The sequence below is a fragment of the Eulemur rufifrons genome, chromosome 6 (assembly GCF_041146395.1).
Source record: "Eulemur rufifrons isolate Redbay chromosome 6, OSU_ERuf_1, whole genome shotgun sequence".
NCBI classification, from domain to species: Eukaryota; Metazoa; Chordata; class Mammalia; order Primates; family Lemuridae; genus Eulemur; species Eulemur rufifrons.
The window spans coordinates 409,496-481,584 of NC_090988.1; the positions used below are offsets into that span (position 1 = coordinate 409,496).

At 46.6% G+C, this 72,089-nt stretch overlaps 1 long non-coding RNA gene and 1 pseudogene across 1 annotated transcript; one reads left to right on the top strand and one right to left on the bottom strand.

The window, feature by feature from the left end:
- Positions 1 to 16,131: 16,131 nt before the first annotated feature.
- Positions 16,132 to 18,425, top strand: LOC138383640 (uncharacterized). Its single transcript, XR_011233660.1, has 3 exons — positions 16,132 to 16,270; positions 16,968 to 17,056; positions 18,265 to 18,425. It is a non-coding gene; the product is annotated as an uncharacterized lncRNA (long non-coding RNA).
- A 15,446-nt stretch (positions 18,426 to 33,871) lies between these two features.
- On the bottom strand, positions 33,872 to 48,043 carry LOC138383625 (rho GTPase-activating protein 27-like; annotated as a pseudogene).
- Between the last annotated feature and the right edge of the window lie 24,046 nt (positions 48,044 to 72,089).

The following is a 72,089-nucleotide window of genomic DNA, read 5'->3' on the forward strand; positions in this document are numbered from 1 at the left end:
GAAGACTGAAAGAAGGAAACAAAAAAGAAGTAAAGAAAAGGCAGAAGGAGGAAGAGAAAGAAAGAAAGAAGAGGGGGAGAGATGATAGGATGAGAAAACCTTTCTGTCGTGGAATCATAAAACCCCTTCCTGTCTTAGGATTATGAAACCCAGGGTGGAACTGTGATACACTTCACATTCCTAGAACACGCCGGCTGGTGAAACAAAGAAAGAAGTCAGGGACAAAGAGAACACATTCACGGGGCCTGGCCGGGGGCCAGGGTGGGGCGGCCGAGGCTGTCGCCAGAGCCATCTCAGTGGCAGGACGTCGCAACACGCCTACCGGATTTTCCCATAACGCTCGCCCGCCGCCAGGTGACCCCCGTCATCCACCGATCCAAGTGTCAGCCTGGAAAGGACGGGCTCCCTCGTGGGGGAGGGAGCGTGGGGGCGGGAGTGGGTACACACTGGGTCGCAGGCCTCCTCCCGGCCCCTCTCGGACCACGTCTCTCAGCCCTCGGGCACACTCCCCACCACTAGTCGACCAGAGAGCCCCCCCGGGGGGGGGGGCGGAGGGGGGCGTCCACGGCAGGGAGAGAGGACAGGGACCCATCGGCCCGTGCTAGATGCCACGGGTGGAGGCAGGACCTGCTGAAGATACACGAACAGTACGGAGAGGTTCAGAGCGGGGCCTAGGCGCAGCCACTCACGATGATCTCACAGTTGGACTATCTGTCACGGTGGACCGAAGCGCATGAAGTGGGCGCTCCCGGAAACGGCGTGTGTGTGCGTGCGTGTGTGTGTGTGCGTGTGTGTGTGTGCGTGCGCGTGCGCGTGTGCCTGTGTGTGGGAGGGAGAGAGAGAGAGAGAGAGAGAGAGAGAGAGATGGGAGAAGACGGTCGGTACATTCACTCACTCCTGTACCCGGGCCAGTCGTTTCTCCCGAAGGACAGAAATCCATAAAACACCCACGTCTAAAGAGTGTTTACACAGAGCTAACCCTAGGTCGAATCAGTCAGGAGTCGAGTGCGGGGAATCCTATGGTCCCAAACTGGGACTCCAGTCCCGGCCCCATAGCAAAAGGGGGTCATTTCTCAGAAAACGCACGCACACAGAAACGGGTAACGTTTATACAATTTTATACCGCGGTAGTGACTTCCTTCCCCGCGCCCGTGTTCTTAGGATCGGTCTCACTACATAGTACTTTTTTTTTTTTTTCTGAGCTTGATTTTCTTTTATTGTAATTTCATTAGAGATGGTGGGTTTCATTGTTTTTGTGCACAATAAGAGATGACACTACAAAATAATGATTTTTTTTATTTTCAGACAGCTCATGAAGCACCCACTTACTGAGCTTGTTCACCTTTGCAATTTGTTTCAAATGCCAAATGACCACAGAATGAATGCTCAACATTGAGTTCTTTGGCAACTTCTCCTGTATTTGTAAGAGAATGACCTTCAATGATTGCTCTCACCTGGTTGTTGTCAACTTCTGATGGTCGGCCACTGTGCTCCTCTTCTTCAGGGCTCTCGTCTCCTTGCAAAACTTCTTAAACCACCACTGCACTGTACATTCCTTAGCAGTTTCTGGGCCAAATGCGTTGTTGATGTTGCGAGTTGTCTCCACTGCTTTATGACCCATTGTGAACCTGAATAATAAAATCATTTGAATTTTCTTTTTGTATAACATCATTTCCATTGTCTAAAATAAATATAAAATAAACAGCAGATACTAAGTCCTTAGCAAAAAAACATAAAGTGAGAAATGTGGATTAAAATATATAACATAACCATATTTATTTAAGAATTTATTCCAATATCAAACGGCAAATGTTAGCAATGCTAAAACCACAATTACTTTTGCAGAAAGCTAACACAAATTAAAGTAATAATAAATATCTTTTTTCCTCTTAAAATTGACAAAAACTGAAAATATTGATAATATCTAGTGATGGTGAAGAAATGGGGAAGTGGATATTTACATATTGTTGCTTGTGGTATACTTCGAACAAATTATTTGAGAAGTAATTTAGTAGTACTTGCTATAATTCAAAACAAGGACATCATTTGCATCAGCATTTCAACTTCTAGCAATCTAGGTCACGAAAATAAAAGCCTAAGTGTGTAAGGGTATATTTGTGCAGCTGGATTTTTGTATTATAGGCAACATTGAAAAATTTGAAACAATCTAAATATACATAAAGAAATGACTGAATAAACTACAATGCCACCATATAATTGAGTATTATGCAACCAATATAAAAGACAAATCTACATATTGACTTGGTAGTGTAAAAGCCAAATTTTACCTCAGTAACCACATAATGACTCCATTCTCGGAAACATAAAAGTGTGTGGTTATTTATACATATAGATTTCTTGCATATACTCAAGAAAATGTCACAAAGGAACTTAACATAGGCCACCTTGGGGAAGATGGAATTTGATGAGTGGGTGATAGAACAAATGTTCACTTAACAACTTTAGATAATTGTTTTAAAGTAGTGGAATTACAAATTATTTTTCATTTTTGTTGTTTTTTAGCATTTTTCTGAAATAGAGAGCAAATAATGGCTGGATCAGGATCCTGGAGGAGACTGTAGAGGAAGGAACCAAGGGTATAAGCGGAAGGAAGCACTTCAAACACAATGAATACTTCACTCCGCAAGTGCGTGACAAGAGGGAAGAACTGGTGGGGATGTAGATCTGCAGGGGTGCAAGAGGTAGGGTCGGAGAGTTAGGAGTGGAGACATCTTGCCTGATGACCCTGCGTTCTCAGTAAAAATGAGAAGGAAACCTGGGCTTGAGGAGAGTGGTGAAGGTTTGGAGTCGTCAAAGAGGAAAAGAGGAAAAGATGCTCACCAATGACAAGTGAGGAAAAATGCACCTGTGAAGTTTTTCTTATCTAGGCCTAGCGGTGGCCCCTCACTGCAAGACACTAACAGCAAGACAGGCTAACGGTGCAGTCTTGGTTTCTTGCCAGAAAGAGGAGAATGGATTCGGTGGACTGCCATCATTCTCTGCCACGTTGTGACTACCTTAGATGTTTTCTGTAATGCAGATCACTTTTCTTACCCCCTCACGCATCCATATTCAATTTGACACTCACCCATCCTCAATTTGAAATTCATTTTTTAAATGTTATTATTTATTTTTTAGTTGACAAAATTGCATACATTTACGGTGTACAACATATGTTTTACATTATGTATATGTTGTGGAATGGCTAAATCAAACTAACATATGCATTACCTCATACTTTTTTATGGTGAGAACATGAAAAATCTACTGTCTTAACAATTCAAGTTTTTTTTAATTAAGACATCATACACTTATTGGAGCTAAAAATGACCTTTGAAATAAGCATTGTATCTATTAAGCAAAAATTACTCCTATGGAAGGTGATAGCATGATAGGTAACATAAACATATTGCAAATAATTTTATGCGAAATGCATAAAAGAGCATGGGTGAATAATTTGAACTGATGCATTTTTTTAGTACCAGGAGCTTCTCCAAATTCTAAAATGTGCACCATATTCACGATCTTCAAAACAGTATCCAAGGATACACCATGCTTTTGAAAGGACTACACTGCCCTCTACAGCTTCAGCATAAGTAATACCGTTTGTGGGGAAAAACCAGCAGTGGAAACATCAACACAGAAGTGTGTTCAATTAACATGCCTCAGAAATTCACTTTTCCTTCTTGAACTGAATGAAAGTATTAAAAATTTAATTAAATTTAATAAATTATATTTATTTTAATAAATAAAATGAAAATATTAAAATAAAGATCACATTTTAAGCAAAGTGTACTACAGTATGTATAACAGGTACCTATTTATGTAAAAATATACGAAATATAGAAAAAGATGCATATATGTGCATATCTGTACATTATTTTGAGGAGAACCCTTTAGGAAATGACACAGTTGCCTACAGGGAGGCAAACTGGCACCTTAGGGGTTAAATATGAGATTTATTTTACACTGTGGATCTTATTGTAAAACTTGAACTTTTTGATCATACACATTCATTAATCTTTCAAGTAAGAAAAGAGTTAATCAGTAGAAACTTTACTAATAATTACCTACCAGAGAAGTTTTATGCATCCAAATGTTAAGCATCTCTTTCCAGAAATTACATAACTTCAGATAAGTTATGTAATCTTTCTGCATGCCGTGACCACTCAATTTAAATTAAAGCATACCTTCCTTAACTCTAGGTTACCTTATTAGCTACAGCCCAACATCTTCACAATATAGTCACAAAAAGGGTAGTGTATACTAGCTCACATTTGGATAACAAAACAAATCTTGAATGAGTACACTCTATTTTATATCCTGTTTTTATCTATTAACTATTTTTTTTAAGTTGAGAGAAACTAATTTTATATGGTTAAAATATTAATTATGAAATAGTGTACAATGAAAGGTAAATCTATATCCAACTCAGTCCTTCTTGCCAAAGGAAGCTAGATACATTCTATATATCTTTCCAGAAATTGTGCCAATAAGTATTTATTGAGTGATGGAATAAGCAATATTTTAATTGAATGTTTTTTTTCTTTTCTTTTTTTTTTTTTTTTTTTTGTTGAGACAGAGTCTCACTTTGTTGCCCAGGCTAGAGTGAGTGCCGTGGCGTCAGCTTAGCTCACAGCAACCTCAGACTCCTCGGCTTAAGTGATCCTACTGCCTCAGCCTCCCGAGTAGCTGGGACTACAGGCATGCGCCACTATGCCCAGCTAATTTTTTCTATATAGATTTTTAGTTGTCCATATAATGTCTTTCTATTTTTTTAGTAGAGACGGGGTCTCGCTCTTGCTCAGGCTGGTCTCGAACTCCTGACCTCGAGCGATCCACCCGCCTCGGCCTCCCAGAGTGCTAGGATTACAAGCGTGAGCCACAGCACCCGGCCTTAATTGAATGTTTATTCTGTGCCAAGCATCTTTCTACGTGCAGTGGATAAGGAGTAAACAAAACTGTCACTGACCTCATATAGTTGACACTCTAGTGAGAGGAGGCAGATAACATATACATAAATTAATACATACATACAATGTCTAAAAGTTATAAGTGATATTTAAAAAGGAGAAGGTCAAAGGAACAGAAGTAACAGACACATGAGTTGCTGTTTTATGCAGAGAAAGCTTTGAGAGGATGACATTTAACCGGATATTGGATTCAATGGGAAGGAGGACACATGGGTATCGGGGTAAGTGCCTACCAGCCAGAAAGAACAGCCAGCACAAAGGCCTTAAGAGGGAGCCTGTAGAGGATTCAAGAAAATGCCAGGCCAGGTGCAGTGGCTCACACCTCCCAGCACTTTGGAAGGCTCACGTGGGAGGATCACTTTTGTGGCCAGGAGTTTGAGACTAGCCTAGGCACCACAGCGAGACCCCATCTCTATTTTTGAAAATATACATATATTTCTAAAAGAAAATAAAAAAAATTACAGCTGACTACTTTGTTAGAAACCATGCAAGCAAAAATGAGTGGAGTGAAATATTTAAAGTATTGAAAAAAAAACCCACCAACCTAGAGTTATATATCTGGCAAAATTATTCTTCAAGAGAGAGAAGAAATGAAAAGGGAAAAAAACTGCCAAGAGGCCAGTGTGGCTGGTGTGTAAGGCCAGAGTACTGATAAGGAACAAGATCACATAAGGCTTGGGAGACAAATGAAAGATTTGTGTTTTATTCTTAGAGAATCAGAGGGTACAGGGGACTTTGGGGGTCTTCAGAGAGGAGAGGTATGACCCAACTTACATTTTTTAAAGGCTGCCTCAAATTGCTATGTTGAGAATAGACTGGCAGTGGAGGTGGGAAAAGGTAGAGTCAGAGATGAGTTCAGTGTCAGATGATGGCATTTTGGACCAGGTGGCTAGCATAAGTTGTGACAAATGGTCATATTCGGGAATATTCTCAAGGTAGCCCCACAGAACTTTCAGGTACATTGAATGCAGACTTTGAGAGAAAAGGAGAAGCTGAGCAGTATGACTGGATACCTGGAAGGATGATGGACGCGCCCTCAATTGAGATGCAGAAAACTGCTGAGAAAGCAGTTGGTGAGAAAGAGATTATGAATCAGTGTTGGACATTTTAAGTTTAGAGTATCTATTAGATATCTAAGATGGGAGAAATTACACCATATGTTTGCTGCTGAGACTGGCTTATTAGAGCAGGAGAAGATGCCAAGGCAGAACAGAGAGGACTAAGAAGGGGAAAGGATCTAGTGTACACGTGGAGAGATCTTCAGAGGGGAGAACGGTTGTTCATCTGGATACAACCGGGAAGGCAGGTATGTGGGCACAGGCACAGGTAGGTGGACAGATAGGTTGACAGAAGCTAGTGCAGAGTCTCTTCTGCAAGCTTCTGTTTTCATAGTGAAATAAAGAAATTCTTGTTTGAAGGAATTAATAAATCCCTTTTTACTCTCTTGCTTAAAACCCTCCCCAGGCTTTCTCTCACCATGAGAATAAGATCCAAATGTTTTATCACAGCCCACAGGTCCCCGCAGGATCTGGCCCCGCCCACTTCTCTCCATTGCCCCAAATGCTCCAGCCACAGGGACCTTCCTTCTGTGTCTCAGACACATGACAAACTCAAACAACCATGGGTTCACCCTCTGTCTGGTATGCCCTCTCTCGTATCCTCATCACGTAAGTTTTACCTCAAAGTTCACCTCCCCAGGCCTTTCTTGAACTTCCCATCTAGAGTGTCCCCTCCTCCCACCATGAATTATTTTACTCATTTATTCTGTATTGTCTGCTTCATCCCACAAGAATGTGTTTCCTAAGAAACTAGCACCCCTACTCCTGGCTCCCCCTCCCCCTCTCTTCTCTTTCCTGATTTGGCTTTAGTTTTCTTCTCAGTACTCATCGGAACCATATCTGGCACATAGCAGGAGCTCAGTCACTATTTCTTGATGAACAATTTTGACAATTTAAATGAAAAAATGGATATAAAGCATATAGCAGAGAGCCTGGCATTTAGTAAATATTTGATAAATATTATCTGCAATGGTGATGGCAACAAAGACAGCCATGGCAACAATCAGAAGCACAACTCTGAAAGGCTGATGCCTCCTCTGTACTCTTGGACCAATTCCCTTTTGTCTCATCAGAGACTTTCATTGATCATGTCCCTTCTTCCTCTTGATAGCATCCTTCCCTTCAAGTAAATATTAATATGTGCAATATTAGCCCACTATTAAAAACAAAAACAGTTAAAACATACCTTCCTTAACTCTGGGTCTTATTAGATACAGCCAAGTGTCCTCATAGTTTAGCAATTAAAAAAAATATTTTATACTAGTTCACAACTGGTTAACCAAACAAATCTTTAATAAGTAGACTCATTTTTATTTACCACTCTTATCTATTGACTAGTTTCTCTAAATTGAAAGAAACTACTTAATATTTGCATGGTTACAATATTAATAACTATAAAATAATATTCAATAAAAGATGTATTATCTAATTCAGTGCTCACTCTGCAAAAAACTGGCATATCTGTGTATCTTTCCAGAAATTATATACGCATATCCAGACATATAAATATCTTTTGAAAATACCAATATGCACACAATTCTGCACCTTATGTTTCCTTTAGTTAATAGATATCATGACTAGCTTTCAAAAGTACACATAAAGAGCTATATCATTACTTTTACTGGCTACGTAGTGTTCCATTGGGTATGAGTGTAATGTCATCCATTTAGCTAGTCCCATATTTACTGGCATTTAATGTGTTTCCAGTCATTTATTCTTGTAAAGAATGCTGGAATTAATAGTCTTGTATATGTGTATGTATACTCATGTATACATTTAATATATACATACTTTTTCAAATGTATCCATACATAAATTCTTAAAAGTACAATTGCTGGCATAAAAAGCATATGTGTCTTCAGTTTTTATCAATATTGACAAATTACTTTCTAAATATTAATAAATTTTTTAAATCAGTAGATTTTTTGACTCCTCTAAATTATGAACAATTACTAAATGCTTTGCTTCACATTATTGTTGAGGGATAGCAGACAATTATTTATATTCCCTGTATCAAAGCGGAAAAGGACTGAAACCACTTTTAAAGAAAATGTTAGTACCTACTACGATACATACAGTTGTCCCCCCTTATCCAGGGTTTCACTTTCCACAGTTTCAGTTACCTGTGGTCATCCATGGTCCAAAAATATTAAATGGAAAATTCCAGAAATAAACAACTCATAAGTCTGAAATTGCACACTGTTCTTTCTGTACTGAAATCTCTCACCACCCCACACAGTAGGTGAATCATCCTTTGGTCCAGTGCGTCTCTGCTACACATGCTATCAGCCTATTAGGCACTTAGTAACCATCTCCATGATCAGATCAAATCCTCTGTCCTGGTTCCACAGTGTTTGTGTTCAAGTAACTCTTATTTTACTTAATAGACTTAATAGTAGGATGAAGTAAATACTACATAATAGTGGTCCCCAAACTCAAGAATAGTGGTGCTGGCAATTCGATATGCCAATGAGAAACTGTAAAGTACTTCCTTTAGGCAGAAAAATTAATGTTCTAGACTTAATAAGGAAAGAAAAAAATTATATGCTGAGGTTACTAAGATCTACGTTAAGTGAAAGTCTTCCTCAGTAAAACTGTGACAAAGGAAAAAGAAATTCTTGTATAGCATATAGAGGGTTCAGTACTACCTGTGGTTTCCAGCATCCACTAGGGGACTTGGAATGTATCCCCCTCAGATTGGGGAGAGGAAGGGGAAAATACTGTGTTTAAGACAAAGGAAAACCAAGCACTATTTTGGGGAAAGAGATTCTGTATTTAGAATAGCTCAGTGTTGGAGATAAGTTCTGTGTGCCTCTGCATAGGCTCCTTGCTTACTCAGTTTGAACCAGTTAGGTGGTAACGAAGAAAGGATGAGGTCACTCATTGCTCACGCCATAACTTTGAGGACCGATGGTTTTGCAGTGGTGACTGACCTGCACGATCCTCCTAATGATCCTGAAATTCAGGATCTGTGATAGTTGGGCTCACTTAGAATTTCATTTAAACTTCTTATGTAGTTGTAATTCAAGTAATGTTTTTAAAGTTTTAACATGGATGTCCAAGTTTCAAGCTGGTGTATAAATCTTGGCACACAGCCAGACTGCTGTAAGCCGTGAGAAAGATAAGAGAGTTTAACAGGGGTGTGCTTTCTTTTGAAACTGGACATTTTCTTTGATCTTTCAAGAATAAAGTAATTGTATATGGTAAAAAAAAAAAAAAAAAAAAGCTTTCTCTTTCAGCTAATGAAAGTATCAACACATTAAATGAACTTTTCCAGTCCTCAGTAGTTCTTTCCCCTAAGTCAGCCTCTTAGAAACTCACAGCCTATGGAAACAAGAGTTAAAGACACAGAAAGAAAAAAACCTAAACTCAAATAGTTTGTCAGGAGCACAACGAGCTTCTTACCTTTCTAGACCGGCCAGTGAGTTTCAACTTTCGTCGTTTGAGGTTTTTTCTTTCTTTCTTTTTTTTTAAACTGTTAGTGTGGTTTAAAAAAAAAAAAATCGTAATTCCCTCTTAGTGGAAAAGTACATGTCCCTGCCTTGTTTCTTCTACAGATTGCAAACTCTTCAAGGGAGGGGGTGGAGGACAGTGTTCAGGGGCTTTTAGCAAATAGCAGTGTCCAGCTATTACCGAGACGGCCGCTCTCTGTCAGGCCACCATCCCGTCCATGCGAGCCCCCCTCCCGCTCGCCGCCAGACTCCGTCAGGTGTGCGCCGCCTGCCATCGCGCTCCCCCGCACTGCGCGGCAGGTGGACTCGTCCATGACGTCACGAGACAGCGACCCAATCAGAGGCGGCGTTTTGGAAATTTTCAACTTAAAGGCGGGTCTGCCCTTGTGCCCTGAAGCGCCAGCGGCGGAGGGTTTGGGCCACTTTCCTGGGGCCCCACGTGAGAAAGCTGGCGGAGGAAGGCCCCGTGGCGGTCTGCGTGCGAGTCCGGACGCTCAGCAGCAGGCAGGTGGCCCAGACCGCGGCGGGGCGCGCACGGCTGCCGGCGGCGCGGGCCCGAGGGGGAGGGGCGAGTGCTCCAGCCTTTCCCAGAGCTGCTTTCCGGGGTTTGCTTGTCTGTGAAGTGACAGGGAAGGATCCGAGATCTGGAAGATAACTTCCAGTTGCGAGATTCACCTAACTCTAATGCGGGCTCGCTGACGTTGAAGACCTTCACCTGCTGTTTTTCCGACATCTGAGCCTCCTTACCCCATTCCACGCCCTAAAGAAGTCGTATGGGAGAGTGTGGTCATTTTAAGCTTAATTGGCGACCTCTAAACTCCCTGAGGGCAAGGACTAGTCTGTCGCATTGCATTCAATAGGCACTCAAGACTGCATCCATTCAGTCGTGCTACAAATACTTATCTATCTGCATATATGTATTTTAGTACTCCGTAACAGCACTGAACAGACGCTACCACATTGCCCTGTGGATCTTCCATTCTAGTGGAGAAACAGAACATAAAGTTAAAAATATAGAGTGTTAAGTAGTTATACATAAGTAATAAATGCTATGGAGAAAAACAAGGAAGGGGAATAAATGAAGTCAGTTTGTTTTAGTAGCCGCTGGTCCTCGACCCCAAGGGCTAACATTTTCTGTGTTTGAGAAATTTTCATTGAACACAGCGTTTAATTACAGAGAATATCAAGATCTGGGATTTCCTGGTTTTAAGGAGCTCCTTATCTAATACATTAGAAGACATCAACATAAAGAAGCCATTACAATAGGTTGTGACAAGTGTTATGATGGGCAGGTGGAGAATGTTTGCTAAAATGATTAGTCCATAAGAGAGATGACAGTTTGGGTGGGGTGGGCTCGTGTCAGGAGAGTCCTGACAGTTTTCACAAGTGAAACAATAGATAAGTTACTTAATGGAAAGGAAGGTCAGAATATTCTAGGCCCAAAGAGGTTAAATCTGTCATTTTGAGAAGACCTTCAAGTAGAGCTTAGGGTTCGTGTAGAAATTTAGAGGACAATGAGGTTGGAGAGTGAAATGACATGATCCAGGTCTCATGTGCTATGCTAAGGATTTCATAAGTTTCCAGAAAGTTTTCAAGAATTTTAAGCAAGAGGGACATAATCAGTTTCATTTTTTTTTTATTTTATTTTTTTTTTGAGACAGAGTCTCACTTTGTTGCCCAGGCTAGAGTGAGTGCCGTGGCGTCAGCCTAGCTCATAGCAACCTCAAACTCCTGGGCTCAAGCGATCCTACTGCCTCAGCCTCCCGAGTAGCTGGGACTACAGGCATGCGCCACCATGCCCGGCTAATTTTTCTATATATATATTTTTAGTTGTCCATATAATTTCTTTCTATTTTTAGTAGAGACGGGGTCTCGCTCTTGCTCAGGCTGGTCTCAAACTCCTGACCTTGAGGGATCCACCCGCCTCGGCCTCCCAGAGTGCTAGGATTACAGGCGTGAGCCACCGCGCCCGGCCCAGTTTCATTTTTAATCTATCCTCTCAGCTGCCAGTGTTGGGTGAAAGGGTGAATGAATGGTTTCACAAGAAACTCCCATGACAGGGCAAGCGGCACTGAAACCCCATTTAAGAGGGCTGAATCCTCAAAGCTGGATTTTCCATCTTTCTCTTATAAGTGGTATATTATTACTATCTTTTAAAATAATCTTCACCTGGGCATAGTGGCTTATGCTCGTAATCCTAGCACTTTGGGGACTAAGGTGGGAGGATCCCTTGAGGACAGGAGTTCAAGACCAGTCTGGGCAACATATGGATACACCACCCCTCCACCCCTACAAACAATACAAACATGGTGACACAGGCCTGTAGTCCTGTCTACTTGGAATGCCGAGCCAGGAGATCACTTGAGACCAGGAGTTTGAGGTTGCAGTGAGCTATGATTGTACCCCTGCACTCTAGTGCCAGCAGCAGGGCAAGACGCCATCTCAAAATAAAATAAAATGTTCTTGAGAAGATGAAATCTTAAATTATCCTTCCTATAACATAACTTTTATGACCAATTATGCTAAAATGCAGTATTATATTTTTAGAGAAGAAGAACTGGGAGAAACTGCCCAAGTTTACTGGAAAATTGACAATAATGCCATCTACCAAGTTGATGGAAGTAATTCCTTCAATTTTGGTAAGATATAAGAGCATCAAAAATTAGTTTGCTATTCTTTTGCTATTAAGAGTACAGAAGGTTTATCAATAATACTAGATTTATTACTAAAGATCAGACTAAGGCTTTTGTAAACCGCTTCATTGAAAATGAAAAATTGTTTAGCCATCATGTATGATACGTGAGATAATACATTGATATTTAAAGCACAGTTATATAATTTGTATCCAGACAAATTCCAGACCCCATGTGCAACCACTGTGGTCTACTGCCTTGTAAAAACACATAGGATCATTAACTTGTAGTATATTTTTTGTCTCTGAGGACCAAAACATTTTACCTCAAGGAGAGGTTTTTTCAAAGGACCAAAAAGTTGAAGAAAATACTGTCTTAAATATTTTATCATCCTAGATTGACAATTTTATTTCTTTGGGTAATTACTAGTTCAGAATGAAAACACATTTGATTTGTTTGGTTTAACTTCAAATGTGTTGTTGTTTTGCAGATCATGTCTTTCATAGTAATGAAACTACTAAAAATGTGTGTGAAGAAATAGCAGCACCAATCATCGATTCTGCCATACAAGGCTACAATGGTTTGTATTCGCTCAGTGTTGCAGAAACATTTTAGTCTTGGGTGTCTGTGCAATATGTATTGATAGTTCTATCCACTGCAGATTCATTTTAAATCTTTGTGTGAGTGTATTTTGTTTGTTCAGGGACTATATTTGCCTATGGGCAGACTGCTTCGGGAAAAACGTATACTATCATGGGTTCAGAAGATTACTTAGGACTTATGCCCAGGGCAATTCATGACATTTTCCAAAAAATTAAGAAGGTAAATAACTTAGCTGAATTTCTAGTATATACTGGTAAAAGTAGCAACAATCTTAGTGTTTTTCTTGTGTAATAATAAAAGGAAGTAAATTTACAGTTATCTCTTGATTATCCATGGGGAAAGAAGAGAGGCATAACATAGATTTACTTTTATCCCAACAAACTTACTTTTTAAAGCTCAAAGTTCTTTTATTCTTTCCCTTGAATCCTGCAACAGTATTACTTTCTACAAAAAGTAGTCATTAAGGAACAGGCGTATGTACAAGCTGCCATAATAGGTATACAGAAGGCAATCAAAAACTGTGGGTTGACTGACTGACGAGTAGGAAATAGCCCAATGGATGGCTTAGGGAAGAATGTTCTAGGAGGAGACCTGTATGTACAAAAGCTTGGAGTTGTGAAGCAGCATGATATGTATTCTTTGGACTCAAGATTTTCTGGTGGCAGGGGCATTTTAAACCACATTTAGGGATTTAAATGTGACATTATGCTAGGGACAAAGAAAAGCCATATGTGACATCAGAATTGCGGTTTAGAAAGATGTAGCTGCTGTGCTGATCACATTGGCTGGGCCTCCACAAGGATTGTGGCTCCGGAAAAGGAACAAATTGGATAAATTGGAGAGCTATTTGAGAGGCAGACTCAACAGGACTTTGTGATTGGAATTTGGGGGCAGGGAAAGGGAGATGTCCAGAATGACATGCAAGTATTGCTTGCCTTCCTGGATAGCAGATGGCAGTATTCATTGAGTGAAGGGACACTGAATGAAGAGCAATGGAGATACTGAACATTTTATTTGGTACTTCTTCAGTTTGAGATGGCGGGCAGTCGAAATGCAAATACATGAAAATAAGGTAGAAGAGCTAAGATACAGTTAGTCGATTTGGGCATTAACTACTACAGATCTAAATTAAAGTCATGGGAATGAATGAGCTTGTTCGGTGAACATGTTGAGAATGAAAATAACAGAAGGCCAAGGGCAAAATCTCAAGAAATAACTTTTCAGATGAAGGCAGAAAAAGAATCCATAAAGGAACCCAGGTTTAGCTCTAGAATTAAGAATGAAATGAGGTGAATACGGTAACTAAGGAAAGAGAATATTTCAGGCAGCTAGTGGTCAGTGGTGTCATAGTCTGCCAAGAAGTTAAATAAGGTAAAGATAGACAAAAATTCTTTACATTTAGAAACAAGGAGCTCATTTGCAAATGTAATTTGAGTTATGTGGTAGGGGTGAGAGCCAACTTACAGACAGGGTGAGATGGCCCATAGAAATGGGGTCTCAAATATATTCGAAGGAATTGGCCTTAGATAGGAGGAGAAAGACCTCTTGAATTGTAACAAACATACAGGAAAGGATAGGCCTCCGTGCAGGCAGTACTTCTATAAATGTAAGCGTACACTTTCTTTGTGGAATAAGTTTAAGTTTTCTGCGGATGTGGCAGGTGATGGTAGAGTCACAAGTTTGCAGAGATACTAAGGGTTTGAAATAGTCTAGCCTTTGTAATGGAAAAGAAAGCTGACAGCGGGGAGAGGAGCCCTGCCATGTAGCATTAAGGACCTGATTAACGTTGGCAGCCAGTCTTCTGGCTTTATGGCTCTGGCAGTGCTCAGGAAGCTGATAAAGGTTCAGAATGCAGTGTATTCACCTGGGTATACATTGTGTGGTATAGGTGTGAGGCACAGAAAATGGGGCAAATAATTTGAGGATATTGACTTCAAATATCAAACATAATTAAAATAATGATATGGAATCTGAGATGATGAGATGAGAAGCAAGAGGGAGCTGGCCAGAAGAAAGTCGTATAACAAGGGAATAGAGTCCCTGGTAAGCTAAATAGCTTTAATTGGATTAACCTAATAAATGAGTTGGGAAGGATGGCAACTGGAGTAAGTGCAGAAGGTCTAAGATTTAGGTTTATGAGTTTCAGATAATGACAAGGTCCAGGGGTGGCATTGGGAGCAAATGAGGTTGAGCTAAAGGTTATGGGAGTCAAGGACGTTTATATGACTGGGCTTTTGCAGAGTGGGCTGTGGAAAATGCTGTTCATTTCAAGCAGAAGGGCAGTGTGTGGAGAGGCTTGAGAGAGCATGTAGTACGTTCTGGAGACAACAGATAATCTGGAGAGGCAATGTGGTAGGGTAGGCTCTGAACTTGTAGGCATGAGCTCAGCCACCAACTGGCTGTACAACCTTAAACAACTTCTCCAAACTTGTTGGGCACCCAGCTCATATATTAAAAGGATCTAGTAAGAGAACATAAGCCATAGGGTTGTTGAGAGGATCACATAAGATGAGATGGTACGTGTACCTAGTAAAGGCGCAAGAGAATAGTGGAGACTGTGAAACCTGGAAAAACACACATACTTAAGAGTCAGGCAGAGGAACAGAAACCAGGAAAGCGGAGTGAGTAGTAAGGATACCCAACTGGGTAGGATCAGAAGCCGGAAACAGGGGTCCCTGAAGGGATGAGGAGCCAGTGGATAAATGATGAGAGAGAACAAAGTAGGAAAAAAACAAAATGGTAGCTAGAGCGAAGTCTTATTTATCATTAAAAAAACTCAACCAGAGAGGCTTGAGCATTTGTGAAGCAGAGAAGAGGGAGTCAGTGGAGATGACAGATGGACACATAACTGAATGAGCAAGTCTCAAGAGAGAAAGGAAGCAATGAGGTCAGGGGCACTGGTGGAGGCATTTGCTTTACCAAGGAAACTGGAAGGGAGTTGGCATTGGGAAGTACCCTGTGAAAGATTTATTTGCTGAGGGAAGTTCAGATGGACTACCTGTGATATTACCTGAGATCTGTTCCTTCCCAGTTAGGGCTGGTACCCACAGGGAGTCGCTACAGTGATGGCAGCAGCAGCTGTCCCTCCTGTCTAATGACAGATTGTTTCAATGGTTGTAAGTCAACAACTTCCTTTCAAATAAGTCCCAAAGGAGCTTGTAAGTAACGCTTCAAATAAAAAGTGAAATTTAAACAGTAGTTTGATCATATTATTATACTATGGGGTTAAACACTAATTTGAAAAGTTTGAGTATATTTTCTGATCTTGGGATGTCCTTAGACTAGTAAGATATCAAACTAGGCTCAATAAAAATTCTACCAAGTGAGTGGCTTTCAAAAATAGAAACTAGTTACCTTGTTTGAAACCAGACCTCTGTGACATAATTTTGATTTTTTTCTTTAGGCTAAAAGAAAACGAAGAGTTACTTGGTGCCTTGGCAAAATTAACAAAATGAAGGACTCAAACTATGCAGGTGGATTTCAAATGCCAACAACTATAACAACAAAAACACATAAGCCTGCTATAACTCTATTAGGAGAAATTGATGAATGTGAGTTCTTTTTCAAGTGAATCTACTTGTAATTATAAAATTATAAAAGCCTCCTTATAAAGAGAAGCTAGTTATAACTTAGTTAATGTGATAAACATGATTTTTAAATAAAGTGTGTGTATTCTGTATGTGATTACAATGGAGATTATTTATGATAAAAATAAGTAATTTTAAGAAAATAAACATTTATGAAGTTCTTTATTAATTCCAAATCTCTTAAGAATGATGCACTATAGGGGAAACACACAAGAGAAAGGTGTTTTTGTTTCTTTGTTCTAATCATTATCCAATTAAATTACTAATGATGTAACATCTACCTTAAACATTGCTAATCTTGAAAGGATAGCATTTACATAGGAATCTGTTTCAAAATTATGTCTCCAACATTATAATCTACTTTGGGGAGCATTTTAAAATCTCCTTACAGGGACCAAATTTCAAATTCAGAATTTGTCCTTTTTACCTATATTTCATTAAGGATCTTATATTTTATCACTCATTCATACCAGTTATCTTAAGTCACACAATAAATGAAAGACCACATCTCTTAATGTATTTTTGGCATTCATACTCTAAGCATATATTAGCTAATTTGAGCTTATTATTTATTACCTCTGATTGAATTTTTTAGAGATCTTTGACTTAGGATTTTCAATAAATATGTTTATGGATAAATTTCTTTTTCCCCTAATTACAGCTCTCTGTTCAGAGTCTGACTTTTGCAGTAACACTCTTGATACATTAACTGAAATAGAGTGGAATCCAGCAACAAAGCTGCTAAATCAGGTAATTCAATGATTTGATACAACATAATCTTTATCCTCTTTTTAAAATTCTTTTCTGATTGGATTTTGTTGTTGTAGCACATTACTAGCTCTGACTTAATTTCAGTAACAATTGTGGCACTGAAGAAGGCTTCGCTCACTCTTTATATTTATACTTGATACCTATGAGGCATCTAGAGGAAGGCTAAAAATTTCATAAGGCAAGTGTGTACTAATAGGTAAAACTTTGCTTCTAGCTCTTCACTAGCAGACCTTGGTATCTATGATGTCTGTGAAGTTTCTGTTTTGCCTTAGGAAATACCATGAAGATAAAAAGATTGATTTTAAAAGTGTCAAAATTCTCAGGCAGATAGAATGTACAGCTCGATACATTAGGGAGGGGTCATTTTTCCAGATAATACTGATAAAGATATGTAGTCTCATCAAAACTTTAAGAAAGAAGGAATACTGTGGTAAATAATAAAATAAGTTTAGATTCCATGTTTACTGTCTAGATTGTTCATGTTCAAAGACACATAGTTATATAATGTATTTATTAAAGGAAATTTCATTTTTATTTTGGAATGCAAGTGCAGTGCTTTTTATTATCATTAGTTAATGCCCATAAAGTACACAGACAAAGTGCTTTTGTGTTCCTGAGACATACTCTAAAGGTTTATTGTTTTTTCAAAAATCCCTGGTGTAGGCTTTTTTTTAACTTGTAGTATAACTCTCATCATAGTAGAGAAAGTAGAGATAGGCCTCTTTGAGTATGGTAAAACATAGCCATACTCAAACCCATACTATTAGTTTTAAAAATCAATAAATAATATCTGTTTCCCTTCCTGAATTCAGAGCCATCTGAAACATAAAATAGGATTTGGGAAATTAAATTATCAGCTTTATTGCTGAAGAACTTGAGGATTTGTAGCCAAATAAACTTTCCAATGTGCACCCTACCTTCCCAGTTGAACTGTGCCTGTCAGACACAGGCAACATGATTTATTTCTATGATTTGTTTTTTATTCTACTCCTTTCAAAATAATCTATTCTAAATGAGCCACTTTACCAAAATGTAGACCATTAGAAAGTTGTTAAAGAAAAGAATGGCTTAAACCACCAAATGAATCAAAGTTAAATTAATTACTTAATCCAAATTTTGGTTAAGGAAACAAAGCATATATGACATGAATTCCCTCTGATTGGAAAATCTGGTTTTGTTTATTATAGAAAAATGTAGAAAGTGAGTTGAACTCACTTCGTGCTAACTATGATAACCTGGTAATAGACTATGAACAACTAAGAACAGAAAAAGAAGAAATGGAATTGAAATTAAAAGACAAGAATGATTTAGATGAATCTGAGGCTCTGGAAAGCAAAACTAAAAAAGATCAAGAGGTAAGAGAGATAGAAAATATGAAACTACTCTAAAGTATACTTTTGAAAGAAGTCTGATTATCTTTTCTGATAATGTAAACATTTATTAAATTTTATTTTTAAATTCACAGACAACATTATGTTTTAATTGTGTACAGCATGATGTTTTGAGGTATTGTGATACGGCTAATCTAGCTAAATAACAAATCCATTGCCTCACATAGATATCATTTTTGTGGCGATAGCACATAACGTCTACTTTTTACAAGTTTTAAGAATATAATATATTGTCATTAACTATAGTCATCTACTGTACAATAGATCTCTTGAAATTTATTCTTCCTATCTCACTGTATTTAGGTATTATCTGACCAAGATTTCCCTCTCCCCCTTCCTCGTAACCACCGTTTACTTTCTCTTACGAGAGATCGACTTTTGCAGGTTCTGCATTTGTGTGACATCATGTAGTATATTTCTTTCTCTGACTGGCTTGTTTCACCTAACATCATATTCTTCAGGTTTATTCACATTGTTGCAAATGGCAGGATTTCATTCTTTCATATAATTCAATGGTAGTGCATTGTGTCTATATACCAAACTTTCTTTATCCATCCTTCAGTTGATGGACACTTAGGTTGGTTCCATATCTTGCCTATTGTGGCTAGTGCTGCAATAAACATGAGAGTGCAGAGCTCACTCTGACATACTGATACGATTTCCTTTGTGTGTATACCCAGTACTGGGGTTGCTGGATCATACGGTAATTCTATTTGCAATTTTTCAAGGAACCCTCCTTCTATTATCCCTACAATCCCACCAATATTATAAAAGAGTTCTGTTTTCTCCACATACTTGCCAAAATGTTCTCTTTTATCTTTTTGATAATAGCCATTCTAACTAAGTTGAGGTAATACTTCATTGTGGTTTGGATGAGCGATGTTGAGCATTTTTTCATGTATCTGTTGGCCATTTGTATGTCTTCTTTGGAGAAACATCTCTTCACGACTTATACCCATCTGTTAATAGGGTTATTTGGTTTTTTGCTATTGAGTGTTTTGAGTTCCTTGTATATTTTGGATATTAATAGTTGATCAGATGTCTAATGTGCAAACATTTTCTCCCACTCTGTAGATTGTCTCTTCACTCTGTTAATTGTCTTCTTTGCTGTGCAGAAGCTTTTTAGTTCAATGTAATCCCATTTGTCTATTTTTGCTTTTGTTACTTTTGATTTTGAGGACTTATCCAAAAAATTCTTGCCAAATATCCTGTCTCGTTAGTGGTCCAGTTAGATTTTTTATTTCTTTGTAATTCGGTCTTGGTAGGTTACAGAAATGTATCCATTTCTTCTAGATTTTCCAATTTGTTGGCATATACTTACTCATAATAGTCTCTCATCATCCTTGGTATTTCTGTGGCTTCAGTTGTAATGTCTCCGTTTTCATCCCTATAGCTAAGCCCTTTGAGAAACGAAGCTGTTTCCAGGTTTAAACCTGGGAGTGCAATTGCCAGATCTCTCACCTGTGTGTTGTTAGGCACTCTCAAAACAACCCTCCTAGGTCTGGGGCTCCACAACCTCCTGCCTGAATCCAAAGTCTCCCACAAAGCATTTTGTCTGTAATGGGTGCAGAATTCTCGTGGGGGGATATAAACAGGTAACCTCCTGTTCCACCATCTTCCTGATATCGCTCAGAAGTATTCTCTGAAAGATATTTATTTCTAAGATTGAGATATTCAGTATCTAACCATTTTTCAGATGTACACACAGTTTAAAAAATGTATTTAATTCATTTATGTTGTTTTAAAAATAGTTGAGTCATATTTGTTTCCCTTGTGGTTACACAAGACAAAAAAGAATTAAAAGCATCTATGGGAGCGTTTGGTGTATCTGCCTCTTGGCAGATTTATATTGAGGAAATAGTTTCCTTATAGTTCCTATATTATCAATATTTAATTTATCGAGCATGCCATAAATGTGCCTAGAGCATAGCCATTTCCTGCTGAGACCAATATGAATTTAAATATCTAGCTGACTGTTTTATATGTGGATGTTGCATATTAATGGATTCCTTTTCCTTAGAAAGAAAGTATATTCCTAAATAGTTAAAACATTGGAATAATTGGAGAAGCTGATTTTGCATATTTTATTTTTCTTTCTCCATGTAAGAATGTTATTGTGAAAATTAATATACCTAATACTAAATAGTTTTAATGGAACTTTTAGAAATAAAGCATATGACTCATTTTCTAAGTATGTAATATTAATATTAAGCTACATGTTAAGAGACCCTAATCCAGAAACTGTCAGACTATAGAATCACAAATTATCCAAAAGATTTAAGGGACTTCTTAGTGCAATGTGTCCTTAACCTAGAGTCCACAGACACTATGAAATCATTTTATAAAATTTTTAAATACATATTCATTTTTCTAAAACACGAAACCACGCCTGTTATCAGACTTACAAAGTTATCCATGAACCAACCCCCCACGATATATGAGCCAGTGCTTTGATATAGTTAAAATATGAGTTAATTTGCAGCTACTTTTTAGATTTCTGTATATGGCTAGTCCTAAAGGACATTCTCCCTTTTCCCTCAGTATCATTGCTTACTTTCCCACCCTTGTTTTCTTTTTAAGGGAAAAAAGAATTTTGTGCCAAAGCTATTACTTCCATTCTTCCTATAAATTAAAGTTAGTCCTACATTTCACAGGTATGGTATTCAGAGATGTAAGAGTCTATAAGTTCTCCACAGGGTTACATTTAACTTGTTTTAAAATGCACTTGTTAATAAAGTGAAAAATGTCATGAAAAGAACGTTGGATTTCAATCCATAAAAGTGGGTTTTATTGAGGGAGGTGGTCTACTGTCATGGTTAAGAGCATGGTTTCTAGAGCAAAGCTGCCAGGATTAAAGCCCTAGTTTTGCCACGTTTCCCCTGTCCCCTCCCTCCTTTCCCAACTTGGAGTCCATGGTCTACCATTTTGATTTTTCTCTGGCAACAGCCCCAGCTCTTGTCCCTTTTCATCTTCACCTGGCGGAACCTCACTGTGGCTGAAGCTGAATGTCCACTGTCTCCACCTGCAGCAGGGAAGAGTCAGTAGCTGGGACTCTCCCACGGCCAGGCTGCCTGGCTGCACCTTAACCTCAAACGCAACTTGGCACTGCCTGGAAACTTCCCTTCTCCTGGTGTGGACACTGACAGAGCTGGAGGCGGGGGGAGGGGCCGGGGAGGGGAGGAAGAAAGGATGCAGAAGTTAGACATTTCTGGCTGGAGCCATAGGGTTGCAGTGGTGCCATTTTCTGGAAAGATGGGGAGAAATAGGTTTGGAAGAGAAACCAAGGCTTCTGGAGTTGGTTCCGACAGTTTTATCTCTCACATAGACCTTAAGCCAATGTGGATCTTCCCATCTCCACTGCCTCCAGAGTGGCCCGGTGATGGTGTGGAGATGTTGGCCAGGACACGCTGGTTCACCTCTGTAGAACTTTTCAGTGGACTCGAATCTTACTGTAGGGACCAGACGCAGTGGCTCATGTCTGTAATCCTAGGACTGTGGGAGGCTGAGGAGGGAGGATCACTTGAGCTCAGGAGTTCAAGACCAGCCTGAACAAGATAAGATCCCATCTCTACTAAAAATAGAAAAATTAGCCAGGCCTGGTGGTACACACCTGTAGTCCCAGCTACTTGGGAGGCTGAGGCAGGAAGATCATTTGAGCCCAGGAGTTTGAGGTTGCTGTGAGCTAGGCTGACGCCACGGCACTCTAGCCTGGGCGACGGAGTGAGACTCTGTCTCAAAAAAAAAAAACCTCTCACAGTAGGATGAATCCAAATGTTGACAAGCCTTTCCTAATCTGGCTGCTGGCTTCCTTTTCCATCTCATCCTTTTCTCTCCCCACTTCACCCCATCGAATATTCTAGTTCTCCGGTAACACTCAGGTACTGTCCCTCCGATGCCCGGGTACTGTCCCACGCTGCCGGGCCCTTTGCATTTGCTGCAAGCTCGGCCTGGCACGTTCCTCCCATGGCTGGAGGTTTCTCCAATGGCACCTTCTTAGAGAGCCCCCCGACAGACCAGAGTGATGGGCCCAGTCTCTCCCCATAATATCACCCGTTTGTTAGGTTTTACGCAGAGTTTATCACACTTGCAGACTGCCTTGCTGGTTTGTTTACGAGTTCGTTCTTCCCCACTCCATGAGGGCCTTGCTGGCCTTGCCTGCTTTGCATTCCTGGCACCTGGCACATGCTCAGCACTTGATACACATTTACTAAGTGTTTGAGTACGGGAATGGACGGACGGATGGACGGATGGACGATTCCTTTCTGTAGGGCTGCTGTGAGCATGAGGTGTGATACTGGGTGGCAAATCACTCTGGAAATTGGCCTGTGCTGCACATGGTAGGTGTTTTGCCCCAACGCCATACCTTGCACACAGTAGGGGTTCAGTAACTGCTGATGAATCAACTCGCATCACATGAGGCAGGATTTAGGGTGTGAAGGAAGTGTAGACAAAGTGCTAGGGCTTGGGGTCTCATAATAGGCAGGGGTGAGGGAGGCTGAGGGCCTCTCCAGTCTCATCCCTCTGGCCTCTGCCTGTCCACGCCAACTGCAGCCCATCTGCCCCCCACACCCTGCTGCTTCCCACCTCCAGGCCTTTGTTCACCAAGTGCCACCCTTCTGGAATACTGTCAGAAGGGCCACTGCCCTCGCAGCCCTCACAACGTAGCTATTACCTGATTTCCCACAGATGCCGACTGAACACCACCTACTCTGCGCCCATCACCGTACCAGCCACTCAGAATCAGAGACAGCCAAGGACAAGGTGGAGGTCCCTGCCCTCGTGGAGCTTACAGTCTAGTGGGACAGAGCAAGCAGTCCAGCAATCAAAACATTAACCTTGGCAGAGCGTGGTGGCTCACACTTGTAATCCTAGCACTCTGGGAGGCCGAGGTGGGAGGATCACTCGAGGTCAGGAGTTCGAGACCAGCCTGAACAAGAGTGAGACCCTGTCTCTACTAAAAATAGAAAGAAATTATCTGGACAGCTAAAAATATATATAGAAAAAAATTAGCCAGGCATGGTGGCACATGCCTGTAGTCCCAGTTACTCGGGAGGCTGAGGCAGGAGGATCGCTTGAGCCCAGGAGTTTGAGGTTGCTGTGAGCTAGGCTGACACCACAGCACTCTAGCCTGGGCAACAGAACAAGAGTCTGTCTCAAAAAAAAAAAAAAAAAAAAAATGGCTAAGATGGTAAACTTTATGTTATGTATATTTTACCACAATGAAAAAAAATGTAAAGGTACAAAAGTAAATCTCACTCCGGGGAGGCTGAAGCAGGAGGATCGCTCAAGCTCAGGAGTTCGAGACCAGCCTGAGCAAGACTGAGCTAGAAAAAATTAGTTGGATGTGGTGGTGTGCGACTATAGTCCCAGCTAAGGGGTCTACAGAAAGAAAGAATAAAAAAGAAACCTGATATCACATGTCACATATAGAAGGTAACTGTAAAGTAAATAAAATAAAAATATTAATAAGACCATGTTATCGTTCCATCTATTAATCACTAATTGTCTTTCTTTTTGTTGTGTTGTTTTTTCTGCTAGTGGCCTTTCTGGCTGGCCGGCGGCTGTGGCTGGAGTCCTGATTCTCGCAAGAAGGAGAAATTAATGAGGGAAAAAAAAATGTTTCTTTCTCCTCAGTGTAATCAGAGTTAGAAAGAACCAACTTTCTCATCTTGCAATTCTGTGTTAATGGTCACCCCAGGGTGCCCTGGTGCATGGTGTAGGTCCTTGAACCTCCCAGAATCATGTAATGTGCCACTCACTTCATGAATCCTACATTTCAGGAAACACAACTGGGACATGGATGCAATGAAGGCTTTAAGTCAGAGTTCACATAACACGACTAACATTTTAGACAAATCATTCAGGCGGCAATGTGGTCAGCAGCAAAGGCGCAGGCCGGAAACCCAGCTGCCCTGAGGAGAGGAGGTCCAGGTGGGACGTGTGGAGGGTCCAGCCTAGGAGGGACTGGAGTGAGGTGGGGGTTGAAAAGCTCAGAGGTGCAATCCGGGCAACGTAGTGACTGGCTGATGTGGGGAAAGGAGCCATCTAGGGGGACTCCGGGATTTGTAAATTTGGGGACAAGGAGGAGAGAGGTGGCAAAGACAGGAGAAGGCAGTTGTGGGGGGTGTGTTGTGTTTCAAGTGTCCGTAGGACCTCAGAGGGAGAGTCTTTCATTCATTTATTCATTCATTCATTTTACAAATATTTTCTGAGTCCGGGCAGGTGCTGAGGGTGCATTGGTCCATCAGACAGACAAGATTCCTGCTGCGATGGAGCTGAATGTTTGCGGGAAAGACAGACACTGGGAAGGGCAGAAAGAGACAAGCAAAGAAGAAGCAGTGGGAGGTATGTGTGGGGCTCAGGGCTCTGGGCTACGTGGGGGATTTGGGGTCCGGCAGCACAAGTGTGGAAAGTAAAGCTGTCTGGGTGGGTGAGCCTGCTGGGGAGGGGGCGGAGTGACCTGAGCAGGGGGGAGGGCAGCCCACCAGTCCCTGGGCTGCAGGGGAAGGAATGCCCGCATAGAAAACTGCCACAGAGCAATCAGTGGGGGAGGGGAGCTTCAAAGACAGGACAATTGACAGGTTCATTCATTTATTCAATCAACCTTCGCTTGGCCCCTTCTGTGTGCCAGGCTCCAGGCAACAAGAGATGAATGAGAAGTCTCACAGGTGTATGGACCGAAAATTATTAGGCGAGGCCTCATGAGGGAGATTCTCTTAAGTACAGGTAACTTACACGCGGAGGGGACACAGAGGATGGGGATGCGCATTGTTTTAACCCACACACAGCCAGCACCCAGCCAGCGCCCTTCATGAATGCGGATCCGCACAGCCCAGAGCGTTCAGGGGAAGGGGCGGTGGGTGGGGGGGCGTCGGGGAAGGCGTCTTGCAGGGAGGCGGGTGGGAGGGTGTAGAGCACACGCCAGGGGCTGGGGAGAGAAGTGGGCAGTCGTTAGGGATGGGAAGGGCGGGCAGAGGTGCCCCGGCGCAGCCCCGTGGCCTGAGCTCAGAGCCACCCTCTGAGGGGCAGTCCCGGCCTGCTGAGGACCGCCCTGTGCCTGACCCCAGCCCACCACTTCCTGGTCCAGGCCTCCCCTTGCTGCTTCCTCCTTGAGTACACATCGGCCTCACCCTGCAGTCTTGGACGCTCAGGGCCGGACTGAAACCTGAGCGCCGGGGTGCAGAGGCCGACAGGACTTCAGGGTTCTCTCGGCCGATGTGCACAGTGGCCCAAAGATCCCTCTAACCTGCCCTGGCGGACCCGCTTCGGAATCAGCCCTTGGACAAAAGGCCTCTGGCGCCCCCTCCTGGCAGCTCTGCTTCTAGACTCCCAAACGCTTCTCTGCCGCAGACCCCACCCGCGTGGCCTGAACTCATCCAGACGGTGCCAGCCGGGCGGGATGCGTGTCCGCCTCGCGCTGTTTACCTGAACACCGGCAGCCTCATAACTGGGCCCCTTCCTCCGTCCTTCAGCCACCGCTGGGAGAATCTCTGTAAGAGCCTATCTGTGGAACGCTACCGAGCAATACAAGTAAGGAACGATCGATCCCCACAGCAACTGGATTGGGTCTTAGGGCCCTATGCGGACTGCAAAAAGCCAATCTCAAACATACCGCGTGATTCCACCTATTAACATTCTCAAAATGAAACATTTATAGTGATGGAGAACGACAGGGTTGCCAGGGATGAGGGAAGGAGAGGGAGGATGTGACTATAAGGGGAAACGTCAGGAATTTCTTCTCCAGAATGGAACATTCTGCGTCTTGCTTGTGGTGGTGGTTATATGAATCCACACATGTGATAAAATGTCATGGAATTATACACAAAGACAAGCAAAAATGGGTGCATGCAGGCGGCGGTGACATCAAGCAAGGTCTGTAGTCTGGACAACTGCAGTGCGGGTCACTTTCCTGATTGTGATAATGTGCTGTGGTTATGTAAGATGCCACCACCAGGAAAGCCAGGTGCTGGGCACACCAGACCTCACTGTACTATTTACATAACTTCTTGTGAGTCCATAATTCTTTCAAAATAAAAAGTTCATAAAAAGAAGAACGCATCCCTGGCCATATTGTCCACCTGGTCATCACGAGTGGTGCCTGCTGGGCTCTAAAGAATGATGTCCGTTCTCCCAGCCGGACATGCGGGGCTTTCCTGGCCTGCCACTTCTCCCTGAAAGGAAATCTGCCACCTCCCTTAGCTCACCAAGCCGCGCCCTGGGGCTGGCCAGCAAAGTAGAACGTCCGCTCTTGGAGGGCACGGGAGGCTGGACCTCACTCGCCCCCCTAGTCCCACCTGGCAGGACCTCTCAAGTTAATCCCAAGGGGTCCCCTCCTGTCCTGGCCTGCGGGGGGCACTCTTCTCTCTCTGCTGCTCTAGTCCTAAACAGACAAAGTACCCTTCCCCATGGCGCTGCCAGGCTGAAGTCTTGAAAAAGGACTGCTCTAGAGCTCTGGAAACAAAAGGGTCCCAGGCCCAATGTGCTGTCCTGCCCTCAAGGCAATCTGGCTGCACCCCGGGGGTACCTCTGTGACCCTTCTGCATCTGGCTCCTTCTGGCCCTGCCACAGAGACTGTGTCACCCCGGGACCCAGGACTATCCTTGGCTCTGAGGAATGAAGGCCAGCGAGACTGCGCAAGTGTCCCTGCACCAGGTTCTGGGCCGTGCATGTTTCACGTCTCATTTTATAACGGTAAGAAGTTTCCGAGGTAGGCGAGAATGTCCTAACTTTACCGCTGAGCACGCTGAGGTGAGCAGCTTGCCCACGATCATGCAGTAGGAAATAGCAGAGCCGGGCTTCTCGCTCGGGCTGTCTTCCTTTTCATGTATTGGCTTGAACACCTGCTACGTGCCAGGCACTGTGCTGGGCGCTGGGCGTAGGATGGTGAGCAACAACAGAGTCCCCGCCCTCCTGGGCTTATAGGATTGTGGGGGGAGGGACACACAGCAATAATCATGATGTATAAATGTGAAATGACAAACTGAAATAACAGAAGTGTATGGGTCTCTGATGGTGTGTAACAGAGAAAGCTGACCTGGCTGGGCACTCCGCAGAGCCGCCTGAGGAATGGTTACCTGGGCACAATGCTAAAAGATGACTAAGCAAAGGAAAAGAGAACTGCAACGTGGGCACAGCACGTGCAAAGATCCTGGGGTGGAGGTGGGGGAGCATGAAACATTTGAGAAACCCATGGGAGGCCAGTGTAGCTGCAGTGCAGAAACTAAGAAAGCGGGTAAGGCATGAGGCCCAGCGAGTGTTCCCTGAATGTTCGCTCTGAACAGACTGTGTTCTCACAACCTTGCAGGTGTCATCTCGTCATCTGCCCAGCCCCCCTGAGGCCGGTGCTGCTGTTGCATCCCTATACTCCAGATGAGGAAATGGGACACAAAGGATGAGTCAATTACCCAGAATCCTCTAGCATGGCGGAGCTCAGATTTGAATCCGGGTGGCCTGACTCCAGAGCCCATGCTCCCAGCCACTGAGCCACACTGCGTCACAAGAGGAGGCAGAGGGGTGTGCAAGCCATGCTAAAGCTTGGGGTCTTTTCCTTGGGCAGGTGGGATGGTTTCTAAGCAGGGTGATGATATGATCAGGTGTGTGTGTTTAAATGAGGCTGGGGGGAGTGGGGGCCACGAGGATGTGGGGGGGGGGCTGGGAGCAGCTGCCATGTCTAGGTGGGAGATCTTAGACCCTGAGGCCAAGCAGGGGCCCTGGCTGGAGAGGAGGAGTGCGGCAGAGGGGGGAACCACAGGACTGGGACACAGATCAGGTAGGGAGGCGGGCAGAGAGGGGGAGATGGAGGGAGCAGGCCACATTCCCAGGTTCCTGGCATGCCCGGCTGGGGGTGGGTGGAGCCTGCTCCTGGGACAGGTAAAACCCTGGAGGACAGGTGTGGGGAGGAGCAAGAATCCAGTCTCAGACTGAGGACTGTCCCAGAGCAGACATCATCAGGTCGTCAAGGGGACACTGGGGTTGAGAGTTTTGAGGGGCAGTCATGCCTGCTCACTAGTCACTGATGCGGCATGTGTGGATGGCGACATCCAGGGAGGGAGGCCAGGGAGAGGAGGGCTGGCCCCACGGGCTCTGCCCTTACTGGCCACGCAGCAGAGAACAGGCTGCTTGGCCAGAGGTAGGAGGAAGATGAGGCCGTGGCATCATGCAAGCTGAGAGGAAGGCAGTGTTTCCAAGGCAGGAGCAGCCAGCAGAGGACAGGGTGTCCCCAAGAGGACGATGACTGTGAAGACCCAAAAGTACCCAACAAACATGATGTGGCATCGCAGTGGTCTGTTGGTGCATCGGGGTTGGGGAGTGAACAGGAGCAGCGCGTGGGGACAGTGAGTGTGGAGGACTCTTTCAAGAAGTTTGGCGTGGAGGAGGAGGAGGAGGAGGAAAGCAGGCAGTTGCGGGGATGTGGGGTTGAGGGAGGATTTTTGAGAGAGAGACTTGAACACGATCCCATGGTTAGGGGAAGGGGCCTGTTGGAAGTCAGAACGGATGCCACGGGCACCACTCAGAATCCCAGGACCGAACCTGAGCTGCCCCAGCTGCAGGGGGGCCGGAGGCTGACGGCTCTCCTCCGAGCCTCTCTCCAGGATGCGCCCTGGGCTGAACAGAGCCATGTGGCCCCAATCTGTGCCCTCCCTGCCCCAGCCCTGGAAGGCAGTGGCCTGACTCCTGGCCACAATGTGGTGTGACGCTGAGGCTGTGCCTGCTCCAGAGCTTCCTGGTGGGGTGGCTGAGGCCTTCCATGGGCCTGTGTCACAGCTCAACTCTCCCTCGGCTCCATCCTGCCTCCCCCAGCACAGGTGTCGGTCCTGAGAGCATGCCCAGTGAGCTCCCTGCTCGCTGGTCTCCGTCTCCCGGGCCCTCAAGCCCAGACAGCAGTTCAGTGAGCAAGAGAGAGGAGCGGTCAGTGATCGTGGGTATTTCCCGAAAGACGGAGATCAGCTGTGCCCTAGAGAAACGTCTGCTCTGAGCTTCCGGGGAGAGGAGGGCAGGGAGGATGGGGTGGGGGAGGTCTGAGCTGGACGCTGGGACAGGTGTTTCCATTTTCCTGCGAGGTGGAGGCAGGCCCTCTGTTGAGAGGGTGGGAAGGTCAGGAGGGCCAGGGGTTTGAGGAGAATGAAGACCCGAGACAGCCGTTGCAGAAAGTGAGAACAGAAACCCTCGTGCCCTGCTGGCAGGTGTAATTCGTGCCGCTGCAAACAATCTGATGGTTCCTCAACAGGTTAAACTCAGAGTTACCTTTAATCCAGCAATTCCACTCCTAGGTATGCACCTGAGAAAACTGAAACATGAGTCATCTGCTGAATATTTGTGTCCCCCCCATTTATATGTTGAAGCCCTAAGCCCCAATGTGGTGGTATTTGGAGGTGAGGCCTTTGGAAGGTAGTTAGGTTTAGATGAGGCTGTAAAAATGAGACTAGTGTCCTTGTAAGGAAAGGAAGAGACCGGAGCGCAAGCTCTGTCTGCCACGTGAGGACACAGCCAGAAGGCGGCCGTCTGCAAACCAGGAAGAGGGTCCTCATCAGAACCCGACCATGCTGGCACCTTGATCTCGAACTTCCAGCCTCCAAAACTGTGAGAAACAAATCTCTGTTGTTTAAGCCACTAGTCTATGGTATTTTGCTATGGCAGGCCGAGCTAAGACAATATGTCCACGTAAAAACTTGTACACAGATGTTCATAGCAACGTTATTCATAATAGCCAAATAGTGGCAACGACTCAAATGTCCATCATTTGATGAATGGATAAACACAGCGTGGCATGTCCATAGGATGGGGTGCGATCTGGCAACAAAACGAGTGGGGCAGCAGCACTGGCGGCAAAGTGGGTGAGGCTTGGGAACATTCTGCTGGCCACAGCCTAGCGGGAGAGGCGGACACGGAAGCGCAGTTGCGTCCAGCGAGCTGAGCCTGACGAGGGAGCTGCACACATGGGGTTGCTGAGGCTTCAAGGCGGAGGAGAAATGAGACAGGGGAAAGTGGGAGAGGCGGGGGGGACCGTCGACTCAAAGACACTGAGGCAAGAAGCAGCCTGCAGTGTGCTGGGAGTGACAGGCACGGGCACAGCTGGCATGCGGAGATTGGGGACGTGGCCTGGTCAGACGGTTGCTGGGTGGAGGATGGAACGGGGCGAGAAGCCCTTTCAGAGGCTGCTGTGCTCACCCAGATGAGAGAGAACAGGGGAGGGTGGAAGAGGCAGATCTGGAACATGTTTAGAAGGTAGAAGATGGGGACTTGGGGACTGGAGGTGCCATGCTCAGAAGTAGGGAAAAGAGCTGGTTTGGAGTTTCATTGCAGGCAGGTTGCACTTGGGGTTTCTGGCAGCCATCCACGTGGCGGTGTCCTGCAAGCAGGTGGACCTTGCACATGGGACTCGGGAGAGAGAGGTTTGCATTGGTGATAGAGATTTGGGTGACACGTGCAGGCATGGTGGCTGAGTGCCCACAGTGGAAGGCTTGAGGGCCCTCAGGGAGGGCACAACCTGGGGCCCATCACCATTTACAGGGCGGGCAGAGGAGGGGGAGCTGAGGAAGGGAGGGGTGGAGTGATGGGGAGGACCCGAGTTGCCTGGGGCAAAGGCGCGGTGTGTCTCAGGGAGGACAGCAGGCAGTTCATGTGTCCACCGGACTTAGCAATCAGGCGGGCACCAGGGCCTTTTCAAGAGTGGCTGCAGGGACATACTCCAGGCTGCAGGAGGACTTAGGGGCACCTGCTAGGAGGCTGTAGGCTTGGGGACAGGCCCCTGTGCCAGCTTATCAGCTGTGCCACTGTCACTCCTTTTTACGTCCCTTCCCCAACCAGACAGAGCCTCAAAAGGGCTGATACTGTTTCTATATGTCTTTGTGTCTCTGGACAAAGTCCAGTTCCTTCAAAACATCTTGGCAGTGCACCTACAGTGCCTACCACACGCTGTGCTCAGTGTTGAGGACGCCTGCTGTGCCTCAGACTTTGGTGGGGCACACAGTAGGTCCTCAGACTGTGCAAACAAAGCTCTGGGCCAGGCCCTGCCAGCAACCTGCCAGTGACCTCAGGCGAATTCTGACATCTCTCTAGGAGTTTTCTCATTGGCAATGGGTGATTCCTGAAAGACAGAGATCAGCTTTGATTTCTGGGTGATTTCTGAAGCTCTTCCTTGTGACAAAATGTGACGATTCTAGGACTTCTCAGCCTGCTGCTACATTATTTGCCCATGAGGCCTTGGCAGAGTCATAAGCCTGGGGTGGGGGCGGGGAGCAGACACTTCCCAAGACCTCTCTGCCCAAGGATACTCCAGCTTGTTGTCCTGGTGACCCAAAGCTCTCGGCCACATGCCCCACATGCTCTGTCCCCTGCCAGCTCTCTGGCCTCAGCTGGTGCCCATGCCCACTGGCTTTCTGGGCTCCAGTCATGAGGGTCTTCTCTCAGAGCTTGTTCTCCCCACAAGCCTTTCTGCCCCAGAGCCTTTGCACATGCTGTTCCCTCTGACCAGACACCCTTCCCTTAACCCCTGGCCTGGTTGACTCTTCATTCTTTACTGCTTCACTCAAATGTGGCTTCTGCAGAGGCATCTCAGATCCCTGGACAACAGTCACCGCCTTGACACATCTTCAGAGCACCCTGTGCTTCTCCCAGCTCTTGTGCAGTGGTTGAGCAAGTCATCAGTTGCTCAAGGTCTGTCCAGTTCCGCCCTTAGACTCGGGTGCGGGGTGTCCCTGCCATGGGTCCCCTGCTTGGCAAGACTCCAGCCCAGACCTTCTCTGTCTGCGGCTCCCCTCACAGGATAAGGAATCTGTGGGGCCCTCTCGAAGGCCAGACCCTCCCCTTTAGACCACACTCCCAATACGAGGGACTCCAGAATGTCCCTCAAGGGTGGACTGTGTCACCAGTGGGGTAGCCAAGTGGCAGCGGGTTGCAGGAGGTATGGGCAGCTGCACACAGGGACTAGAGTGTCCACACGTGTGCATGGGAACCTCTCCTTGGGCCAAGATGGCTGGGGGTGGGAAGACAAGTGGGCAGGCTGAGGGCCAGGCCAGCTCTTCTCATGCCCATGTTGGGGCAGGGAACTCGGAAGTCACAGAAGTTTTAAATTAGAACCTGGCCTTCCAGGTCACTATCAAAGCATATGTCAGAGTAGGGGAATAGAACATATTTTATTTAACAGTTGTTAGCTTGATTTATAACTTCCAAATGTCCAGACATATGGTGCGAGGCCTCTGTGTATACTCTTGCCCTGGCCCTGCTGGCACTGGGGTGGGTGTGGGCATGGGTCAGCCCCACCCATTGGATTATAAGCTCCACCAGGGCAGGCAGTGTGTGCAGTTCCCGGCCCAGGACACACTGTGTGGCACAGAAGAGCAGACAATAAATATTGGCTGTGAGTAACAAGGAGATAGGCCAAGAAAAATGCTTGGTGTGGTACCAATGTCCGATAAATAGTAGCTGTCATTTTTTGAAAAAATGAACAGGAGGGTAGGGCGGGGGGCCGAGATCTGTAAACTGAGGTGGCTCGTGTCTGAGGAGGGAGGGGCTGCAGACCCCAGGGTTCACACTTCCTATCCTGGGGTTGTGTCCTCCTTTGCCCCACCCCGCAGCGCCTCTCAACTCTTCAGGTTAGGTGGGCACCAGACAGGGATACCTGACAGCTAGAGGGCCCCCACCCCACCCCCCGGCTGTGCTCTAGTGTGAGAGGAGCCTTTTCTGGGGAGTCAGATCCTCTACTGGGCCCTGAAGAAGTCGCTTTGCCTCTGCAAGCCTCAGTCTCCTCATCTGTAAAATGGGACGGTGTGTGGAAACGGTGCACGTCAAGTGGCAGGTTCAGAGTGCACATGTAGCCAACATGAAGAACCCTTGCGCAGAACACCAGCGGGTCAGGGAGGGCAGGAGCATGGAGCTGGAACAGGAAAGCAGGTGAAACTGGGCCGCAGCCAGCCTGCCGGTGGGCCCGAGGCAGCATCATCCCTGAGGCCTGAGGAGGGCAGGTCCGGCTCCCCACGCTGGAGGCCGGGTCAGTCCTGTTTGGGCAGCGGGGCAGTTGTCTTAGCTGCTTCACGGTCCGCACAGGGCTGGGACACACGGGGTCTTGGTGAAGGACCTCATTCAGGGGAAGGCCCGAAGAAGCCGAGAAGCCCCCTCACCAAATTTCTCCTCCCAGGATGGTCTCTCCCAGAACACTCAGCCGCACACTGTGGCATGCGCACAGGGGGCGACACTGTGATACAAAGCAGAACCCAATTAACCCCAAACAGGACATGCCTCAGAAAAAAAAAAATCACATTTTGCGAACTGCCCACGAGGGGTCACCATAGCCTCGGAACCGAGAGGTGAGGATGTCACAACCGCCTGCAGACGCGGGGGAGGCGGAGGGTCTCCTGAAGTCCAGCTGGGTGGCCTCTAGCCGCCCCCAGTCGCAGGTCCGCAGTCAGTGCGGCGGGAAGATATCCGAGCACTGCGGCAGGATGCGCCCCACCACCTGGTTCTGGAACACCATGGTCGTGGGCATGCTGGTCTCCTGCCTCCCGCCGCAGCAGCGTGGGCCCGAACACGATGGCCACGCTCTGCACCGACATGCGTTTCTGCTTGCCGTGCTCCATCACCCTGCGGCCAGGCAGGTGGAATCAGGGCTCAGAGCTAGGGGGAGCCGTGGAGGGGGTCCTGCCAGGACCCGCCACCCCATTCCCACCCACCCGTCCAGCTCACCGGCACAGGTGCTGGAAGAGCAGCCGCAGCGTGTCGCGGTTGGGGGCGGGTAGCGAACCCACCAGGTCACGCATACAGTGGCTGCGCTGGGCCTGGTCGTGCAACTCTAGCAAGGGAAGGATCAGAGGGAGGGAGTCAGACAGGGAGGGAGGAGTAGGAGGGTGGGCTCTACGAGGGGAGCGGGATCAGCAAGCATGGTGGCACAGAGCCTGGCCAAGGCGGTGGCCCTAGGCAGGACAGTTCCTCTCCTGCCCCATCCACCCCACCTCTGGGCAACTCCGGAAAGAAGAGCTTCGGCGCGCCCGTGATAAGGTGCACGTCCTCCCAGCGTCAGCGTCGGTCTCCCAGGTCGAGACGCTCATTTGGGGCGGAGGAAGGGAGGTCAGGGCCCCTTAGCGCCTTCAGGCCCCGGAGGGAGGCATGGGGACTGGCCTCACCGTGGTCCACCTTGTAGCGCAGCTTCTGGATAGTGGCCAGGTTTCCACTGATGCGGTACAGCCTGTCCATGTCCAGCCCTGGGACGGAGGGAGGCGCGGACCCGGGTTGGGAGGGGTGGGGCTGAAGCCCCTGCTGTGATTCCTACTCAAGGCCTCCTGTTCTTTCCCCACTCAACCCTGCGCCCACCCAGAGGTCTCCATCCTTCAGTCCTGGCAGGAGGCCCGGCCCAGCCCACTCCAAGTACCGCGCACCGCGACCCACCAGGGCACGAAGCGCAGCACCCGGCTCCGCTGCCGCTGGCACAGTGCGGCCAGCGCGCGGCTGAACCTGGTCTGGGGGACAGGCTCGTCAGCGCCGCCCAGCGGCCGTCGCCCGGCCCTGCGCCACCCGCGCGTGCCCTCTGCAAGCCGGTACCTTTGATGTAGCCCTTCTACCGCAGCGACCGCAGCGTGGGCCGCCCCTGCAGAAACTTGCGCTCTCCAGACTCTTGGGGCCCAGGGTGGGCGCACCTGATGTAGGGGAAAGTAGGACTTTGTGAGTTGTCAGTGGCATCTGGGTTGTTGGCAGGGCAGGCCCCAGCGGGGCATCACCACCCGCTGAGAGAGGTCTCTGGGATGCTCCCCACCCCGTGCCCTGCACACACTGGGACTCAGCCGCCTGTCATCCTTTTCTCCTGCCAGCTTCCCAGGGCTCACTAGACCCGAAGGCCACATTGCCACTCTCACTTTCCTCCTCCGGGGCGCGGGGGCGGGGGGCAAGTCTGCAGACCACAATCACATAGCTTCAGAGAGGAAGGACCTTGGGCCAGCTGGGGGTCCTTCTGGGGCGGGGCAAGGGACCTGAAATGCCCTCCTAGCAGGCACGGTCCTCAGGCAAAGCGATCTCTCTTCCCTTACCCAGGTTAACTCCCCTCACCTTTACTATGAAACCTCAGCACATTGGCCTCCTTTAGCTGCCTGGAGCCCAACAGGTGTTGGAATCAGTCATCCTGTCCTCCCCTACCCACCTCCCAGTGCCTGGCCCCTCTTCCTGTATTTTCCTCAGCTCCTGTAGACGTAACCCAGTATGTGGCTCCCAGTTCTGAGCTTCTAATTCCGGCTGGGGCTGGAGTACTGCCGACAACTGCACCAACATCACCTCTCTGGCTCTGGGTTCCTACCTCTATTAATAGAGCCAAAAGCTGCACCCAGTGTTGGCTCATAGGGAATTACGGGTCAAAAACCCCCAGGTCATTTCCAGGTAAATAGTTGTCAGAGGGGACCTGCCCTATCTCTACTTATACAATTGATATTTTGAACCTAGGAAATGGGAGACTCTTGAAATCAATACTTTCAAACTTTACCTTCTAGTTTCAGCCTGCCATTCCAGCCTGAAGTTGGTTTCCAGAATATTTACTTTTCCTCCTGCCTCCCTCAAAATGGGAAATTCCTCTAGGGTGAGCCCCCACCGCACGTGGAGAGGGTGCCTGCAGGGCCACCCCCGGGCTGGATTCACAGATGACAGAGGCAGTTGCTTTAGCATCCTGCCATCCCAGCCATGCAGGGGACACTGCATTTGCAGGGAGTGGTGCTTGCCCACTGGTGCCATGGAGCTCCCTGTGTCCCACAGTGGGCACAGCTGCCCTGTATAACAGCTGGCCACCCCTCCCTAGTGGCCCTAGAGACCCCAGGCCCTGCCTACCAGCTCCTGGATGCCCTGGGCAATGGCCTTGTGCCAGGTGTTGATGATGGCCTGAGTCATGCTGGATCAGGTACTCCGAGCCATTGCGACCCTGTAGCTAGAGGGACACAAATCACTGGGTCATCTCTGGTTCCCTGAGTCTGCCCTGGGTGTCGGCACCGAGGCAGGTGGGTACAGAGATGGTGGTGACCTGTCCCCTACCCCCAGGAACTCAGAGTCTAATGGAACCAAGGGCTTCCAACACACTTAAAGCAGTGGGTGACAGCTTCTCTGTGTTCCAGATGACCAAACCAAGGCTCAGTGAGTTTTAGCAGCTTCCTCATGGGCACATAGCTAGTGGCAGTGGAGCGCAGATCTGCATGGCTCAGCTGTCGGGGAAACTTCCCCTACCCCAACCCACCTCCACATGAGCCCCCGAAGGACGTGGTGGCCCTCACCCAGAGCACTGGCCTGCAGAAATCTAAGGAAGGGAAGCTTCCTGAGGGACAGCCTCGGCCACTGGAACTGACAGGGAAGGAGATGTGGGGAGAGAGAATTTGAAAGCGGATCCCAGAGGAAGCGAGTGTCCTCCGTGCCCCTCCCATACGCTCACTGAGGACCTAGAGTGCTGCCCTCTTTTAGCAGCCAGGAGTCCCCACCCTCTCTCGACCCCCAGCCCACTTTACTGAGATGCAGAAATTCGAGAAGCAGAAATTAAACAAAATGCCAGAAGAAAACTGGCTACAACAGGCCTGAAGCTCCAAGCCCTTTCTGAGTGGATGGATCCTCCCTAGCCTCTGGCTCTGAGGACCAAGTTCAGGGTTAATGTCAATGTTGGGCAGTGGCAGCCCCCGCCAATCCTGCCCTTTAGGTCCAGTGGGAGAGGCAGCAGAAACTGTCTCAAACAAGGAACAACTTCTAGCATCAGAGAGGACTGTCTTTCGACTGTCCTTTTAAACTCATACATGAATACTATTAATATTTAAACTGCTTTAAAAATGAAGAAAAAAAGAAAAACGCATGTTCCACCCCTCCACCTCCCTTGCAATGACTAGAGACCCTTGAGCGGCGGCCAGCGCAGCCCCACTGTGATCTAAGCAGGCAGGGGCCCCGCTGGGGATGACCCCAGAGAGTGGCTTAATGACACTTCTAAAACAACCTCCATTCTCCGTGGCAGCTCTCTCAAAACATAGTCAGCTCGTATCTGAAAGTTTCATGCAGAAGACAAAGCTGTTCTGCAGATTCGTTCTGGTTAAAAAAACAAAATGTGGCCAAGCTACATAGCTACCCAGCAACGTACTGCAGGACACGTCGATCCTGCCGCACGCACAGGCAGGCTGAGGGTATAGCGGCTCTCGGGGGACTGATACTAACGTTTTCTGTGGCTTTGGGGTGACTAGGAAGACCTGGTGTGGACATCTCCTGGGCCCCAGTAACCCATCTGTCCTTGATGATATAGAATTTGGGGCTGTCTCTTGAGGAATGTCCTGGAGTGGCCTACAGGCCACCTGGAGTGGAGAGAGGGTGGCCGCCAGCTAGCCAGGAGGCAGGGGGTTCCTTGACCTCCACTCAGGACTGTCAGCCTCCCCTTGGCCTGAGCAGCTTCCAACAGCACCGTCTGCCTCCTGCTCCTGGCCAGCACAGACAGCTCAGAAAGTCCTGCTCTGACACTTTCATCAAAAGCCCACAGATGACCTTCATAAGAGAACTGTTGGAAGGCTGTCCCTCGAGGTCAGAGAAGGCACATGGCTAGCAAATGTGATGTCCCTCCTCCACGTGACACTATAGCAGACATTGCTAGTTGATCACAGAACCCTACCCTGCCAAGCCTGGAGAAGGCTCCAGAATTCTCAAGGTAGCTCCAGATCAGAGTAGCTCACGAGACGAAACCAGTTTTCCAACTCTGCTCTGTAGATATCCTGGTTCTAGAACTGAATGAACCTTGGTGAATCATCAGAAAGCTACACACTCAGGCTCCTTGCAGAATGGCTTTTTCTGAGCCGAGGTACAAGGTTATGCTTTTGGCTACCATCATCATATAGTATCCAACAGCCCTGAGACTCCTAACTAAACCTCCGGGGAGCTCTTTTGCAGACACTGGCCTCATGCCTCTAGATCCCATGTTTGTGGAGCTACACACTAGACATTTTTTAAGAGCTAAGGTTTAGACTGGGTGCAGTGGCTCACGTCTCTAATCCCAGCACTTTGAGAGGCTGAGGCCGGAGGATTGCTTGAGGCCAGGAGTTTGAGACCAGCTGGGACAAAAAAGCAAGACCCTGTCTCTACAAAAAATTTTTTAAAAATTAGCCAAGCATGGTGGTGTGATGGTGGTGTGTGCCTGTAGTCCTAGCTACTCGGGAGCCTGAGGCAGCAGGATTGCTTGAGCCCAGGAGTTTGAGGTTGCTGTGAGCTATGATGATGCCATGGCACTCTAGCCTTGGTGGCAGAGTGAGACTCTAACTCAAAAAAATAGAAAAAGAAAAGAAAAAGAAAAATGAGACAGCACGTGAACAGTGAAGGGCGTGCCGTGGGAGGACCCTTGCCTGCTGGGGGAGCCTGGCAGCCCGTCCACCGCCCTGGCTTACCCACTGGGGACCCAGTCCAGTGGGAAGCTGGGCTCTGGCCCAGGGGCAGGATGGGGACCCGGGGAGAAAGAGCATGTTGCCCAGCCCGTCAGAGTAAGCACCAGGGCCAGGGAGCTTCCTGCCTCAGGTTGGGATGCTGCCACCATTCTAGCAGCCACTATTCTAGGCGCACAGGGTCTCATCTCCCAGAGGCCTCTACTTCTCACCACCCTCCAGGGCAAGGACGAGTAACTCAGCTCCTGGGAAGGGAACTACAGAATCCATGGCCTTGAGCCCTGAGAATTCCAGCCCCAGCTCTTCCCAGGTGCTCCTCCTTGGGGCTTGCCTACAGTGAGGGTCCCTGGACAACAAGACGACCCTTCTCTCCTTCTAGATTTGCCTTTGGGGACCCAGGAGAGAGAGGCCCCCTTCAGCTCCACCGTGTACTCAGGGGTGCAGAACCTGGAAGGCTGCCTCTGTGGGACAGGGAGGAAGGGTGGGCAGGGTCACAGGGAGCCCTCAGCTCCGAGGGGCCTGCTACCACACTGTGGCTGTAGGGACAGGATGGGGTTGCTGGGTGAAAGGGACCCAACGGTTCCTGGAATGCAGAGATCCTGCTGGCTGGCTTGTCCCTTGCTGCCTGTCCGCCCAGGAGACGGACGGAAGGAGCAAAGCCCCGTCCCTGTGAGCAGGTGTGTCCAGCCCCAGCCTCCCCGCCCTCCAGTCTCGAGCTGTCCACCCTCAAGGACTGCTCCCCATCCCCGAGTGGCTGAAACTGCTTGTCCTGGGGTGAACCTGCTGTCGTCACCCGCTCCCTGCGAAGGCCCAGCTCCTTGGACACTCACAGACCGCTGTCTCAGATCTAGTCTGTTCTAAGCCAGACAGGGCGGCCGGGGTGGGGGGGAGTCCCTGCCCTGGGGGCCTGGGCCTCACCAGGCCAACTGCAGTTGGGGTCTGTGAGTCCTTGAAGAACGTCAGGACACCACCCTCCAGCACCGGCCAGGAGGCTCTCCAGTGCTTCCACCTAGATGGGAGTGGGGAAGCAGCGGGTGGGCAGGACTTAGATTTGGTCTAGGCTGAGGGCCCCTCCTAGCCCCAGGAGCAGGGCACAGAGCTTAGGAACAGGCCTAGGGCACCCGACTGTGAGGGGTGGACTCCCAAATCTAACACCTGGTAGCCAGGTGACCTTGGGCAAGTCACTTTAATCTCTCGGTGCCTCAGGTTCCTCACAGGACCTCTCATGAGGTCACTATGAAGATTAATAAGAGCCTGGCATGTGGGGAGTGAACTTCATCTTTAAGGCCCACCCTGCCCTGGTCTAGGCTCAGAGGGGCTCTCCCTGGAGCCGCTTTCCCTTGTCCACCGTCCTGGTGCGATGCGGCACCCCTGCCTTGTCCAGGGTCCTGATCTAAGAGAAGGGGAACGAGCAGGGAGTACAGAGGGTGAGGCACGGAGGGCAGAGGCCAGTCTCCCCCTCGGCTGCAACCCCCCACGGGCTGGGCCTGTGTCTCCACTGAACGCTCCGTACCAGCCCAGCCTCCTGGCTGGAGTGGGTGGCGCCTGCTTCCCGGCAGCAGCGGCAGGAGAGATTCCTTCCCACTTCCCAGCCTCACCCACCTCTGGGGGCTAGTGCTGGGGCCACAGGGGAGACAGATGTGTCCCACCCAGTCTTTGCCTCCAGGATCTCCAGAAACTCCCCGTTTCTTCTGCGGTGGTCCTGCCAGGGCCTTCATGCCACCCCCTTACCTTCTCCTCAGGAGGGCTGGCCTGGGCTGGAGTGTCACTGTCCTGGCTAGATTTGTGCATGCTTCGAGGGGCAGGGACAGGGACCTGGGGAGGAAGACACTGTCATATATAGTCTCGCCCTCTCTCCCCAGCTGGTTACCTGGGGCAGTTCCCACCGGACGGAGGAGTCCTCTGGGCTGTAGAAGTATTGCTTGTGTCCCGTGCTGGCCCTCCAACCTCACCCGCTGTGGGGAGCGGGAGGATCAGGGCCCCCCACCCAGCTCGTGAGAGGAGAGAAAAGGCTCCCTCCAACCGGTGTCCAGGTCAGCAGCAGGAAGCTCGGAGAGGCAGATGCAGGCGACTCCGAGTCTTGGGCTGGCTTAGGGTCTGCGTGGGAGCTGCGGTTCAGAGTGCCAAGGGGAGCTCATAGTGAGGAAAGTAGACAGGAGCCACCCGCGGCTGTCTGGGTCCACCTGCCCACTGCCCCTACCTGCTCTGGGGTGAAGTGGTTGGTGTAAAGCTTCTGCTTGTCCTGGCTGATGTGACAAGACCAGCCGGGGGGTGTGGTGAAGGGAGAGGTGGGGCCGGGCTCCTGAGGGACCCCACAGGAATAGTCTTCCTCTGGGTAACTGGTCAGCAACTCAGGGTAGTCCGTCTCGGGAATGGGGGGCTGCAGGGACCAGCCCCCCCCTTGCCATTGGGTCCCTGGGGCCGGGTGGAGCAGGGGGCGGGGCCAGAGGGATCGCAGATAGCCCCGCCCCTTGCCCTCTGGTCCCTGGGGCGGCCGGGGCCAGTCTCGGGCGCATCCCCTCCCAGGCGTTGTCGCCGGTCAAGGGGCTGCAGAAGACCCTGCGGCTCTCCTCTTCCCAGCATTGGCTCCACTCGGTCTCGAGGCTCTCGCGGCTGCCCACGGAGGTTGGGGAGGTGGCTGGGATAGCGGAGACCTCAGCAGTCTCAAAGGGCGACTCCCAGGTCGTCACGCCCGTGTCCGGGTTGTAGTGCTGGGGGCGCCCAGTGCTGGTGCCTGTGTGAGTCTCCCACACCGGGCTGGGGTGGGGGTCCGCGGCAACGCCCGGCGAAGTGGCCGGACGCTGCCTCTCTACGTTGGCGCACACGGGCTCCGGGGGTTCGTCCACCTAGGGAAGGAGGAAGGAGACGTGACTTTCAGAGGACCACTGGAGTCACACAGTCCTGACTTCACCACTTGCCGCTTGGGTGACCTTCAGAAAGTCACAATGCCTCCCTGCCTCAGTTTCCCCGGGTATAAAATGTCTACTCTGCCCATTCCAGAAATTGTAGTGAATATAGAATGAGGAAATGTTCTTGAAAGTGCTTTTCAAAGTATTTAGTGCTGCAGATGGATGGGACAATTGGATTAATTATATTTATTACCAATAATAAGATATCGATAACCCAGATCTCACAGCTGTGTACTCACAGAGGCAAGTAAGATGTTGGGCAGGAACAAAGAAGTGGCCTGGGTGCTCCCTGGGCCCAGCTCGCATGGCCTTTTACCGACTGATTCCTTTCTCCCTTCCTCCTTTTCAGAGCTGACTTCTCTGGCCCTCACTTAGACACCAGCCCCCTGCTCGGAAGGCCTTCCACACTCCCTTGATGACAGATCCGGTCCTCCTTCAGCCCGACTGGGCCGGGGCTGCGCCGCCTCTGCCACGGCCTCAGTGCCGGGTGTCTCACCTGGCTTTTCGCTCTGCCGCCTGTGAGAGCCCGACCAGCTGTAGGTCACCAACTCACAGCCCCTCTAGGCTCACACATCCAACTGCTGCCGAGTGTCCTTTGTAGGCCTGGGAAGATGTCCAATATCAAATTGTCTCCCTTTCTCGTGTCAGCATCACCTGTTACTCAGGTAGAATCATCTGTGACTCCTGCCTCCTTAGCGTCATCTTGTCGCTGAGCCCTGGGGATCCCCGAGCCTGAACCTTTCAGACCCTACCGCTTCACAGGTCACACGGGTTAGAACAGGGAAACGCTGCCACAAGGAAGCCAGCACACACGACAGACAGGTACCCCACGGGGCAACTGGTCTGGTCTCTTGAGGAGTCAGCGTCAAGGCAAAGGAAAGGGTGGGGGGTGTTCAAAAGCGATTACAGAGACAGCCAGAAGCAAGGCACGACCTTGGACTGGATCCTGGTGCAAACAAACCAGGAGAGAGAGAGACTGAGGGAGAGAGAGAGATGTGTTAGGACAACGGAGGCAATTTGACTATAGCCCAGGTCTTAGAAACATTCAGGAATGAATGTTAATTTTGTCAGCTATAATAATGGTAGGGTGGTTATGAAAAACCAAACATTACTTTTCAGAAATGCATGCTGAAGTTTTCAGGTGTGAAATAGGATGTCTAGAATTTATGACTCCTCAGTGGAAAATAAATAAATAAAATTAGCCTATCAGTTATTAAATAAAGCTCGACCAGATCGAATTCTCCTAGTAAAAGAGTCAGCTCAGGTTTTAAAATGCAGTGATATGATGTATACAAGAAATACAGTTTAAAAAATGATAATGGTTGAAAATAAAAAGATTTATTTTTAATGTAATATAATGTAAACTAAAGAGTGGCCGTATTAAAAATAGAAGGGTAAAATGTAAGATTAAGCACTAAAACACGATAAAGAGAGATGACATGTAGTAACAGGAATGCACAATTCATAAAGACAGAATACTCAAAATCTGCATGCTCCCAAAAGCAGCATCGTTAAATATGAAAAGAAAAAACTAATGAAAGCACCAGAAGAACTTTATAGGGGAAATTTGAGAGGGAGGTTTAATAAAACTTCATCAGAATTAGCATAAAAGACAAAAACCAAAAAGGATACAAAGGAAGTGAAACTTTGAATTATACATAATCAATAAACTTAATAAACTTGATTTGATACATGAGGGACCTTTAATCCCTTAAATAGAAAGCGTACATTTTTTCCATATGTCTATGAAAAACTTAGAAAAAAATCATTTACTTGGCCACAAAGCAATTAATAAATTTTAAAAGCATAATATATACAAATCTAGAGAAAACAAATGCTTTTGTAGTAAAATATAAAATGACCAAAATTAACTAGAGAACTAGTAGATACTTGAATAGATCTAATTAACACTGAGAAAAAAATCTGCCACCGAAAAAGCCCCGGGTCCAGAGGGTTTCATGGGAGGGAATTGTAGAGACCTTTAGATTTTACCTCTGGCAACACTTTCCTCCTCCAGGAGGCAGCCCTAGAACTTCCTCTCCCAGCTAGATCCTGCACCCAGCAGACACGCCACCACATCATATCACAACCACAGCGTATCGCATTGTCACATTGTGTCATGTTCTTCCCATGCCCCAGGGCCTGGCACTGACCGCCCGTGCAGGCTGACATTTCAGTACTGATGCCCGTCCCCTCCCACCGCTGGACTCGGTCAGCTCTAGGAAGGGCAGAGAAAATAGGTGCAGAGGGAGGCCGACTGCTGGGGCCCAGGAAGGAGGAGAGGAGGTGGGTGGGCTTGTCAAGGGCCCATCTCAGGAGGCCTGGGGCTGCCGGGAACCAGGGGCTGAGAGGCGAATAATGAGGCCGGGGCTCCAGGGAGATCCCCAGAGGACCATGGGGCCACCTCCCAGCCTGCAGGGGACGGAGGGGTAGGTGGGGAGAGCTCCGGGTGGCCAGAGCTATGTGGGGTGGGGGGTGACCCAAGAACCTGCTCTCTCACAAGCCAGGTCACAGTCTGGGCAGCGGGGCTCCCGGGCCCTGGGGCAGCAGGTGAGTCACGGAGGGGGAAAGTCAGGCCAGGTGTGCGGAAAGCAGCCAGCAACCCAGGGCTGCCCTAGCTGGGGGGCGGGGAGCTCCCTGGAGTCCCCTCAGCTCAGCTGCAGGGCCCCTGCTGTTACCAACCCCACTTTCCAAAGACCCTTGGCTGGCCCCGAGAGAGGACAGGTGGATCTGTCCCGAGGCCAGTTGCTGTATCTCAGACACGGCCACCTCAGGCTTCCCTTGGAGTTTGCCCCAGAAAGTGGGAGCGGGTCTGCGATCCAGAGAGGAGGGGTCACCAGGTGAGTTTTTGGACGGGATAGGGAAGGGCCTGGTGGGGAGTCTTGGGGAGGGGGGAGGACAGGAAACCGTGGCCGCCTCCTTCCCCAGGTGAGGGGTCCACTCACAGTTCCTGGAGGAGGGAGGACGAGGGCCCTGGGCTCCTTCCCGTGCAGGCCGCCTGCCCAGGTGTGGCGCCTCCTGGGCTGTTTGTGTAAGAAGTGGCAACTGGGCCGTAACTCTTCCTCCCAGTGGCCAGTGTCCGGCAGCAGCAGCGGGATCCCGGCCAGCTCTCCCGCCTCTGGGGTGGGACGGTGACCACACCCAGAAATAAGGACTGTGGTCTCGGGGGAGGGGCCTCAGAGGTTTTCACCAGGCTTCCCTGGCTCCCTGAGTGGCCACCTTGGAGGAGAGGTGTCCACCCAGCTCACCCCCTCTCCTCCATCTCTCCCTCCTCAGAAGCCTTTGCTTCTGCCCTCTCGTGGGATGTCAGATTCTCCTACTGCACCCTCAGCTGCAGATAGCAAGGTCAGGGTTTGGAATTCATGGCCATGACAGGGCTGGGCACATAGGTGTGTGCAGAAAAGTGAGCACTTGTTTGCCTTTGGCTTGTACTGTTCTTGCTGAGGGTAACAGGGTGGCTAACCCTGAAGGCTACCTGGCTGAAGTAGGGCCCAGAACTGACCTGGACACAGCCACTTCCTGGCTGTGTGACCTTTGGCCAGTCACTAAACCTCTCTGAACCTGTTTGTACTCAGGGCAAATTGGGGTACCTATGCCTGCCTTCCAAGATGCCGGGAGCTTAATCCTGGGTGCAAGCCTTTGAATGAGAGCCCACGGGACTGTTAGCTCCTTTGGGACTGTGTCTTATGACGCTTTGGGTCCCCAGTGTGCAGCAGGGTGACCAGCACACACCAGGTGCTCAGTATGTACTATTTGAGTGAATGGTGAATGACAAGGCTGTAAAAAGCCGTACATGGCAGAGGCTCCTCTCTTCTGGGGGTGCCCTGGGCCTGCCGAGTAGCCTGCCCCAAGCCCTGAGCTGATGCCCTGCAGACAGGCACCCTTCACCCTCCCAAGTGACCCTGGTCGCCTCCCTCCTCACATCCTTGCCTCTCTGTTCTGGGCCCTCCCTCATCTTTTCTCCCAGGATCCCCTCTCAGCAGCCCCCTCCTCCCCATCCTCAGCCTCCCAGTCTCCTGGCTCTTGCCCATCCACTTAAACTTGGGGAAGGCTCCACCCTCGGCCATATAGCGGCTCTGGCCAGTTGTCTACACGCCGTTCTCATCCTCACCTTCGCGCCTGCCTTCAGCAACTGGAGATGCCAGGACCTGGGGGATCTCCTTCCTTCTTGGTTTGGGCTCTTAGGTGCTGGCCCCTGGGCAGACTTACAGAGCCCTGGTTCATGGTCAAGGGCTGCCTCGCCCCTCCTCAGCACACACTCTCTGTGCACACTGTCCAAGGGCAAGGCCATTCCCCCACCTCCAGGGCACAGCTCAGAGGGGCAGGCACACTCCCACCGTCACTGGGACAGAGAATGTGCCTGGGAGCGCGCCACCGGGAGCCTGCCCAGAAAGGAAGGGGCTCTGGGGGAAGGAGAGCTGGCATCCAGCCACCTACCCCAGAGAAGCTGCCTGCCTGCTGGCAGAGCCATGGGGCACGTGGCTCCACCTGCATCCCCGGCCGCCGGGTGCTGTTCCCCACCCTGGCCACCAGGGGGAGGGCTGCCCCCGAAGAAACCCCAGTGAAGGCTGTGCAGACCCGAAGGGAAGCGCCGAGGGGGACCCCAGGTCGTCTGAGGGGACCGCCCGCTACTGCCCAGCGCTTCCGCGCCCCGCCCCATTTAAGGGTCGCCACAACCCTGATCCTTAGGTACAGTGCTTACACTCGGGAACACTGGGCTGGGGCAGTTAGGTGGCTCATCAGCAGCTGGCAGGGCACCCAGGGGAGTCAAATCCGAGCCTCTGCCCCTCCCTTTGGGCTGAGGAACAAACCGAGACCCCGACAGGAAGTGAGCCCCCCAGAAGTGAACGGCCCGTGGGAAATCACGCCCCTGGTGAAGGGGTCAGACGGTTTCTGCGCATCTTGTTTTCCTCAGGGCGCCCCTCCCTGAAAAGTTGCTAAAGTTCGAGATGTCAGGGCCCCCGGCAGGATTCTGAGGATGTAAGAGTGTTTTTTAAAACGTGCTCTATTTTCAATTTCCCAAATTAACACAACTGGACTCGGAAGAGAGAACCGCCCCGCCTCCTCGCCCGTACCATAACTGGCCTTCTTTCTGAAACAAACTCATCGAGAGGTTTTGGGTTTTGGTTTTTTGAAAGAAAGAAAGAAAGAAACTGAAATGTTGGAAACAGCCCAAAAGGGAAACGGATGCCTGCCATTCACATCCATCTCGTCTGAACCCCCAAGCTCCCGGGAGGGAGGCGAGGCCGCTGGAGCCAGTGCAGGGCCGCAAGCCCCACCCCACGTCCAGGTGCGTTTCGGACTACAGACCGGCTGCAGGACAGCACACACCCGCCAGAGGTTACATAACCTCCCGGCAGGGCTCGGGCTGCACCTTGAGATTAAGCTTAGTTGCATTTCTGTAGCAAAACATGAATATTCATGCCAAGTGTGATAAAGACTGTCAACATCCTCGTATTGGTTCAAATGAAATTTTGTCACCGGGTGAATTACAAAATCCTTTGGGCTTCCAGGGAGCTTTGGCACTTGGGAATTGCAGAGAAGAGATTGTGAGCCTGTACCACTCTCATTTTGGGTTTGGGGAAAGTGAGTTCGCCCGAAGTCGGTGAACACAGTGGCGGGCGTCTAGTGGGACGCTAAGCTGAGCAGGTCTCCTCGCACCCCGGCTTCGTGCAGGCGCTGCCACCCGCCCCCCTCTACCCCAGCGCCCAGCTGTGCACCTGCTGCTCCGGGCTCTCCTCCCGCTGCTGGCCTTGCACGTCCAGGATGGCCTCATAGACATTCTCAGAGTCTCTGCGTGCCAGGGGCAGTGGGCACACCCAGGAGCCCACTACGCTGCAGGCCTTGTAGCAGCCGGGCTCCTGAGGAGGCCGGCAGGAGGCACTCGGTGGTGCCTGCCAGGTCGTCCAGGGACCGACTGCGCTGGCTGCCTGGGTAGTGAGGGCCGCACGTCTGGGCAGGCCAGGTGCCAAGTTGCTGCGTTTCCTAGGGGAGTCTTCTCTTAATTAATTTGTTGGGGGGATCCCTATAGGGCCACTCCAGTCTTGGGGAATTGCCCCAGGCAACTCCCACTCAGGACCCCGGTCACCCAGGGCTGCCAAGGCTGGGAGGTGATTAAGATCCCCCTTCTCTTCAGAGCTGAGGAACTCAGTCTCTCACTTATCTAGGATCCAAAACAACAATTCTTAGTAAAAGAACCAGCTCAGAGAAAACCAAGACCATCAACCAAAAATGGGAGGTCCGGAGCTCAGGACCACTTACCAGTTCCACCAAAGGAGAAGCTCTGAGCGGAGGGCCCAAAACGGTCATGCCGGTACCTGGCGCCGACTTTGTGCGGCTCCTTTGGTGGTCTTGAGTCTTCTCTGAGCCCCACGTCTGGGTGTCAGTCTTGTCAATGGAAAAAAGCCAAACTCTGTAAAATAATTTTAAAGAGATTTACTCTGAGCCAAATTTGAGGGCCATGAACTGGAACCACTCCCAAGAAGCCTTGAGCAAGTGGACTCGCTGTGGCTGGGTTACAGTTTGGTTTTATACATTTCAGGGAGACAGAGGTTATAGGTAAAGTCATAAATCAATACATGGCAGGCATACATTGGTTTGGCCCGGAAAGGTGGGCCATCTCAAAGAGGTGGCTTACAGGTTATAGGTGGGTTTAAAGATTCTTTGTCTTGTAATTGGTTAAAGACATGGAGCTTTGTCTAAAGGCTTGGAAAGTTTTAACATAGTTGCTGTTTATCAGAGATGAGCCACTGGACATAGATTTGTTGTGTAAATAGAGGACCTGCAGGTTTGTCTTGCATACCCTTAGGCCTGTCAATGGGTTACAAGGGATGTCCCCAAGAAGGGAGTGTGGCATGATGAGGCATGTCTCACCTCCCTCCTCCTGGCAGGCAATTTAGTTTTAGGATATTTCTTTGGCCATGAAGGGGTCCATTCAGTCAGCGGGTGGGGGGTAAGCCTTAAAATTTTATTTTAGTTCACACTTAGAAACATTTACTCTGAGGCTGCTTCACACCCAAGGAGAAATCAAGAAAATTAACTCACACTCAATATAAATTTCCAAATATTAAATCCTGTGTCTTCCCACCCCACCCCTATTTCTTATTAATTAGCAGAAGAGCTGAATCATGATGATTTACATAACTGATAAAATTTCTATTGCTTTTTTCTCTTCTTGGAAGGAAGGTGTTTTGTGATCCATTATTTGTTCATATCTAAATTCATTTTGATTTGGCGTGGTTTCGGTTTCTCTCCTTTGTTTTCTTTACTTCTGTCTTTCTCCTTTTAATAGTTTATTGTCTAATCCACCGGCTTTTAGGTTTTATCTTTGATCATTTGCGAGGTAGCCAAAAGAAATGACTGACATTTTTCAGGAGACTAATAAGTAAAGAAAGTTGGCATGTAAGAAATAGTAAATCTTGAAATTTGGGCACCATGGCTTATGCCTATAATCCCAGCTATTTGGTAGGTTGAGGTGGGAAGATCCCTTGAGGCCAGGAATTTGAGATCAGCCTAGGCAACACAGTGAGACCCTGTCTCTGAAATAAAATAATAATAGCAAATCTTAAGAAACGAGAAGATAGTAGGCTGGGTGCAGTGGCTCATACCTATAATCTTAGCACTCTGGGAGGCTGAGGCAGGAGGATTGCTTGACCTCAGGAGCCCCAGATCAACTTGAGCAAGAGTGAGACCCCATCTCTACTAAAAATACAAAAATTAGCCAGGCATCATAGCACGCACCTGTGGTACCAGCTACTAAGGAGACTGAGGCAGGAGGATCGCTTTAGCACAGGGGTTTGAGGTTGCAGTGAGCTACCATGACATCACTGCACTCTAGCCAGGAGTAAGAAAGTGAGACTGTCTAAAAAAAAAGAGAGAGAGAGAGAAGATAGTATAAGTACCCGTGAAGTTTGGATTCTGAGTTCTACGTATTCCTGGCATCCATGTTCCCACCAAATCTGACCAGATGGTATAGTGGTCCCAGCTGGCTCCCTTGGATCACATTGCCAGGCCACTGGGATCACTGAAAACACAGCACAGTTTAACGTAATAAAAATAAACCCTTTGACAGTCTTCTGCATGCTGAATACTCTATGTTAGTGCCTTTCAGAAGGCATGGCAGCTGCTTGAAACACAGAGATGTGGCAACACCTTCATATTTACTTTAGGATTCAGAGCTCCCTCAGGACTAGCAAGTTGCAGGTCCTATAATCAAATTTTATCTTGTGTAAGGCACAAAAGCACTCAATATTCTTTCCCTTTGTTTCCTTTTCGGTGAAGAGATAGGCATGGCGACCCAGACAAAGGCTTGCCCTGGAGCTGGCACAGGATCCAGACGTGACATGTGGGTAAGATTTCCAGGACGTGCTTCAGCAGCTGCTGGCTGGGTCGGCTGGCCCGCAGTGGCGGCCCACCATCAGTGAGTCTAAGTTTTCAGGACTTCCCTGGGGCAGTGCAGAGGAAGGGAACCCAAGGAGGGTGAAAGACCAGATCGGCCAATGACTTTCATGAGTACTTAGGACTCAGTACTAATCGAAGTGTTTTGAACCACAGGATATTTGGGAGTGGCTAATTGGTCACAGTAGCCTTAGAAATGAAACAGGTGAGTAGTCTATGCTGGATCTATTTAACAGCAGTAATTTAGGTCTTGTTCCAGTTATCTATTTTTGTATAACAAATTGCCTCAAAACTTAGTCGATTAAAACAACAATCATTATCTTGAACAGCTCTGTGGATTTTTTTTCTTTTTTGTAAAAGACATATGACATAAAATTGACTACTTTAACCATATTTAAATGTGCAGTTCTGTAGCATTAATGACATTTACAATGTTGTGCAACCATCAGCACAATCCATCTACAGAACTCCTTTCATTTTCCAAGAGTAAAGCTCTATGCCCATTAAACACTAACTTTCCATCCCCGCTCCCCTACCCTCTGGCAACCACCATTCTATTTTCTGTGTCTATGAATTTGCCTATTCTAGGTACCTCATATAAGTGGAATAATATAATATTTGTCTTTTTGTGACTGGCTTATTTCATTTAGCATAATGTCTTCAAGATTCATCTGTGATGTAGCATGTGTCAGAATTTCTTTCCTTTATAAGGCTGAATAATATTCCATTATATGAATATACCACATTTTGCTGAATGGATAAATGCATGTATCCATCAATAGACATTTGGGTTGTTTCACCATTTGGTTATTGCAGATAATGCTGCTGTGAACACTGCTGTACACATATCTGTTCAAGTCCCTGCTTTCAATTCTTTTCAGTATATACCCAGATGTGGAATTGCTCAATCATATGGGAATTCTATGTTTAATTTTTTTTTTTTTTTTTTTTTTTTTGAGACAGGGTCTCACTTTGTTGCCCAGGCTAGAGTGAGTGCCGTGGTGTCAGCCTAGCTCACAGCAACCTCAAACTCCTGGGCTCAAGCGATCCTCCTGCCTCAGCCTCCCGAGTAGCTGGGACTACAGGCATGCACCACTATGCCCGGCTAATTTTTTTTCTATATATATATTTTTAGTTGTCCATATAATTTTTTTCTATTTTTAGTAGAGACGGGGTCTCGCTCTTGCTCAGGCTGGTCTCGAACTCCTGACCTTGAGCAATCCACCTGCCTCGGCCTCCCAGAGTGCTAGGATTACAGGCGTGAGCCACCGCGCCCAGCCTATGTTTAATTTTTTGAGGAATCACCATACTGTCTTCCACAGCAGCTGAACCATTTTACATTCCGCCAGCAATGCACCAATGTTCTAAATTCTCTACATGCTCACCAGCACTTGTTATTTTCTGGGTTTTGCTTGTTAATGGGTGTGAATGTGGGCAGTTCTTGCTCGGGGTCTCTCAGGTAGCTGTAGTCAGATGGTGGCTGGGCTGAGATGGCTGCAGTAGCCGGGGCTGGTGGGCAGTGCTCCCTGAATGCAGCCCCCCCATGTGGCTAGTTCTGGCTTCCTCACAGCACAGTGACCTCAGGGTAGTTGTACTTCTTATATAGCTCCTGCCTTCCCCAAAGGGAGTATTCCAAGACACAGGAAGTGGAAGCTGCCAGTGTCTTAAGATCTAGGCCTAGAAAATGGCATGAGGTCACTTTCACTGTATTCTTTAGTTAAGCTCTCAGAAGTCTGCACAGTTTCAAGGCGAGGGGACATAGAGGCTACCTCCCAAGTGGAGGAATGTCAAGGAACGCCAAAGAATTGGTGGCCATCCTCAGTCTGCCCGACAGAATCATCACAGTGGGGAATTGTGGTCTCTCATGAATCTGAGTCACAGACCTGAGGTATGTTGGTTGCAGAGGATCCCAGATCCTCCTGAAGAAGTTCCCTGTGATGTGGCTTCAAGTGTGTGCTGCAGTTTTCTTCCAGGTCTTCCCTAAAGAGACAGACATTCACTGGAGAAGGGGAGATATTCATACTTCCAGTGTGCTACTTAATACTGGATTTTGAGTTAGCACATGTACTTGGATACTCAAAATGCCTTTGTTTCTCCTGCTTAAGGTAGGGGCTTCTGGATATTAGAGGACTGCGGGAGCTGTGGCCCAAGTCCTCACAGTGGGCTCAGCAGGTCTGCAGACATGCTAGTGGTTATCCCCCCATTCCTAAATGTGGCATTGGAATAGATGTCCTCAGCAACTGGCTCCTGCCATGTGGGGTGAGGGCTTTTATGGTTGGACAAACCTGGGGGAAACTTCTTCATTAAGTGAGTGAACCCAAAGCCACTCCCCACCCCTGAAGGGACGAGTCACCACCAGTGACTTGGAAAGTGAAGAGGCGCTGATTCTGATCACAGCCCCACTGACAGGTGCCTAAATAGCCTGTGAAGAAGGTAGCTGAGTCATGGGGAAATCACTGCGGATTTACAATAATCAGGTTGTGGTTCCAACTGCAAGTGCTGTTATGGTAATTGTGGCATCTCTACTGGAGCAACTGGCACAGCTTCTGGCACCTGGCATGCAGCTATTTGTCCAGAAAATGTTTTTTGTCTGTGACAATTTGCAAGGGGCAGGCACTATCAGCACTTTAGCTCTTTGCATAGCCTTTCAGAGGTTATCCTGATGTCCTAAGGAATGTCACCTGGTTCTTTGCAAAGGTGACATCATGCTTTACAGACTGGGTTACAAAGATAGGAAAGTAATGTAGTTAACAGCTGAATACTCATATTGGATTGTTACAGAACTTTTCAAACAGAACCTGAACCTTCAAAAAACTTTTGTCCCCATACTTGTCTTAGTTGGCCTCTCCGCAGCCTCTCACACTCGTGGCCACTCCTGCATCATGAAGCGTTCTCTCCCACTGTTCTCAGCACACTTGGCCCTGCTGGTTTGCTTCCTGGGATTCCAGGGGTCCTTTGTCATTCTTCTCCACAGATCAGTCTTCAATGTGGCGATTATATGTTGGGGCTCCTCAGTGCTTAGTCCGAAAGCTCCCAATCTTCTCCCCTTGCTAATTTCTTCCAGGTCCATGACACAATGATCTTTGGCATACAAAATTTGCCAATAGTAGACATTTTATTTGCACACTTTTTGCACCCAGTTCTGTATTCTCTTCCTGAGTTTGTGGAATCCACCATCTTTGAGGCAGAAATCTCCTCTCCTATAGAAACTTAAAATCTTCTTTGTTTTTCCAGCCTTCCCTGCAGCCTAAGTATGGACACATGACCAAGGCACTGCCACATTTTTTTTAAGCTTTTTTTTTTTTTTTTTTTTTTTTTTTGAGACGGTCTCACTCTGTTGCCCAGGCTAGAGTGCCGTGGCATCAGCCCAGCTCACAGCAATCTCAAACTCCTGAGCTTAAGCAATCCTTCTGCCTCAGCCTCCTGAGTAACTGGGACTACAGGCATTCACCACCTTGCCTGGCTAATTTTTTTTTTCTATATATTTTTAGTTGTCCAGCTAATTTCTTTCTATTTTTTGGTAGAGACAGGGTCTCGCTCTTGCTGAGGCTGGTCTCCAACTCCTGAGCTCGAATGATCCGCCTGCCTCGACCTCCCAGAGTGCTAGGATTACAGGGATGAGCCACCATGCCTGGCCCACTGCCATGTTTTTAACTGGCGCATAGTGACTTACAAATCAGTACGTCACTCTGGAGTCCATCTGGTGAGCAACAATTGTGCTCACCAGATGGGCTGCAAACCCAGATGGCTAGATCACTTAATTGTGGAAGAATCATTTCCTCTTTATTCTGTTTAAGTAACAGGAAAAAATAATCTGATCAAAAATATTATCTTACTTAGAAGTAAGAACTGTGAAGTTCAAGCAGTTCTGGGGGGTATGTTTTGTGGTCATGGGAGGTTGTTCCTGAGATGAGTAAAGACTGAGCCAGAAAAATTCTATGTTTAATACATTTTATTTTGTATTTTTTCAAATTTTAAAATGAGACAATGTATCTTGTATATAATTTACCTTGATCTATGTTAATAATTCCCTTGTTTTTCCATATAACTTTACCAACCATGTATGAGCCCTAATAAATGATTTTGTTTTGAAAAACTCAGTTCAGAGCACAAACCCAGCTACGTAGTGAAAGAATGATATTGTCTCTATTATACAAAGATTTTCAGGAAAATAAAAGCTGGACAAGGTCTCTAAGTCATATCAGAATCTTCTTTTTCTAGCTTCTTAAGGTGAAAGCTTAGAAATGTGTTTTCTTTTCCTTCTTTCCTTTTTTTTTTTTTTTTTGCCAGGATGTTGCTATGTTGCCCAGGCTGGTCTTGAACTCCTGGACTCTAATGATTCTCTGACCTCAGCCTCCCAAATATCTGGGATTACAGGCCTGTGTCTCCCTACCTGGCTACAAATATTACTTTTCTAATATAGTTGTTCAGTGATCTAAATTTCTTTATAAAAATGCTGTAAATTTCTCTCAGTGTACTGCTGAGTTTGTGTGCTAACAGATTTTGATATGTTGTGTTTTCATTTTCATTTACTTAAAAATGTTTTCTAATTTTTTTTTAAAAAACTTTGACTCATGGGTTGTTTAGAAGTAAGCTGTTTAATTTTCAAATAATTGGAGATTTTCCAGATATCTTTCTGTTATTGATTTTTAATTTAAATCTATTACGGTCAGAGGATAAACATACTTTGTATGATTTCAATTCTTGTATTTTATGGCCCAGAATATGGTCTATCTTGGTGAATATTTTATGTGCACTTGAAAAAAATGTATTCTACTCTTGTTGATTGGAATGATCTATAAATGTCAATTGGATCCAATTGGTTGATGGTATCATTCAGTTTTTCTACATCTTTGCTGATTTGCCATCTACTTGTTCTATCAATTGCTGAAAGAAAAATATTGAAATGTCCAAATATAATTGTGAACTTAATTTTTTTTCTTTCAAGTCTATTAGTTTTTTTCTTTTTGTATTTTACGGTGGTTTTCATAGGTGCATATTTTCTTGGTGAATGAACACTTTTATCATTATGTATTGTTCCTTTGTGTCTGTGGTAATTTTCTTAGTTCTGAAGTCTACTTCGTCTGATGTGAATTTAGCCACCCTAGAATTCTTCTGGTGAGTGTTTGATGGGTGTTTCTATGGTATATCTTTCCCATCCTTTACATATATGTCAGTCTTGTTTGGGTTTGCATTTGTCTTATGATGGCTGAGATTGAACATCTTTTTGTATATTTAAGGACCATATTTATATCTTTGTGTAAATTGCTAAACTTGTGTCATTTGTCTATTTTTTTCAGGTTTTTGATCTTTTGTTCCTTCAGTTTTTAAATAGTGTTTTGTATGTGAGGAAGATTAGCCCTTTGGCTGTGATATATACTATAATATAGTATTTTTCTCCCCATTTGCCAATTGTACTTTAAATTTAATTCCCACTTGGTCATGGTGTATTATTTTCTTAATGTGGTGTTGAGTTCTGTTTATAAATATTTTATTTTGAAATTTTGCCTCAGTTTTAATATGAGATATTGGTTTGTAGTTTTATTTTTCAATATTATACTTGCTTCTTAAAAGAATCAGGAAAATATCCTTCTTTTGTTCTGGAACAATTTAGAGACTACCTTATATTTGAAGTTTTGGTAGAATTTCCCTCTGAAACCATCTAGGCCTGGTGCATTTCATTTTATTTAATTTTCAAATTGATTTGCATAGAGGTCTTCAAAATAACCTCTTATGATAGCAGAGCATGTAAACAGGTGGAAAACCATACCGTGCTCATGGATTAGAAGAATCAACATTGTTAAAATGTCTATACTACCCAAAGTGATCTACAGATTCAATGCAATTTCTATTAAATTACCAATATCATTTTTCACAGATATAGAAAAAATAATTTTGCGCTTTGTATGGAACCAGAGAAAACCCCATTTAGCAGAATCAATTTTAGGCAATAAGAATAAAATGGGAGGTATTAATTTACCAGACTTCAAACTATACCACAAGGCTGTGGTTATTAAATCAGCTTGGTATTGGCACAAGAACAGAGACACAGACTAGTGGAACAGAACTGAGAATCCAGATATAAAACCATCCTCATGTAGCCATCTAATCTTTGACAAAGCTGACAAAAACATACACTGGGGGAAAGATTCCTTATTCAATAAATGGTTCTGGGAAAACTGGATAGCCACATGTAAAAGACTGAAACAGGACCCACACCTTTCACCTCTCACAAAAATCAAATCACGACAGATAACAGACTTAAACCTAAGGTGTGAAACTATTAGAATTCTAGAAGAAAATGTGGAAAAAGCTCTTATAGACATTGGCCTAGGCAAAGAATTTATGAGGAAGACCCCAAAGGCAATCACAGCAACAATGAAAATAAATAAATGGGACCTGATTAAATTAAAAATCTTCTGCACAGCCAAAGAAACTGTCACAAGAGCAAACAGACAACCTACAGAATGGGAAAAAATTTTCGCACGCTACACATCCGATAAAGGACTGATAACTAGAATCTATTTAGAACTCAGGAAAATCAGCAAGAAGAAATCAAAAAGTGGGCAAAGGACATGAACAGAAACTTTTCAAAAGAAGACAGAAGAATGGCCAACAAACATATGAAAAAATGCTCAAGATCTCTAATCAGGGAAATGCAAATCAAAACCACAATGAGATATCACTTATCTCCAGTGAGAATGGCCTTTATCAAAAAGTCCCAAAACAATAAATGTTGGCATGGATGTGGAGAGACAGGAACACCCATACACTGCTGGCGGGACTGCAAACTAGTGAAACCCCTGTGGAAAGCAACATGGAGATACCTTAAACAGATACAAGTAGACCTACCATTTGATCCATTAATCCCATTATTGGGTGTCTACCCAAAAGAACAAAAGACATTCTATAAAAAAGACAGCTGCACTCAAATGTTTATAGCAGCACAATTCACAATTGCAAAGATGTGGAAACAACCCAAGTGCCCATCAATCCATGAGTGGATTAATAAAATGTGGTATATATATACCATGGAGTACTACATAGCTATAAGAAACAATGGTGATCTAGCACCTCTTGTATTTTCCTGGATAGAGCTGGAGCCCATTCTACTAAGTGAAGTATCCCAAGAATGGAAAAACAAGCACCACATGTGCTCACCATCAAATTGTTTTCACTGATTGTCCCTAAGACACATTTAGGAATAACATTGATCTGGTGTTGGGCAGATGTGGGGGGTGGGGATGGGTGTATACACACATAATGAGTGTGATGCACACTGTCTAGGGGATGGACACACTTGAAGCTCTGGCTTGGGGGGGCAAGGGAATATATGTAACCTAAAGTTTTGTACCCCATAATATGCTGATATAAAAAAGAAAAAAGAATGGATGAATGAGTGGAGCACTAGGTTCTGCAGTTGCAGACCTGCCCCTCAACAGACTTACAGTCTGCGGGGAGGACAGACCTGTTTCTAGAAGCTGGTGCAGGAATAAGTGAGGGGAGGGGAGCGAAGAGGGGGACGGTCTCAGTGCAGAAGCACGGGCCGGCTGGGCCTGGGAGGAAAACATCCAAGCAGAATTTTGGAAGAGGAATAGATTTTTTTATCAGAAGATCTTTGTAAAAATGACTCTGAATTATCCAGGAAGAGTTAGATGTTTTTTCCTTAACTGTTTAAAAGTCAAGGAAGCACAAGAGTCATTTTAGAAATGTTTTCACACAAAAAAGTTTATAATGAGGGAAAAACAAAGGTTTTGGTGTTAAGTTGGTAAGCTGCCATTTATCTGGAAGTTATTCCTCTGGTCTCCCTGCAGTGTTTGCCATGAGATGTGCTGTGTTTTTAACTTTCACGTACTGATTCCTGGAGAGTACCCTACTACGTAATGAAGGCAACCGTCTAAAAATTTGTAGAAAACCGACTTCAGAAACTATTTGTGGAAAATGCATTGCTGGTCAAAGTCAGGCTCTTGTCCCCCCTTCTGCTCCCCCAGTGTGAATCAGCGCTTGTCTGACTGTAGCATCGCTGGGCAAGGTGGTAGCTCTCTTCTATTCTTCTTGGTCCTGATCTGAGAAACTACCTTTGCAACTTGCTCGGACACCTGCCATGTTTTGCTTTTTTACGGAGGAAGGAGCACATTCCTCCTGTGGGCGGTTGGCATGGAAGCCTCCAGGGTTAAGTGGCTCCGTTGAGCTCCGTGAGCACAGACAGGTGGGAACACGGGCACGAGTGTGGGTTTCCCATGGAAGCCGACAAGTCGGGAGCAGAGGACCGCTCCGCTGGCTGGATCAAGAACTAGAAATCACTTCTTGAGCCTTTGGCTTTTCCCGTACCTTTGGCATAAGAGAAAGCAGTGTTGCTGAAATAGGAGTGGTTCGCTGAAAATTCTTCAGTTGAAAATTCTTCAGCCTTTTCACCCATGAGGTACTTGGAAAATCTTTTTCATTTTTATTTTAAATTTTTATTTCTTTCTTCCAGGTTTTTGGAAAAATCTTTATACTTAAAAAGAAAAACAATCAGGTTGCAGCTAGACCAGAGGGATGCTATAGTCCGGGCTCTTGTCGCCGCCCTTCCCTCCCCGAGCGGGGTCCTGCGCGGCGTCCCTTCCCGAGACCTGGCCAGCGCGTGCAAATGGCTCGGCCTTGGGCTGCGTGTCCCTGAGCGTGCGTTCCACCTGGTCTCGTTGCCCGTGTTATTGCATTATTTCAGCAAATATCTAAGGTTTCTGGTCAGGCACCGAGCGGGAGTGTTTAATTTCTGTTTTGCTTCCCAAGCTCCTTAGCCAGAATCGCAGGAGGCCTGGGGAGCCAGGTTCCCAAAGCCCAGTCAGAAGGCTGGGCCTTGAGCTTGTCTTTTTCCTGGTGATGCAACCCCAGATTCCAGGGCACGGCCAAGGGTGACGGCCGTCCAACAGTGGGGTGCGGCTACCCGAGGGGCTGTCCATACTGGTCTCAGTTTTGTACTTCTTCATTTGAGGCCCTCTGAGAACAGAGAGAGCATAATTGAAACACAGAGTCTCAAATGAAGAAAGTACATTCAAATAAAAGAAATACAAGTTTCCTTTTTATCTAGAGAAAAAAGCCAGGGATGGAGAATAAAGTACATGTAAATATACTTAGTAAATCAGAGTATGCCAATTGAGTAATGGAAAACATGGGTAGCGTTTAACTTTTTCTTGCCATTGGGAAATTATAAACGACTTGATACCTGAGGATGGTTGGCACCCAGAGCTATAAATTTTAAATAGGAATGAGATGATGTAAATATTTTCCTATAAAAGAGTTTATTGTTTGTTTGTTTTCTTTGTTTTTTGAGACAGAGTCTCACTCTGTTGCCCAGACTAGAGTGCCGTGGCATCAGCCTAGCTCACAGCAACCTCAAACTCCTGGGCTTAAGCGATCCTCCTGCCTCAGCCTCCCGAGTATCTGGGACTACAGGCATGCGCCACCGCGCCTGGCCCCTTTAAAAGAGTTGGGTGAAAGTATTCAGTTAGCTGAATCTGGTGCTGCAAGGAACTATAGGATGTTTGCTATAAAGAGATGTTGATTTGGAGACCAACATCTCTCTGTTCACAACCAAATCCCCTTGCCTGCCACTGTGCATGTCTGGGTGGTTTTCAGTGCATGTGTTAAACGAATGACTGCAGGACAGCATTCGACAGCAGGGAGGTTGGTTTATTTATAATCAGTTCTAACTTATTTGATCCATTGCTCTATACTGTAAGGGTAGGGTGGGTGTGCCTGTTCTCTGGTTCTTTATCTGTCCAAAGCACACTGTGTGGAGGCCACAGGTATTGGCAGCGATAAACAGAGGAGAAAGGAAGTGAGAGAAAATGACGGAAGGAGAGAGAAAGAGAAGATGCAGACAGAATGAGAATGTGTTAGGCTGGGTGCGGTGGCTCACACTTGTAATCCTAGCACTCTGGGAGGCCAAGGCGGGAAGATCGCTCAAGGTCAGGAGTTCGAGACCAGCCTGAGCAAGAGCGAGATCCCACCTCTACTAAAAAATAGAAAGAAAATAGTCAGACAACTAAAAATATATAGAAAAAATTAGCTGGGCGTGGTGGCCCATGCCTGTAGTCCCAGCTACTCGGGAGGCTGAGGCAGGAGGATCGCTTGAGCCCAGGAGTTTGAGGTTGCTGTGAGCTAGGCTGATGCCACGGCACTCTAGCCTGGGCAACAGAGTGAGACTGTGTCTCAAAAAAAAAAGCATGTGTTAACGACTGTCTGTAAGTGACATTGAGAGGCACAAGTTTTCTGAGTTGCTCACAACAGTAGCCTGATAAAGGTCCTCAATTCCATTTCTGGGTCTATTCTTGTGTCTGATTAACATTACTCTGCACTAAGTGGGCACAGGGTGGGCAGGGTGTGTGCACAGTGTGGGGGGGGGCGGGGGGGATGGAATTGGTGTCCCAGCTGTTGGGGGGAGGGTAAGACATCCACAGAGAGAGGAGCTATGTCAAGAGACTGGGGTCAGATTGGAGTCTTAAGGGGTCAGTGTGGTTGCAGTCTGAATTTTAGAGTAGCTGAACACCAACAGTTGAGAGTAAGTCTGAGTTACACTGGGTTGAAGGCTAGATAAAGTCAATTTTATTTCTAGAACCTATGAACTTGAAGTACTCTTTCTATGGTAAGTTGCAAGCAGGTCGTGAGTATTGATGGAAATGCCAAACACATTTGGCAACGCTGGCCCCGCTGCTGGCCCTGGAAGCACATGGCTGCTTCTAGTACCTGCCAGAATTGTTCATGAAAAATGTTAAGAAGTTCTTTTTACTGATAAAAATTTATTTGAAAAGTAACTTTTGGGTGCTTTGCTTGGTTGCTTGCTTGCAGGATGAGTTTGACAAGCTGAGGCCTCTCTGCTCCACCAACACAGACATTTGCCTGCTGTGCTTTAGTGTCATGAGCCCCTCATCCTTCCAGAATGTCAGTGAGAAACGGGTGCCGGAGATTCGGTGCCACTGGCCCAAAGCCCACATCATCCTAGTTGGAACGCAGTTGGATCTCAGGGAAGGTATCAAAGTCCTCATTGATTTGGGCAATTGCAAGAGAAGCCAGTGCCTGAACAGGTGGCTAAGCCGTGCACTGAGGAAATCAAAGCTGCCTTCTCCATTGAGTGTTCGGCCTTGACTCAGAAAAGACCTCAAAGACGTCTTTGATGCAGCCATCGTCGCTGGCATTCAATACTCAGACACTCAGCAACAGCCAAAGAAGTCTAAAAGCAGGACTCCAGACAAAGTGAAAAACCTCTCCAAGTCCTGGCGGAAGAAGTACTGCCGTTTCCTATGATGCTGGCAAGATGCTCAGAAAGACTATATTCCAATGAAACAGATACGAGAAGCTATATTAGCTGAAATGACTCCTTTTCGTGTGTTGAACCCGTGTAGAGAATGTGTGGGCACTTGGATTCTAGGAGAAGCTCTCAATTTATGTATTCTTTCTTGCCTTTCATTTTTTTGTTGTTTGTTTGAACTTGGGGATAGAAACTTATGCCAGCTATTTTTGAAGTAAGTTGAAAATGTTTCAAAGCTCTGGAAATTTAGAGCTTGAGACCTCTTGATTAATTGATATGTAATATGAAGAAGACAGCTCAAATCTGGATATGTCAAGAATGAAATTTTGCTATATTATAATGTACAGAAGAACAAAAGGGAGAATTCTCTCTTGATTAAGGGCTACTTAATGCAGTGTATTATGTACATGGTCAACCATGGTAAGAATAATTCTTAGCTTTGCAACTCCATGCAAACCATACCTTTTGTTTTTAAAGAGAAAAAATCTAAGAAAAAATGAGAGATCTCTGCATACGAACCCTCAGACCAGTCACTTTTGTTATTTACTAACACCCAGTTGCTTGAGACTTAAAAACAACCAACAGAAACATCCCACTGACTATATGGCAGAAAAGAAAACCTGTTTATGGCATTTTTCACTGTTAGACCAGTTGTGTCTACACTGTGTGAACATAACCAAAGTCCCATGCAGAGGAAAGCAAGTGCTGGTCAATAGTTCTGATATTTTTCTTTAGGGAGTGATTCATGTTGAGATCAGAATGTAATATTTGCTTTCAGTACTGTAATGTGTGCACCAACCTGCCTAAATCCCAGGTTAAGGTGGGATTCTCTCAGGAACACCTCTCTGAAATTTTTTTTTTTTTTTTTTTTGAGGCAGAGTCCCACTCTGTCACCATGGCTAGAGTGCCATGGCATCAGCCTAGCTCACACCAACCTCAAACTCCTGGGCTCAAGCAATCTTACTGCCTCAGCCACCCAAGTAGATGGGACTACAGGCATGCACCACTAGACCTGGCTAACTTTTTGTATATATTTTTAGTTGTCTGGCTAATTTCTTTCTATTTTTTTAGTAGAGACGGGGGGTCTCACTCCGGCTCAGGCTGGTCTCGAACTCCTGAGCTCAAACGATCTGCCTGCCTCAGCCTCCCAGAGTGCTAGGATTATAGGCGTGAGCCACCGTGCCGGCCCTGAATTGTTTTTAACCTTCCATATGCAAGTTGTCCCATCTGCAGGGAAGAGTACTCTTGCAAGGCTGACAGCAAATGTTTGTAGGACACAAAACGTATCTTTTTTTTTCTTGACATGTCAGCCAAAATGTACTTCTGTGCATACACACCCATACGCACGCACACACGTATGTATGTATGTGTGGGTGTACTTGCTGCTGATTCAGGCTTTGAAACAGCTAATGGGAAAAAGCATGGCCCCAAATCAGATGTTAAGGAAGATTCGCTGCTTTTTCTCATTGACACGTTTTTGAACAGACATCTTATTGATTTTCCCCTAGATGTGATTTTAAGTGTATCTTTTTTTTTCTTTTCTTTTCTTTTTTTTTTTTTTGAGACAGAGTCTCACTCTGCTGCCCAGGCTAGAGTGCCATGCCATCAGCCTGGCTCACAGCAACCTCTAACTCCTTGGCTCAAGTGGTCCTCCTGCCTCAGCCTCCTGAGTAGCTGAGACTACAGGCATGTGCCACCATGCCTGGCTAATTTTTTATATATATTTGTAGTTGTCCAGATAATTTCTTTCTATTTTTAGTAGGGATGGGGTCTCGCTCTTGCTCAGTGTGGTCTTGAAGTCCTGACCTCAAGCCTCGGCCTCCCAGAGTGCTAGGATTACAGGGGTGAGCCACCATGCCCGGCCTAAGTATATCTTAATATACACACTTGTGAGACCATTTTATTTTTATTTTATTATTTTTTTAAGATAGTTAAAAAGTTTATTTTATCCTTTAGAAGGACAGAGAGAATGAGAGAGAGAGAGAGAGAAATGGGGGAGAAGAGGGCAGGGAGACGGCATGGCATCCAAAGAAAGAGAAGGAAGATGCCAGCAGTGATGCCAAGTGGCTCCATGATTTTAAGGGGGACAAAGAGGAAAAAAAAATAGTGATGGCCGTCACTTGGTAACAAAAGAAGCAGCAGGTAGATAACAAAAAACTGCAAGGATGTCAAAGTCCAAGACTTGGTTTCCTGCCTTTCCTTGGAGAAGGAATTGTCGTAGACGATGTGACTCTGTCCTCATGATATGGTTTAGACTGTAGCTCATTTTCTCCTGCTGTTTACTCAGTAACTGTAAAAACAGATTCTCAAAAAACAATTTTGAAAGAGAGAGATTTACATCTCTTTTCTGCCCATTCAGGTTTCTTCAGAGGTTGCGCAAAACAGAACTCCTGCAGCGTGCCTGTTAGTGAGAAAACGCACAGGACTGATCCTTAACTGTTACCAGGATGTTGTGGGATTAGGTATTTTCCTGTCATTTTTGCAAGGCCGCCCCTTTCCCACACACTCTGTGATATTCCCAGCGTGTGTTAAAGGATTAGCTGAGCAGGGAGGGCCCTCTGTTTGCCTAAGCACAAAGAATCCTGAAGTGGAGACTGAGGCCCAGACCAGAGTGTGGCCTGCCCAGGGTTAAACTACAAGTCAGTGTCCACCCCCACACTAGAACCCAGGGCTCTTGCCCTTCAGTCCAGCACTGCGTTCTCAGCGCTTCTAGTCTGGGGCCCCTAGGTGGGGGCAGGGCTGACGGGTGGTTGTAGTGGGGTCACAGCTGGACTGAGATCTTCGGGTGAGACTAGGAAGATGAGCAGGAGGCTTACAGAGTGATGTAGGTCACAGGGAGAGGAAGAGTTCTGGCTCCAGAAGCAGCTACTGCAAGAGAGACTACAGACTGAACAGATGGGATCTACTTTCTGAGCCCCGACCCCCAGCACAGGGCGCCGGCTGCCCCCATGAGAGCCCGTGCATGGTAAAGGCACAGGGGGTGAAAGCCAAAGGAGCTCTGGCCTAGACTTGGGTGGTCCCTGCTCTGTGACTTGGGCATGCCCTCAATCTGTGCCAAACTGATTCCGTATAGATTACACTGGCTCCATTTCAAAACAAAACAGAAAATAAAATGAACATTTCTTGAAACCTGTTAAAACAGCCAGTTAAATCCACAGATGGGGCCGGGCGCGGTGGCTCACGCCTGTAATCCTAGCACTCTGGGAGGCCGAGGCGGGTGGATCACTCGAGGTCAGGAGTTCAATACCAGCCTGAGCAAGAGCAAGACCTCGTCTCTACTAAAAACAGAAAGAAATTAGCTGGACAGCTAAAAATATATATAGAAAAAAATTAGCCGGGCATGGTGGCGCATGCCTGTAGTCCCAGCTACTCAGGAGGCTGAGGCAGAAGGATAGCTTAAGCCCAACAGTTTGAGGTTGCTGTGAGCTAGGCTGACATCACAGCACTCTAGCCAGGGTGACAGAGCGGGACTCTGTCTCAAAAAAAAAAAAAAAAAAATCCAATTTGTGTTTTCCTACAGGAAAAATGAAATGATAAGGTTATACTTTAGGAGATGGGCTTCTTTTATTCCTGTTAATAAATAAGATGAGTAAGTTTCTTTGTTTGGCAAAGGTTAATCCTTAAACCGCTAAGATATATAGACTAACTATTGATTTTTCAGCACATCAAAATTGATATTGGTCATAATTTTCTGAAGCATTTAGTTACAACCTGAGGGAGTCAAATTATTTGTGGAAATGCCGAAAATAGACCTAATTAAACACATCTCATCCTGCTGTGCCTGGCTCACCTATTTGTGGAATGCTAGGCTTTCCAGTCTGGGCTTTGCCTGCCTGGGGTGCAGGATGGGGAGAGAAGATGAGTTATTTCACTGGTAAATAATTTTACACATTATTTTTATATTAAAGCAAATGGCATGGAGTACAATGCAGATTAATTCTCTCTTTTTTTTTTTTTTTTTTTTGAGACAGAGTCTGGCTCTGTTGTCTGGGCTAGAGTGCCGTGGCATCAGCCTAGCTCACAGCAACCTTAAACTCCTGGGCTTAAGCAATCCTCCTGCCTTAGCCTCCCGAGTAGCTGGGACTACAAGCATGCACCACCATGCCCGGCTAATTTTTTGTATATATTTTTAGTTCTCCGGCTAATTTCTTTCTATTTTTTAGTAGAGATGGGATCTCGCTCTTGCTCAGGCTGGTCTCCAACTCCTGACCTTGAGTGATCCACTCGCCTCGGCCTCCCAGAGTGCTAGGATTACAGGCATGAGCCACCGTGCCAGGCCCAGATTAATTCTTGAGATAGAACACAAAACCTGCAAGAAGTTTTATGCATGTGACAGTATTTGGGGCTGTACTTGGTCCACCTGGAGGGGTCCGCAGCACCCTCTGCCTTTAGGCCACTGGTGGCCAGTGGTTAGTGGACACCTGTGTAGCCCAGTTCTGGAAGCTTTATGCGAGCAGCGTAATTTAACCAGGCTTGATACAGCGTGGACCATTAGTGCTAAAATTCTCCTGCATTGATATTTAAATGAAACAGTTTTTAAAAAATATGTTGCTGTATTTTGTAGAATAGTAAAGGTATGATTGTATTTGAGATTTTTTCATTTTTCTTTGTGCAAATAGAGTTTTGGGCTGAAAATTTTTTGTATGTGTTTGAGTTAAATATAAAAAGTTGGTTCATTTCAAAGCTCAAAAATTGTTCAACTTGCAGCTTGGTATTGCAGATAAGATTTTGTAAGAACTTTGCTTTAGAGAATGCCACTCTGGCTAAACTCCTACAGTCTAGGCCAATGTCATAATTTTAAAAATACCATATATTCCAAAACTACCATGTATGTATCAATAGACCTTTTGTAACCTTGTTTTCTGCTTGACAGATTTAAGAGAAACTACCCAGGTATTACATGAGCCAAAATGAGAGCAAGGTCTTCTCTCCAGACTGTGTAACCTGGCGCCTTACCAAGTTGTGCTCTTCTGTTTTCCTGTGCAAATGATGTTGAGCAGAATGACATACTTGAAAATGCTGTAAATGAGATGGTATGAAATAAATTCTGACCTATGGATATACCTGCTTTTCCCTTTTCTACCAGATAATTTTGTTGGGAGTGTTCAGCCACATCTTGAAGCAGCAGCAGTTGGGAAGCATCTTGGTGTGCCCTCAGAGGACTTGTGGGAATGCATCTCTAAGCAACTTTTGTTTCTTGAGACAGGGCCTCGCTCTGTTGCCCAGGCTGGAGTGCAGTGGCACGATCAGAGCTCACTGCAGTCTTGAACTCTTGGACTCAAGAGATCCTCCTGCCTCAGGCTCCCAAGTTGCTGGGATTACAGGCATAAGCCACTGCGCCTGGACCCTAATCACTATTAAATGCTTATTCAATGTGGGTTTTTGAGAATTCCGGGATCACTGTCTGATGACAACCATTTTCTGATTCTGCATTCCTAACAGATCATGTGCTGGTGTCCCAGTGTGTTGGAAGGAGCACTGTTCTTGGAGCCAGAAGTTCAGGCTCAGAGAAGCACTAGTGTGGAATGAAACAGACTGGCTGGGTGCAGTGGCTCATGCCTGTAATCCTAGCACCTTGGGAAGCCAAGGGGGGAGGATTGCTTGAGGTGAGGAGTTTGAGACTGGCCTGGTCACTATAGAAAGACTCCTGTCTCTACCAAAAATAAGAAAACTTACCTGGGCATGAGACGCACACCTGTAGTCCCAGTTACTCAGGAAGCTGGGGCAGAAGGATCATTTGAGCCCAGGAATTTGAGACTACAGTGAGCTAAGATCGCACCACTGCACCCTAGTCTGGGAGACAGTAAGACTCTATCTCAAAAAAATTAAAAAATGAAAGAAACTGAGATGGCCAGAGATCTGAGCCCAGTTCCTCCTGTGTAAACAGTTCTGCCTTTCTCCCCAGGCCATGTAAATCCTGAGCGATCCAGGATCTGTTAATCACCATGAATGGGGGTAGGACTCAAAGGCACCAGGAGCCCCATGTGATTTCTTCAGGTTCCTTGAAGTGAGTCTTATTAGATGACCAGCATGCAGACTTTGTATCAGGGACTCCAGGGAATGGGACCCTGGGGAGATAACCATTCGGAGGGGCTGGAAGACTAGGGGCCAAGACCATCTAGTGAAGGATGGACCCAGCCACTTTGTTCCCTATTACACCAACAGAGGCCAGGCTACAACTTTCATGAGCATGCATTGGACATTGGAAATACTGTGCGGATAGCAACTAAAACTACTGGACTGCTTAATGCCACGCGTGGTGGGAGGCGTGACAGCTTGCTGGCTTCCCGGCCTCCATGGAGCAGCTGCTGTACCCTAGAGGGACTGAGAGGCTTCTCCTCACCCAGCCCCAACCTGCCTGCCATGTCCCGGCCAGGCCTGCCCAGGACACATCAGCAGAGCGCCCAGTCCCTGTGCTCACTGGAGTGTTTACAGGACACAAAGGAGTGAGGGATTGAGAAGTGGCTGGGAGAAAAGTGTTCTAAAAGGAAAGAAAGTTTGAGGGCCGTGAGGCAGAGGGTGTGTGGTGTGTCCTGGAGGCCAGTCTGGATAGGACAGGGGTACAGGGAGAAGCAGGAGGACGTGGAGAACGTGACAGTGTGGAGGGGATGGTGGCAGTGGCAGGGAGGGCAGGGGAGGCTGGGCTCTGGAGTCAGGAGGTTTGGGCTTGAATCCCAGCTCTGCCACTCACTGGTTGTGATTCCTTGAGCTACTTAACCTCTAACCCCTTTCTGTGTAAGCTTTCCGACCCCTGAAGGGGAAAAGCATGACACTTGCCCCAGTGGATTGAAGACAGGATCCAATGAGGTTATGAATGGAAAGTGCTAGTACACGGTAAGTGCTCAGTCAATGCTCACTCTGCTTGGTCTTCTTATAGACCTGGTCAAGGACTCCTTTTTTTGTATTTATTTATTTATTGGTTTTTATTTTGTATTTATTAGTTCCCCAGCTAACTTCTTTCCTTTTTCTTTCTTTTTTTTTTTAGTAGAGACAGGGGTCTCACTCTTGCTGAGGCTGGTCTCAGCTCCTGACCTCAAGCGATCCATCCACCTTGGCCTCCTAGAGTGCTAAGATTACAGGCATGAGCCACCACGCCTGGCTCAAGGACTTCTTTAATTTCCTTCACAGCAGTATCCTCAGTGGGTCAGCTCAGGTCCCCAAGAGCATCCTACTGAGGTGACAATTGGCTTCTAATAGTTTCCATCTTCATCTCTATTAAATTTTACGAGGCTTACACTTTCTTATGGGTAATAGCCCATTCATGTCTTCATTTCCACTCATTTTTATAAAATTAGAGCAAAATTATACAGATAACTTGAGTAGTTGCACAGGCTGGCTCTGTGGAGCAGAGCGGCTGCTGCCCGGTGGGACCGTGGGGCAGGCCAGCCTTCTGAACACCCAGGAGCTGATCCTGCAGGGGGTGAAACAGCCAAGTCTGAATTCAGTGTACAAAAAGGGAGTCGGTGGGCAAGGTAACACTGCTGGCATTATGTGGAAGTTGAGAATCTCCTGGGTTCCCCAGCCCTCTATATTGGGGTGTCCTTGACGCCTGTCATGCAAGAAGCTCTTGCTGTAGACTAGCACATTTTTACCCTTTTCCAGTTGTTTTTTAACAGCCTGAGTCACCCAACCACAGGTTCCCCTGTTGTCCAGCACAATGTCCAATCCTAACGGTAAAACCAAGTCTCGAAGAGGCGCAGCATGCATATGAAAAAGGCAAGTGGTCGGGAACCTGGTATCTATCTTTAAAAAGAGAACATTCTGGAGCAGAATATCCCATTTCCCTTTGGTACTCTCCTCCTGAATGTCCCATGGTACTTCAGACTTAACTTACTGTATTAGTTTCCTGTGGCTGCTGGAACAAATTACCACCAATAGCAGCTGAAAACAACACAGATGTATTGCTTTATAGTCTGGAGATGAGAAATCTGACATGGGTCTCACTGCACTAAAATCAAAGTGTCAGCAGGGCTGTGTTGCTTTGTGGAATCTCTGCAGGGGGTGGGGGGGGATTCTGTTTTCTTGCCTTGAATTTGGGTACCAAAAATGCCTGGATTTGCACAAGATGGAAACATTTTCCATATGGCTTTTTTTTTTTTTTTTTAAACATTTCCTGTCAGTTAGCTAGAGGTGTAATAGCAATTCGGCATACACTGGCTGTTACTATGAAAAGTATTCCCCTAAAGGTGTGTATTCTTAAAGTCCAAACTTAAAGCACAAATAGAACTTAGACATTCTAGTATATCCCTTAGTACACAAACTTTTAGAGAGATCTCGTGCATCAATCTCTCTTTGACAGATGTTGCATAATAGTCAGTTTGGGCTTCAAGACAAGAACCAAATTGCTATGTAGCTGGTGGAAAAGAGTCACGTGCTTCAGGAGCAAATAGAAAAACTGACATCTTACCATGAAAATCAGAAAGGCTGACTGCTATTTGCTCTCCAATTTGTCATGGACTCAGACTATACAAAACCCAGCTGGCCAGTCCAGGGTTCCATTTTGCATCTGCTCACATGTCTCGAGAGGCTCTCAATAGGAACTTAGAACTCTGTGACATCTGCGACATCACCAACCACAGCAATAACAACTGCAATAGTTAGATTGCCTTGACTCATTTATTTATCAAAAGTTATTTGTAAAAAAGCAAAACAAAACAAAAAAAACACAGAACCGCCTCCCTCCAAAGTCATCCAGAATCTCCAAACTTCTTCCTCCCACTCTGATCCTCTTCCCCTGTGTGCTTCCCTCTCTTCGATCCTCTGGGGTTCCCAATGGTCATTCTGAAATGAAATCTCAGGCCAGAGCACAAAGTTAGGAGGCCCGCACACGGTTACTATTGCACAGTAATGATCTAAAACCAGACACACCCACACACAGTCACTGATAAGTGGATTTTCAATGCACTTGATTTATCTACACAATTTACCTCCTTGAAAAGGAAACCCATATACACTGTTGGAGGGAATGTAAACTAGTACAGCCACTATGGAAAGCACAACGGAGATTTCTCAAAAAACTAAAAATAGGCCAGAGATGGTGGCTCACGCCTGTAATCCTAGCACTCTAGGAGGCCGAGGTAGGTGGATTGTTTGAGCTCAAGAGTTTGAGACCAGCCTGAACAAGAGTGAGACCCCCATCTCTGCTGAAAAAAAGAAAACCCAGAAATAAATTAGCTGGACATCTAAAAATATATAGAAAAAATTAGCGGGCATAGTGGTGCGTGCCTGTAGTCCCAGCTACTCGGGAGGCTGAGGCAGGAGGATCGCTTGAGCCCAGGAGTCTGAGGTTGCTGTGAGCTAGGCTGATGCCATGGTACTGTAGCCCGGACAACAGAGACTCTGTATCAACAACAACAACAAAAAAATTAAAAATAGAATTATCATTTTATTCAGCAATCTCACTACTGGGTACCTCCCCACAGGAAAAGAAATCAATGTATCATAAGGACACCTGCTCTCACACGCTTATCGCAGCACTATTCACAACAGCAAGGATATGGAATCAATGTAAGTGTCCATCAATGAACGAATGGATAGAGAAAATGTGGTGTATGTGTACACAACAGAATACTATTCAGTCATAAAAAGAAGGAAATCGTGTCATTTGCAGCAACATGGATGGAACTGGAAGTCATTATCTTAAGTGAAATAAGCCAGGCACAAAAAGACAAATATTGCATGTTCTCACTTATAGGTGGGAGATAAAAATTTTGAATACATGCAGGTAGTGAGTAGAAAAATAGACAACAGACTCCAAGCGTTGGAGGGGGATGGGGAAGGCTGAAGAGCAGTGAGCTAAAGGGCACTAACGTACAGTAAGATAGAAGGCATAAATTCAGTGTTTGATGGCAGATTAGGAGGACTATACTCAACAAAAGTGTACTGTCCTTGGATGACACACACCCTGAATACCCTGACTTGATTATTACATGTTACGTACATGTCACAAAATTTCTCGTGTACCCCATAACTTTGCACGAATAAAAAATCTACCTTCTTTGTCACTTTATTTCAGTCTAAGGGGTGGGAATGAGAGCAGGGTTATTATATGAGTAGTTCTTACTTCTGTGACAACCTTGAATAATTTTTATGGTGGGCCCTGTGTGCCCGAGAGCCCACCCAAAGTTAGACAGTCCACTGTGGCCTGGCCACATGGTTACTTGGTCCAGATCTCCAACTCAGCCCGCCTTTCTTTACCCTTGCCCCTTGTCTAAATCACCTGACCTTCACCTCCAAAACTGATCAGGTACTGCTGAAAGCCAAGTGTTTCTTAGGCAGCTCTGGTGCCTAAGAGCTTGGCGGCCAAGTCCGTCGTAAATAAAGGGTTTCCAGTAGGATAGAAAATCTCTCATTTTCTGACACACGGGCAGTTCAGTGAGTGAAATCCTTGCTAATCAAAACCCCGTTAATGTGAAAAAGAAATAAAAAAAAGAAAACAGAGAAGAGAAAAGAAGGTGATTCAAATAGTACAAAATAGAGAAAATCATGAAGCTGATTAAAGTGAGTTTGCTGGTTTTTATCTGTATCAAGAAAAGATTTTATTATGCCCCTGTGTGTGCATGCCAGTGTCATGGTCACTGCAAGGAATTCTTGCCTCCCAAGGACTTACCCTGCTGCTCCTGGAAGGTCACCTAGAGACAAGAATGTGCTTCTCCTTGGAGCAGGGAC